The 72,089-nt window shown below is 45.1% G+C and overlaps 1 protein-coding gene across 1 annotated transcript; it reads right to left on the reverse strand.

Moving 5' to 3' along the window:
- Positions 1-4,149: 4,149 nt before the first annotated feature.
- On the reverse strand, positions 4,150-50,540 carry SETD7 (SET domain containing 7, histone lysine methyltransferase). The gene is made up of 8 exons (XM_059378534.1): positions 50,199-50,540; positions 42,395-42,524; positions 29,643-29,844; positions 24,974-25,163; positions 20,773-20,854; positions 17,953-18,070; positions 14,267-14,424; positions 4,150-9,922 (listed from the first exon to the last, which is right to left on the reverse strand). The coding sequence occupies exons 1-8, from the start codon at positions 50,236-50,238 to the stop codon at positions 9,742-9,744; spliced, it is 1,101 nt and encodes a 366-aa protein (XP_059234517.1). The 5' UTR covers positions 50,239-50,540; the 3' UTR covers positions 4,150-9,741.
- Between the last annotated feature and the right edge of the window lie 21,549 nt (positions 50,541-72,089).

The following is a 72,089-nucleotide window of genomic DNA, read 5'->3' on the forward strand; positions in this document are numbered from 1 at the left end:
GATCGATCACTAAATGAGATAGTAGTTAGAAGGTGATGGGTGATATGGAGAACAAGGAAGGAAGGCAAATTGGTTTGGGGATTCTGGAAGTCAAGGGGGTTACAGTTTATGTGGCGTGGGCAAGGTAGACCTATTTCAGTGAGGACTTGAAGGTGGGAGGCAGCCAGGCAGCTACCGGGGAGGAAGACATGCCCGGGTCCCTAGAAGGGCGAGAACCCAGCCTTTCAAAAAACACAGGGAGGTGCAGGTGACTACCCTGGAGGCAGGGAGGGAGGGGGGCACAGCACGCATCACTCAGTCTCTTCAATCCCAAAGCACCCCTGTGCAGCAGGGTTTATCCCCATTTGCTGGAGTGCAACCTAAAGCCTAATATCGCGTAGACAGTGGCAAAGCTGATTAAAGCCAGGCTGACTCAAAAGCAAACAATCTGATTAAAAAATGGGCAGAGGACTTAAATAGACATTTTTCCAAAGAAGACATCCACATGGCCAACAGACACATGAGACAATGCTCAACATCACTAAGCATCATGGAAATGCAAATAAAACCACACTGAGCTGTCACCTTGCACCTATCAGGAGGGCTAGGATCAAAAAGATGAGGAAAAAAAAAAAACTGTTAGCAAAGATGGAGAAAAAAAAAACCCTCATGCACGGTGGGAGTGGGCATTGGTGCAGCCATTATGGAATAGAGTTTAGACATTCCTCCAACAATTAACACTAGAAATACCAAATGATCTAGCAATTCTACTTCTGAGTATGTATCTGCAGAAAACCAAAACACTAACTTGAAAAGACACATGCACCCCTCTGTTCATTCCAGCATTATTTACCATAGCCAAGATATGGAAACAACCTCAGGGTTTACAGATTGTAGAATGGATAAGAGGAGGTGGTGTGTAGACACTGTGGGACGCCACTCAGCCATCAAGAAGAACGGAATCCTGGCACTCGGGACAGCAGGGATGGACCAAGGGCCTATCGTGTGAGGTGAAATCAGTCAGACAGAGAAAGACAAATACCATTTCATTCCACTTATGTATAGAACCTAAACACACCCACACCCAAAAAACAAAACAGAAACAAATTCATAAATACAGAGAACAAACTGGTGGTTGCCAGAAAGGAGAGAGTAGGGGATGGGAAAAATAGGAAAAAACAAAAATGCAAAGCAAAATACCAGTCTGCCTGTAGAGCCCAGCTCCTCTCCAGCACGTGGCCGTCCCAGGGCCACCAAGGACTCCCAGGAACTGTGAAGCCTCGTCACTGAGGGAGCTTCATGTGGTGGGGGTGAGGACTGGGAAATGAGATCCAGGCAGAGGAGGGTGGGAGCTCTGGATCCGGGCAGAATTTGGTGAGAATTTGGTGGCAGCTGGTCTGGGTGTCCCATGGATTGGCGTAAGGAGAGACCGCAATCTGTGAGATCCGTTGATTGGTTGGCTAAGCAAATGATCAAGGGAAAGGAAGATTAAAAATGTTAACGATGGCCTTAGCACGTGAAGGGCAGGAGGAGAGAGGAGCTCCCACCATCGTGGTTAAGAGAACAGCCTAGAGCCCAACCTATACTCTGCCTCTACTACTTCCATGACTACTACTTAATTGCAAGTTACTTAACATCTCTGTGCCTCAGTTTTCCCTTCTGTAAAAGATTAATAGCAGTACTCATATCATATGGCTGTTAAGAATTAGCATCTAAACATTTAAAACCGCCTTATAAACTCTACATGAATGTATCTCTATAGAACTTTTCCCATACCCACCACTTGAGAATACTCTAAATTCATGCAAATTAAAAATTAACTTATTTACTTAAAGAGACTAACCTCCCTTCTTCTCCAAAGAAAATAAACAAAACCTGTGTTGCAGATGAGGCAGATACTGTGGGTGGACAGCCCAAATGTCATTTCTCCTTTCTTTCTTGCTGGGAAACCCCATCTTTATTTGGGCCACTCACTCCTCTCAGCCCTATGCTTCCCTCAGACAATCATGGCATCCCCATGGCCCTTGCAAGTGATTTGTTTAGGTTATCTCAGTGGTAGAGAGAAGAGACTTTCCTTTTCACCCACCAGATGCTGGCTGTGATGTCTGGAACTGCAACAGCCATGCTGTGACTGTGAGGTGGGTGGGCCCCTGAGGATAAGTCTGACAAGCTAAGCTGAGCTGCTGAATTAACACCTCCAGGGTCACCCAACAGCATCTTATTATGTGAGGGTCTTATTACGTGAGGTAATAAGTCTCCTTTATCGCTTAAGCCATACTGAGTTGGGTTTTTGTGTGTCTTGAAGCTGGAAGCATTCTGATACTTGAAGTAAAAATTTAGTAGCAAGATAGATAAATCCATTCATCTTTTTTCTATGTATACTATAAGAAGCGAAGCTCTAATTTCAAAACCATGGTTTCTGGTTTTCACAAAGAAACCAAATTTTAAGAAAAACATATACCAATATACTGTTGTAGAGTTAGCATTATGTTTTTACATAAAAGGCAACAGTTTTTTAAAATCGTTTTGGGGCAAAACTTTATTGAACCACCCCAAATGCTGAGCTGAAGTGAAATGTTGAGCACAGGGGTGCCTGGGTGGCTCAGTCGGTTAACCATCTGCCTTCCGCTCAGGTCATGATCCCAGGGTTCTGGGATGGAGCCCCACTCCATATCATCGGGCTCCCTGCTCAGTGGGGAGCCTGCTTCTCCCTCTCATTCTGCTGCTCCCCTGCTGGTGCTTTCTTGCTGTCTCTCTCTCAAATAAATAAAATTTTAAAAAAAGAATAAATGTCAAGCATAGCATAAAGTCCTTCTGAATGACTTACCTAATTCTGGATATGGCCACTGAAGTAATTTCAAGTGTAATATGAACCAGCAGGCAGAATAATCTGGAACATTAAAACCTCAAGGCAGACATTTAGTGAGAAGTATATGTGGGACGACCACCGAGACTAAAATACTTTGGTCTCCATCTTCCTCCCCTTACCTTACTCTACCACCCTTGACTCCACACCAAGTTTAATACCCAGAAAGTTGCCTGATCTTTCACTTTTGAGATTTTAGCTTCTCAGACTTACCCAATTTGCATTAGAATTTTAATCTCGTCCCCGTTTCTTCCGCAAGGAGGAAGAATACTAATATTATGGGTCAGTGGGTGAAACTCTGTCTTAAAGATCCAGACACAATGTGTCCCTGTCTCTGTGATGAAGCTGACCAGGGTGAGTCTGGATTTAGTTCTCTTATCTGCTTCCCTTTCCTTCCTTGGGTGGAAGGAAGTATGAGCAAATCAAAGACTGCTCAACAGAGGGAGGGAAGATAAAGCCAGAGGTCTCACAGCCCACTTCGGTTTGATGCCTAACTGCATCTCCCTTAGTAATGCCCCACTTACCAGAAACCACTGTTTTGGGTCCCTGGGCACAAGGGATCGCTGATACAAAGCACTATTTTTATGTGTGTGTCATTGGCTTTTGTCCTTTGGGAGTGTCGTAGTAGTGAGTTTGGGAATGTGAGCTGTGATTTGGGGAGGAACAAGGGATTCCTGGTTTCCTGAGCTCAAAGCTGTCCTAAGAAGGCCCAAGTCTACCACATCTAATAAAATTCCTATTATTTTCCCTACACCGTGCACTGAAGAGTCCCGTCCTTCAGCTATTTCCCGATCATTTCATCTATATTTAATGCCCTTAATATTAATGTAATTAACTAGACTTTGGGTTGATGTTGAGGATTCTTCTGGATTCGTAGGTGTATGTGAAGTCAGGCTAAATAAACCTCCTAGCCATTCCACACCCCTCCTCTCTGCTCCTCTCTTCTTGTGCTTTGAAAACGGTAGATGGCTGATAACATTTTAAAACAACTCAAAATGTAAAGTTGGCTTAGTAATTTAAACACGTAGGTAGGCATGTCATAATGGGGTTCCTAGGTGGTTAAGTGCTCGTCTTAGGCTCAGGTCATGATCTCAGGGTTCTGGGATGGAGCCCCAAGTCAGGTTCTCCTCTCAGCCAGGAGTCTGCTTCTCCTCCTACCTCCTCCCACCCCCGCTCTTGCTCCCTGTCTCTCTCAAATAAATAAATAAATAAATCTTTTAAAAAATATATTAAAAAAAAGAAAAAGAAAAAGAAGAAAGTTACTATCTTTCTGCCCTCAGTGACCAAAGGAAGACAATGAGAGATGATTGTATATTTTGTTTAATACTTGCATTGTTTCTATAGCGCAATTATAGCAATCTTTAAATTTACTTTTCATTACAAATATTTGTCAAGTTTTGTTTCAGAAACATTTTTCCTACTCTCTTGCACATGCACCCAGACACACTACAAAAAAACTCATTCATAACACAGTAAGGGCAAACATTATTCATGTAAACATCTTTCATTAATTTCCCATAATTTAAAAAAATCATAGAATTATAGATATTTGAATAAGGCTCATAGATTTAGTTCAAATTCCACAAAGACCAATCTTTTGTTAACTGTGATGGGGTTAACTTTTGCTCTCAATAAATGATGAAAGCATACCCTTAGGTTCCAATCCTTAAACATACCTCACAACCTAATGAACACGTTTTAGGATAAAAAGAGAACATAGAAAACCCAGGAGGAAAACTTTTGAAGGAGGGAGCTCAGACCATGAACCTAACTTCTTCCATGATAAGCGAGCATCACACATCCCTGTGGTTTCCCAACACAAGAATCAAGGTTAATTACAGTAACCCAAAATATAACCAAGTCGCTATGATAAGATACATTGGCATGTGTGTACATATTGCTAGTAGACACAGTGAAAATTTTGTCATATTTATCATTTCGTATATCCAGGACCAAAGCAGAGGGGGGAAAAAACCACAAAAACAACCCACTCAATTTGAATACCATTATAAAGGAGTGTTCTAGTAACGTAAGAGTCAGGAGAGTTGGGAGGTATGTCCCAGAGATGTGATTGGTCTTGATATTAAAACGACTTCTAACAACAGTGTGTAAAGTCACAGACAGAGGAAGCAAGGATTTGCGTTATCCGAGGACGTCTCTCTCTGGATGGAAGTTTGGTGCTTGGGTGCATAGTCTCCCAGAGCCGAGACAGGAAATGGACTGTGCTGAGAAATGGGCCCCTTGCCAGCTGCCCCCTCCTCCTTCCTCTCTGTGAGGTGGAGGTGAGGAGGCGGGGATGGCTGGCAAAACCGTGAAGTTCCACCCTGGGGCTGGAACCCCAACTCCACTGAGGGCAGCCTCCCTGACACGTGTGACTAGGCAGTAAGGGTGGCGGTTGATGGTGGCCAGAAAACCCAGCTCTGAGGTTCACGTGGCCATATCTGGCTTCGGATTCTGCTGCCCTGCAAAGAAATTGTGCTCTGGATAACTGCACCAGTGTCTCTAATGCCTCTAATTCACTCGCAGGCCCTCGGAGGCCAGGAGTGACGTCACTTAAAGGTAGACACACCTCCATGAGCACCTAACTTACACCAGGAAGCGGCTGAGGCACTGGGGAAGCCTACGAGCTCTCTCCATGTCAGATGCAACCACACAGGGAAGTTGCCGTGAGTCAGAGTTATTTGTAGGCTTTTGATTTTTTAAAAATCAAAATTGATCTGCATTGTATCTCGATAGACTCAGAGGATTCTCACCAAAAATTTTGTAATTTGTTTAAATAGCACTGGAATAATTCGACTTCATTTAAATATATTCATTCTACCATGAAAATATTTCATACAAACATCTATTTACATACAAACACATTAAAATTTGTGAAAAGGGTTTCTTTCCACCCCTGTGGTTGTATGGCTTGAAATAGTTTCATTGCTTTGAATATGTATGCACACATTTGGCAAAATAAAACTATCACAATTTAGTATTTCTTTTTTTTTTAAATAAAAAAGTGACACCAAGGCTCCAAATTCCTGAAGGGAAAGAGCAAAGAAAAAAAAAAAAACAAGGTACCTCAAGTAGATGTAAATTTAAAGTATTTTGTGAACCTTTGATCTGCGGCAAATAAACATTACACCTATCAGTCTTGCAACATAGTTTTGCTTGTTTTTCTAAAAGAAAAGATGTCTGGATTCTAAATCACTACTCTTAAGACAGAAACTTGAGGCAACGGTTTTTAAAACAAGGCGAAACAGAAAACTCTACCTTCTTGGAAGATCTTAAATGCACGTTGCAGTGAGTGATTTAAAATTTTATATATTAAAGGAAAGTTTCTAAAGTGCCACATACTGTCTCACTGAGAAGGCAACCCTTGAATTCATTGTTCACAGTTAGTGCCATCTTAATGGTTACAATTAAACGTTGTCAATGGTGACACTTGCCTCCACGTCAGCCTCTCCAGGCTGTGCGATAAGGAAATCCTTTTTCAAGTGGGAAAAACCTCTGGGAGGCAAATACATTTAACGATATGCCCCAGACAGGTTTAAAGAGGTCTCGAAAAGCGAATTTCCTTCTTCGTTTCTCAGGAAGACCAGGGATGAAGCAGGATAAAACAAGAATAGGTACTACAGAACTCAAGTCTTCCCTGCCTGTTGCCTCTTCATCTCCTCTTTGCTTTGGGTCAGAAATTCGGTCCTCACAGCGATTCTGTCCGGCCGTCCAAATGTCCACACGTGGGGACATACTCCTCCAGATTAGTTCCTATTCCTAACTCTAACACAAGAGAATATTTTGTCACAGAGAAGCTGCTAAGGAAAGACCTAGTCATGCAGGGGTGGGGAGGAGACAGCTCTGAGTGAACCTCCTCGAGACCATGGCGTCACGCACAGGGGCCAGGCGTGTTTTGGGAGAGCACGAGGTTACTTCTTTATTCCCCACCACATGGAATCTTCCGCGGTTCTGCTGTGATCACCGCGCCCATAAAACTGCCAGATTCGGCTGCTTCCTGACACGTTTCCTTCCACGGTGGATGTAAAGATTCGGTAGAGAAATAAAACCAGGAGAAACCCTTCCTTCCTCACCAGTAAATTCCTTATGGAACCTCACCCCACCGCGACTTCTTCACCTACCTGCGGAACACAGTGAATGGCGAGGCCCCCTCGGGATTCTACTCTGTGACAAAGTCTTCCATTTGGGAGTGGGGGAGGGGTGGGGGGGGTAGCAGGAGCCACAAAGCCAGGCAGAGACAAGGAGTGAAGGCACAGAGGCACACACCGAGGGCCTAGCAGGAGAGAAGAGACACTCAAAATGGGGAGGGAGAGGATGGAAAAGAGCAAGAGATCCGCGGGACAGGGACATCCAGGCATTCCCACAGACGAGAGACTGGATGGGAAGAAGTGGAACAGGAGAGAGAAGGCCCAGAAGATGCAGGAGGAGAGGAGGGAGACAGACAGACGGGCTCAGCGTGGGTGTGGTGTTTCCTCTGATTTGTCTGAAGGTCACAGACACACTGCTGGGTTTTAAACCTAGTGCTGTCCTTCAATACCTAATTTGAAAAATGGATTCCATGGTTAGTTACTACTTACGACTCTTCAATCCCTTACATCAAAAGAAAGAAAGGAAAAAAGAAAGATTCCATTTGAGTGGGGAATAATCCGAGTAACCCATGAGGACAGAAATCACACCCGTCCTGCAGCCTCAACAAGAATGGTTATCACCACCAGGAATGAAATCCTTCAAAGCGAAACTGTGTTGGAAGTGTTGGAAGTGTGGCCGGCTCCACCCTGACCTTGCTCGGGGAGCTGGCTCCAACACCCAAATGCCGGGGCTACTTCAAGACATCTTTCTCCTGAAGACAGTCGCTCACTTTGGGACGCATTTGAATTAAAGCACCCATCAGAATACAAGTCCCGAGACTGCCCATCGGTCACAGTTTGCAGAACGGTCTCTTTCTACAGAATAGAAGCAATCCTATCCTTGGGCATTATCATCTAAAAACCCTACCTGTGTTCCCCTTGCGGAAGATCCTTCTGGCAGCCCTGACAACTTCTCACGTGGGGAACATCGGCTTACCCCCACCCCACCCCCCGGAGACCACTGCTGGCTAGCCGTACACCTTGCACTGGCCACGTGCACTGGCACCACCAGGGGAGGAGGGAAGCTCCGGGAAGCTGGGCCCTGCAGAGGACAGAAGGGCCCCTTCTGTCACGGTCTTCAAGGGCTGAATCCCGTGCTCAGGGGCCGCCTGAATGGAGAACTGTGAGCAGCCCTGGGTCAAACACTTTTGTGGAATTCTTTCTAAGAGCAATGCGTACGGGCCAAGAAACAACAAAAACTTCCTTCCTGCCCGTTTCTTTACTCTTCTCGCTGCCAGCCAGCGACTTCTGCTCAGCCAGAGCTCCCAATCGGCTGTGGCTTGGAAGCTTTTCGCTTTCAAGCCCAGACTGGCTCAGGCAACAGGTGCCGCCAGGGCAGCGGCCGCTCTCCAACCACTTCCGGCAGCCTTGTTGAGGCCTCTGAAGACGACACAGCTATCACCTGGGGGTGAGGGCACTAACGAAAGCCCCAAACTCGCAGAATTCACTCAGAGCCATCCCAGGTCCATTATACACCTAATCAGCTAAACTAAAAAACAGGGGTTCTCGCCTTAATTCTGCAGTAGTGATTACACGTGGCTTGCAAAATGGCTGAAATGCTATTGATATCGTTGCTTTGAAACTATACAGGTGTTACTCTTAATTCACAATGCTTTGAAGCAGGTAAGTGCTTTGAAAATACAACAATGAAGAGTTGTAGCATTAAGGTTTGATTTGCACCTAGTGATCGGTATGTCTCTCCTAACAGTAGCAATTGAAAAAAAAAAAAAAACCTCAGCTTTAGAATTCCACATTAGAATTCTAGGTTGTTGTTTGACTTCTGAATTCAATGCACTGTGCCACAAGCCAGACTGCTCTATGTTATGTACATTTAATGTGTACCCGAGGAGAAGAAATTACTAGCACTATTGAAGAGATTGCAAAATTGCCACAGTTACTGCTTAGAAATACTTATTTCCCTCTCTCCTTTCTTAAAGTATATATTACAACTCTCCCATAACTTAATGCGAACGAAGTAAATTCATTTCTTCTCACATCTTAAAGCAAAGGTATCTTTGTTTACATGCGAGAGTAATAGTTCTAGAATAATACCCTGGCCCTATGAGCCAGTTCTTTATATTAGGATGTGATAATGAAACAATGTTATAGAAAGAACCAGAGAGACCTACGCACTGGCACTGACACGAAATCCATTTGGAAGTTTTTTCTCTTGTAAAAGATATCTAAGATAGAGAATGGGACTGACGGGTGAAATGACTCAAAAAAGTGGGATTCTGTTCGCTAGAGGGGAAAAAAAAACCAAAGCCATTCTATTGCAAGATACAGATCAAAGGTTAAAAGGCAAATTATACTACATTTAGAGAATAAAAATGTAGTAATTCTCTATCCTCCCTACGGCCCGTATGCAAGTGCGAACACACACTTTATGTTGGCCATAGGAAAAAACCTCATGGAAAAACCACAGACTACGAATGACTGAAAAGCCCCCTTTCCCTTTTCCAGTCTAATCATTTGGCATCTCTGAATGTGGTCCAGATTTAGGCTTGAACCACCCAAGAGCGTCATGCTGTCTGTGTAAAGTGTGCGACAATACCTCTCAGTAGGACGTTGTTGCAAGGCTAGCTAATTTTAAATCTGGTATGAGTAATACAGTCAAACCTAGTTAGTATGTGAGAAAGTCGTTGCTAACGCGGAGTGAGAGGATGTGATGTCACAGCATGAGCAGTCCCTGGTTGTCCCGTTGTCGGAAAACGTAGTGCATAGATCCAAGTTTCTATTCCAGGTCTCGGAAGCTCAGGGCTGAGCCTTTCACTTCTGCTGGGCGGCCTGGAAGGCCTTCAGCTCCACCTGGTACCACTCCGGGGCTTCAGGCCCACTCTTCCCCGGGGGGCTGTGGTCGTAGCCGTAGGCCACGGTGAGCTCCTCCTCGGCCTCCACGGCTCGGAGCGTGCGGATGCATTTGATGGGCCCGAAACGGGGGTGGACAAACCTGGACATTAAGATGCACACGGTTATTCCTGGGGCGGATCGGGAGCTTAGAAGCAAAGCCTGCGGGGGGTTGCGGGGTGGTGAGGGGGCAGGAATCGCCCAGGAGCTCTCCCCTGGCCACCCTGGGGTAGGTTCGCAAGCGTGGCCAGCAGCAGCTTCACCTTCCTGCTGCTAGACATGCTATGCTGCTAGACCTGCTGACTCGGTGTCTGCATTTTAACAACTCCCCCAGGTGATTCACACGCACGTTCAAGTTTAAAAAGCACGGCTCCATCTTCCTCTTTGAGCATATCTGGCACTCTGTTTATAAACCAACAACATGGACAACAACAAAAAACCTGGACTTAACGAGAAATTGGATGTAGCCCGGCCAGGAGGCGTTTCAGTCCCCCTGGCCGGTGGTGGCCTCAGGTTACTGGCAGCGCCTTGTGGACAAGGCTTCACTTGGGCACTGTGCGAGGTGTAAGGAAGGGCCCCGTGGGCTTTCCTATGTCGAAAAACTGGATTCCACCCTGTACAGACAGAGGAAGTATTATTTTCTAGCACCAAAGTAGATGAAGACTTCTTTCCAGGAGCGAAGCCTAGACCTCTCTGCCAACCTGCTTTCTAACTATTTCCCCATGAAGCATCTTGTGAAGGGAGCGTCTTGGAACCCGAGGCAGGGCTAACACTCTCAACTGTGTTCCTATGCCAGAGGCTCCCAATCTGGTTCACCCCTCCAGCCCCTTTAGGAGACGGGGACACAGGTAAGGAATAGATTTAGCTCACCTAACAGCTTCTGAAACCCAGAAGGGAAATACGTAAGTCATGGCCAGAAAAGAAATCCACTTTATATGCATCTGGTCAAATCAGTCTCATTCATTTATAGTCACATTTTGAGCAAAGGATATTGAGATGCCACAGGAAGAAGCTTCCAGGCCCTAGGTGAGATCGGGATACAGGGCGTGACAGGAAGTACCTGGCTGGTTCCCTCTATGGGTGGTGGGGAAAGAGTGTGCCTGTGGTTTAGGAACACCTTCTATGTGGAAGACGAAGGAACAAGCTCACCCCCCCACTCCAAGGGGCCTCCATGTCCACCCCCCTTGGGTGTCATCTTTCCTGGAAAGCACACTTGACCTGGGGTCAGAGACCTTGGCCTGAGTCCTGGTTCTGCACATTATTCCTGCCCCCTCTCAGAAAGCCCACTTCTGTATCTCTGACTCTCACCTTCCTCATCTACAGATTCACTAATACTAGCAATCCTAATGGTGTAAGAGTTGTCAGGGTGACAAAACAAGGTTCCCTATACAAAGCACCTCACGGGGCCGGGCACAAAGTGAGCTGCTGCCAGTGATGGGATGAGCACGTCTGTGTGTGTGTGTGCACTGGTGCAGAATTCTCATACTGTGCTCCATCACAGACACCCCTGCACCAGGGATCTGGGAAGTCCTTATTAAAACTTGGGGCACCCAGGTGGCTCAGTTGGTTGGGCATCTGGCTCTTGGTTTTGGCTCATATCATGAGATCTCGGGGGCCTGGGATCGCACCCCATATGGGGCTCCCCACACAGCGGAGGGACTGCTTGTGTCTCCCTCTTTCCCAGCTCGTGCTCTCTCTTTCCAATAAATATATCTTTAAAAAAATAATACAATCATGGGGTGCCTGGGTGGCTCAGTGGGTTAAGCCTCTGCCTTTGGCTCAGGTCATGATCCCAGGGTCCTGGGATCCAGCCCCACATCAGGCTCTCTGCTCAGCAGGGAGCCTGCTTCCCTTCCTCTCTCTCTCTCTCTGCCTGCTTGGGATCTCTGTTTGTCAAATAAATAAACTCTTCAAAAAAAATAATAATACAATCACAACTCTGTCTCTAAATTAAAATATTGCATTAAAAAATAATATCCTTGAAGCGGAGCTCCAGCTAAACTTCTTACGCACTGACAGAATTCCCTGAGAAGCCCAGGACTTCTGGTACAATCCTCTTTTACTTTCATTTTTCCGCTTACTCTCATTTTCAGAGGGTAGAAAAAGGACAGACTGAAAAGAAGGCCCTTCATTTCAGGTGCCAATTCTCCCAGGTGGCACGGGGGCACAGTGCTTAGGGACACTTAGTCGCTGTGGCTGGGAGCTCCGTGGTTCCGGTCTGTGATGGGGGACAGGGAGGACAGGACCAGAGGCTGCCCCGCGGAGATCCTGGGAGGCCTGAGTGAGAGAACTCAGGAGAAGCCATTAGTCGGACACAGGCCTAAAGGTCCCAGTGCATGCCAGCAGCACCATGAGGGGTCAAAGCAAACCTCTGCCCCCCAGTGCTTTGGACCCTTGTGACATATCACCGCTATGGACGATGAGGGCAGTAGTGCGTGTCTGCTTGTCCATTGGATTTTGTAGCAGACTACTGCTCATACCGGGATATTGTTTTGCCGATGTTAAAGTGTGCAGAATGATACCAATAATTCAAGAAGCAAATGAATATCATGGATCAGTACCTGATTTTTATATTTTGCTTTTCAGGGAGTCTTCTCACTACCCCATATAACCAATTGTTTGCACTGGGCTGGAAGGAAATAACCCCAAGGAACCTGGGGACCTGATTTTGAACAACTGATTCCCTCCTTTGCTCCCATGCATCCTTCTTTTTGGTGAGAAAAACCATATCCTTGCAGCAAAATCACAGAACTCATTTGTTTTAAAAGAGTAGTTTTTAAGTAGCATGTGTTACTGTTAGTTACCACCGCTTTAAAAGACCATTGGGAAGCTGTGTGCAAGCCTGGAATGATGCTTTGGCCTAATTCACACTGGGCACAAAAGCCTTGGATTTAATAACAGTGTCAGTTTCATTTCACATGACACATGTCCTTTGCCATCTCTACCTGCCCTTTCAACAGAAGTCGGAGCTGCAGTACTCGGTGCTGGCTGCCAAGGAGAGCAAGGCACTGCCAGGACCATTTCCAAGCCATCTCAGGGATGCGAGGAGGGACATTCAAATCCTGGCAATTTTCCTACAGATTAAATGCACATGATCGGATCCTGCTCCTGTTAACAAGCAAGAGACGGTTGGGGGTGGGGGGACTGTGAGCTTATAACTGAGCAGAAAAGGTGGCAACATAGCCACCTGGCTCCCAGGGGGAACAGGCATTTTCTGGCCAAGCTAAGGGGATCAGTGACAATGGTCCAAGGAGTGCCAACTGTACTCTTCAAGGAATAGTCAGGGATGCTTGACTTTGGAAGGAGAACATTCAGGGGGCATAGGAAAGCTCCTGAAATATTTGTAGGGCTACAATGTCGAAGAGAGACTGGGATAGTGCATAGGGAGATATTTAGGGCAAAGGGCTGGATGTCACAGGGAAACCCATTTGGGCTTCCTAAAAAGAACATTTTAATCATCAGAGCCTGAGAGCTAATTTCATAATATCTATGTCAGCCTGTCCAGATAGCTGCCTTCGTGGATAACAGCAACTTCCCCATCAGCGGAGGTCTACAAGAAGTCAGCGAGCTGCTGGAAGGGGAGGTTTAAATTCTGAGAGGTAGGACTATTTGACTTTTTAAAAGTCTTCGAAAGATAGCTTTGTTGAGATGCAACTCAACAAATGTATACCCTAAAATTCACCCACCTGAAGCATACAATTCAGGGGGTTTCAGGTGGACAACCATCACATTATCTAATTTTAGTACACTGAGCTACCCTCAAAAGAAACCCCATGCTCATTAGCCATCAGCTCCATTTCCCTCCACTAGTCCACCCCCAGCCCAGGACAAGACCCATTCAATAGCCCAAATTTCGCTGTAAGAGGCAAGTCATCTCACTAGACTCACCCACTATGGGGTCTTATGTGACTGGCTTCTCGCACTTAGCACAGTGCAAGGCCCATCCACACTGTAACATGCCTCAGTATTTTTTTTCCTCTTTATTGTCAAGTCATGGGGACTCTGATTTAATCAGTCTTTTCCAACACCAAGAACTTGTGCTCTAGGCTTAGCATTTTCTTTTCTTCCTTCCTTTCACAAACATCAAAAAGTTCCTGAGTCTCCACAGTGCAGAATAATTTTAATGTTTCTAATCTTTCAAATAACACTATCTTTAATTTTCCAGAGTGAGGCCATCTAAGGACAAAATAGCATCCACGAACAGCAGCCAGGAAGTGTGGTTTGCAGAGCATTTCTACCCCTCCAAGCGCTTTGCCATCTCAGAGCCTACCAAGGCCAGGGAAGAGGTTGTTTAAATTCTGAGTGTCAAGTCCTAACCTCAAGGCCTCTGGGGGAGGAGCCTCAGGAACCCGGAGGGAGTGGCCTTCCCCGTGACACGCCCCCACCCGGTTGCAGGGCCCCTTTAGATGGGGTCCGGACCCACCCTGGCACTCGCTGTCATACTCACATATCATAGATGCAGTTTGGAGTGAAGGAGTGATTGGCCTTGTGTCCCAAGGAGGCACAGTACTTGGACACGTGGTTGTAGGGCTCAGGCACATCAATGACCGTTTCTTCGTCCAGGGAGAGGGTATTCCCATTAAGGGCCCAGTCTCTGCTGTCCACCTGCAGGAAACAAGAAAGCGAACGTTAGAGAGGGCCTTTCTCCCCCAATCTCAGAGCACATCAGCGACATTCACTCACTCCCCCTTACGTTGCGCGGTGTGAGCACCATATGCGTGAGAAGAACCCAAGGCACCCCTCCCCATCGACGGTGCAAGAACCCTCTGCGGGCAGCTCAACTTACTCCCTACTTACCTTTCCTCCTCTTAGGTGAAAAAAAGGACCTAAAAAGTCCCTGACAAAGACACGCAAAAATATAACCAGATATCCCTAAGCAGTTTTTTTCTTCACTGCAGGCTACGACCTGTTACCTCTAAAGCCCTCCAGCACCAAACTCAAGTTTTTACACATCCAGTTGTTTCTTCAATAGCCCAAACAAAGTGGAGTTTTAGCCACTTTGTGGGGACTCTTGCTGGGAGACGTGACCCCATGTCTGCTAGCAGATTAGACCCAGCCCAGCGCCACAAAGCCCCCAGACTGTCTCGTCCTTTAGAGCTCTGTGGCCCAGAGACTCCTCAGCCTACGTCACCTAGACATGTCAGCCCCCTCTCCAGCCTGCTCTTTCCTGGGAGTCCTTTGCCCCCATCCTGCTCCAGACAGTGGCCCCTGGGCCATAAGCCGCTGGACCATCTCAGGCTGGAGAGCCTCCCCTCTCTCACCTCCCTGTCCAAGCCCGGCCCTGTGTCAGGGAAGCCTGCTGTGTGTGACTGCCTCCTGTGGTGGGATCTGGGCTCTGACCAATCTTCAGGTCCCTGGAAGCCCTACCGTGAAGAAGACGAGGCAAAAGAAGCAAGGAAGAACATCATTTGGAACCGGAACCATGAGGAATGCAAAGCTGTGCTTCAAGCAGAGTCCCTCACCTTTGTGACAAGTGGGGGATCCATGGGGACAGTGTCCCCCACTCCCAATGTGTGCTCTCATCTACAATAGCACTCACTCTCTGCAGGCACCAACAGATTCCCTTCTTCAAACCACTGCCCCACTCCAACCCATACCCCAGCATCTGCTGATGTCAGCACAGCAGGGTTTTTTTTGGAGCAAATAGGATTATGTTAAACATTTTAAATATTAGAGAGTGCACGTGGAGCGGCAGAGGGAGAGGGACAAGCAGACCCCTGCTGAACAGGGAGCCCCACGTGGGGCTCAATCCTACAACCCTGAGATCATGACCTGAGCTGAAACCAAGAGTCGGAGGTTTAACTGACTGAGCCACCAGGAGCCCCTAGGATCACATTTTTATACAGACCTGTTGACTCTCAGAAGTGTACTGCCTCTCTTGCCCCTAAATTACAATTACGCTGTTATTTGTATCTGATTTTCATTCAATAAATACTTACTGATTGCCTCTCATATGTCAGGCACTATTTTAGGTGTAGGGGATACAGCAGTGATGAAAGTGAAAAAAATCTTCACAGATCTTAATATTCCAGCCCTGTCATATGGTACTGATATATGGTACTTGGTACCATCTACTTTTTTTTTTTTTTTTTTTTAGATTTTATTTATTTGACAGTGGTCACAAGTAGGCAGAGAAGCAGGCAGAGAGTGAGAGGGAAGCAGGCTCCCTGCAGAGCAGAGAGCCTGATGCAGGGCTTGATCCCAGAACCCTGAGATCATGACCTGAGCCAAAGGCAGAGGCTTAACCCACTGAGCCACCCAGATACCCCGGTACCATCTACCTTATGTTGCCATTAGTTATGTATTTTTCTTATCTCCCCAACAGAATCTAAAGATTTGTTTATTACTTTGGAGCGAAAGGGAGGAAGAGCAGAGGGCGAGGGAGGGAGAATCTCCAGCAGACTCCCCACTGAGCATGGAGCCTGACGCAGGGCTGTGTCCCATGACCCTGATGACCCCAAGCTGAAACCAAGAGTCTAGCTGACTGCACTACCCCAGCGCCCCTCCCTGACAGGATCTAAATTTCTTGGAAGGCAAGGAAGGGGCCCCATTCGTGTCCATGGCACAGCATAGCGAGTCTTGCCGGGAGACAGATTCTGCTATTTGCCAGCCCGCTTGCACTCTGCTGGTTACTGTAGTTGTGACCTCGGACAAAGAGCTCACCCCGCTTCCTGGACCAGCAGCACTGCAGACACAGAGGTCTGGCCATCACCGGGGGGTACTGTACTGTGTGCCAGACCATGGCTCAGTTTGAGGGCCTCGCCATCTTTGTACGATGGCTGTGAACGGGCAAAAACTTGATTATTTCACGGCATTTCCCCTGTAGTATTCCACAGCAGTAAGTGAAAAGGGGAAGTACATGAATGAGGGATATGAGCAATAAGTCCACGTCCCATTTGTTTAATGCAAGTGGGACCAGAAAGAGACTACAAGCCGTCTCAAGCAGTCGACTTTTTGCCCTTGAGTGGACATGTAAGGCAGTTTATTGTGACGCGAAGAAGCAAAAACAAAAACATCTCAGAATTCTGGAAAATACATCAAAGATTGTATTTTAAAAGCAAGAGGTGAGAGGAGCCTTGGTGGCTCAGTGGGTTAAGCCCCTGCCTTCGGCTCAGGTCATGATCTCAGGGTCCTAGGATCGAGCCCTGCATCAGGCTCTTTGCTCAGCGGGGAACATGCTTCCCTCTCTCTCTGCCTCTCTGCCTACTTGTGGTCTCTGTCTGTCAAATAAATAAAATCTTTAAAAAAATAAAAATAAAAGCAAGGGGTGATTATTCTTTAACTTTTTATTTTCGGCTTTTTGGGCAACAGAATCTTTCCTGCCTGGATACAGGTTACTGTATGACTTTTGCAAATACAGAAGTAGGGGGGCCTTCTTATAAAGGCCTCTGTGCAAGATCATAAATTAATTACTGATAGAATCCAACTGGATCTCAATTTTTCAGACCCTGGGTGTAGTACAGTACAAAGCAATTGCTGTCTTCTTGATGGGCGCCATCCCACTTTCTAGAAAATAGCTGTGAAACTTAAAAGAGACCCCAGAGAGTTCCCGTGTCCCTCCTGCCATATGAGGCTGCAGTGAGAAGAGAGCCATTCATGAACCAGGAAGTGATTTCTGACCAGACACCACATCTGCAGACACACTGATCTTGATGTCCAGCCTCCAGAACTGTGAGAAATAAATTTCTGTTGTTTACAAGCCACCCAGTGTATGGTATTTAAAAAAAAAAAAAAGATTTTATTTATTTATTTGAGAGAGAGGCAGACTGCGAGAGAGACAGAGCGAGAGAGTACGCAGGGGGAGCAGCAGGCAGAGGGAGAGGGAGAAGCAGACTCCCCCTGGCCCTCTGGCAGGAAGCCTGACATGGGTCTCGAGCGTGGGACCCTGGGATCATGACCTGAGCTGAAGGCAGGCGCTCAACCAACTGAGCAACCCAGACACCCCAGTGTGTGCTATTTTTGCTCTAGCAAAGACAACTGCTGTAGACAGTATCTCATCAATTTTACAAAAAAAGACTGTGTATTCCTTCATACTTCTTGCAAATACTAAAAGGGGCTAACAGGAAAATTAAGGGTGTTTGAAACCAAGCCCTGTAACCAATCAAGTTGATTCTCCACTTCGACCCCACTCACCTCTTGGTGTGTAATCCGGACTCCATTATAAAAAGACATAACAGTGTTAGGTCCCACCGCTACCTTTGAAAACAGTCCTTCTCCAGCACTAGAAATGAGCGATTCAGCAACATAAACCCTAAATAGAAAAAAGGGCCAAATCACTGTCCTTTTCATTTGATATGTCACTATATCAACCACCAAAATACCAGTACCGCTAATGAATCTGAAGCATCGGTTCACAGAAATCCAGTGAGGAAGGGAGGGAGGGAGCATGAGACGTTAAACCACAGTATTTGGCACTGGAAACTGAAGAACTCGTACTCCTGTATCTTTAAGGGTGTGTTTAAAATCCTCTCTCCAATATGGGTATTATTCTACACAGCTGGCCCTTGAAAAACATGGGTGTGAGCTGCAGGCCACTTACATGCGGATTACTTACAGTACTGAAAATGTCTTGTCTCGCTTCCTCATGACTTTTCTTTTTTTTTTTTTTTTAAAGTTTTATTTTTAAGTAATCTCTCCACCACATGGGGTTCCAACTCACAACCCCAAGATTAAGGGCTGCATGCTCTGCTGACTGAGCTGGACAGACACACCTCCCCCCTTGTGATTTTCTTAATAACATTTTCTTTTGTGTCTCTGACTTCACGGTGTGTAACATGTATCACATACAAAATACGTGCGACTCAACTGTTTATGGTATCGGCAAGCCTTCCAGTCAACAGTAGGCTCTTAGTAGCTAAGTTTTTGGGGACTCCAAAGTTACACGTGCATTTTCAACTGCACAGGGGAGGGGAAGGGGTTGGTGCCCCAACCTCTGTGTTGTTCAAGGTCTCACTGTATTCAGAAAGTGCTTGATATCAGGTTTTTTTTTTTTTAAACTTACATTTTTAGGGACTGAGTATTTTTACCATCTTCCTGGATAAGTAAACCATTTCCAAAGTAATTAAAGCTGTACCCAAGTTTGCCAATGCCAAACAGGAGGGAAAGACTGTTTCAACTTAGCCCCAAGACGAATCTTTCACACGAAAGTTAATAAAACATATCCAATAAGCACTTTCCAACAGAAGAGTTTATCATGGGTCTAGCAACTACAGCCCCAGACCCACATCTGGCAGCTGCGCCTTTTTGTAAATGAAGTTTCATGGAACACAGCCACCCCTATTTAGTTAGTGTTGTCTATTGCTGCTTTGGGGAGACAGAAGCAGAGCTGAGCAGTTGCAACAGAGACCCACAAAGTGTGGCTCTGTACAGAAGGAGTCTGCAAATCCCTGGATTCACAGGAAGACAGCGCTCATGATTACTGAACCACATTTAATAGGAGAGTATGTGTGTGCCTCGTCAACAGCTACATCAGTTCTCTGGGCGCTGGGCTGTAATCACTTTGATGGAACTGGTCATCCCTAATATGTGTTACATGGATTGTCTGCTTCTCCTGTGGACTACAGAGGACTGCATTATTGTTTCCGACTCTTTCCTCCTTCCCTATGGTAGAATTATACGTCCCGGTACTTTGCTGCTAGACCTTGTGGTGCTCCTTTGGAGTGGGGAGACAACGTACCCCTGCCTGGATCCCTCTGGCCTTGGCCGTAGGATCTACTTTGCTACTTGAACATGGGCAGGAGGACTACATGCCAGGACTCGGGTGGTAAGATACATGGTGAATTTCTGCCAGCTTCCTTGAGTTTCTATTCATCTCCAAGGGCAGAAGATGCCCCAGGGGGGCTGTTGCTCCTTTAGCTGGAGTCTTGGAACACAGACGTGTGAAATAGACCTGAACCCAACTTGAAATCTGGAGTCTAGCCTTGTTGAGCTGAGCCAAGAGGAGTCAAGTCGAGCCCAGTCGGAAGGAGCTGAAGCTCGGCTAACCTACAGAACCATGAGTGTAAAATAAAATGTGCGCATTCATAAACCACTGTGAGTTTTGAGGGCATCCTTATATATCTTCATCACGACGACAGTAACAAAAAGGACCGACACACAGGATGGTTGTGCTACTGTGTTTTAGGGCTAACAAGAGACCAAACATTTCCCTTTGTAAACAGACCAGGGCTCTGTATCAAAAAAGAGGCCATTCATTCATTGTGACATTGTGGTGTGAGCCCTGTCAGTTTGACCAGAGAAGAGGCCCATTTTTCAGATGGGAACAGGACAGGAAGTGAATGGAAGTCACGCTTTGCGAGCCATGCTTACGAAGAGCGAGGCAAAGAGAGAACTATCTGCTGAGGGCTCTCTTCCTCATGAACAGGCCAGTTGCTGGGGGTAAGAATCTCGGGCTGAGTACTAGGGAAAGCCACACCCACAACGGCCAGCTGGAGTTTAGAGAAGATGGAATGGAGCGGGACTTGACACTTGGGGAGTGAGCTTATCGAATCAGAAGCCCGTCATTTGTAAGCTGGAAGCTTGTTAGGTTTCTTATAGTCTTTCCTTCACTGCTGTTCTCCCTTCGTAAATCAAGAAATTGTCTAGCGTTCGAGACCACCTGTGGCTGGGCTGAGCAAAGGAGGCATTCTGGTTCCTGCCCAGGTCAGAGGTTTAAGGAGTCTGAAATGCTCCCCTAGAGGCCAGCATGTGGCTGCAGCATCAACTGTACCAGGGCCCCAAGAAAGGGGACATCAGGCTTAGAGGGCTCTCTAGACGTAGATGTTTCCTCTGGGACTGACCCACGGCCGTTCCGTGCTTTCTGGGTGGAGAAACTCTCTCACAGGATTCCATACAAGCATAAAAACACTCTTCCTTGGACTCTATGGATATTTTCTTCTGCTCAGAGGGCTACAAAGGAGGGTTGGTTCCCACCACGAGGGTTATTTAACTTCCTGTAAACAGGTAAAAAGTTACCTCTCTGATTCATATGGATCTGGAAGAAGAGCACGGGTAGAAATGCAGGATGACGTCGATTTGTCAAAGTGGTACACCGAACCTGAAAAGCAAGAGAAAATCTCAATCTAGAGATTACCAAGTTAGGGAAGAGCTTTCAAAGCAGGAGTTAAATAACGAAAACTGTTATTCAAGTTACATCGACGAGGATAAACTCTTCAATATAAACGCATGGTCTTGAGATTTGCATTTGAGTTTATTTTTAGGTCTTAGTGAACAGCCCTCAGGCTTATCTCTTAAAATCCCATTTTTGGCCTTTAAATTTTCTTTCTTCACATGGTTTACAAAGTGCTTATGCAATTAAAATTTTTTTAAAAAATTTTTTATATATTTATTTGACAGAGAGAGAGAGATCACAAATAGACAAAGAGGCAGGCAGAGAGAAGGGAGAAGTAGGCCCCCTACCAGGCAGAGCGCCCAATGTGGGGCTCGATCCCAGGACCCTGAGATCATGACCCAAGCTGAAGGCAGAGACCCAACCCACTGAGCCACCCAGGTACCCCGCAATTAAAAAATTTTAATCAAGAACCTGCTTTGTCATGAAATTTTGAGATCTCTCTGGTCAGATCGGGTTGGAAGATGGTTTTAGAGTTTTCTTTGGTTTTCTTCCTACTAGACACCCTTCTGTAGATTCCAACCACCCAGCCCTGGCAATTGTCCCCTTCACTAAAAATAAACATTCGCCTCCCCAGAATTAAGAACAGAACTGCTTTTGATAAGGCAAAAACAAAGTCTTCTTATTTCTATAAAGGTAGTTCAGAAGCCAATCAGTAATTTATTCCAGAAACTAAGGCACACAACTGTTCTAGAATTAACACTGGTTCTCTGCAAAGGGTTAGCCTCCGAGAATCTTCCCAGAGCACAATGAAGATATCGTGCTCTAATCCCTCCTAAGAAACACATTTTAGAACCAAAGGTTTACTGCTTTTAGGCACTAAGGCATTACAAATCATCACATTAAGCAACTCCTCCAAGGTTACCAGGTCCTTCTGGTTTTTGTTTGTTTGTTTGGTACAATCACAAAACCCAAATCAGTGCCTCAAACTAAAAGTTGAAAAAGCGAGCCAGATCAGGGGCACCTGGGTGGCTCAGTGGGTTAAGCCTCTGCCTTCGTCTCAAGTCATGATCTCAGGGTCCTGGGATTGAGCCCTGCATCGGGCTCTCTGCTCAATGGGGAGCCTGCTTTTCCCTCCTCTCTCTGCTTGCTGATGTGCCTACTTGAGATCTCTCTCTCTCTGTCAAACAAATAAATAAAATCTTAAAACAAAACAAAACAGAAAAAGGAATCCAGATCAGTCAGTGTCTAGCTAGGAAACAGACCATTTGCATATTTCGAAGAGAGGATTTCACTCAGGGAATTGGTTCTACGGAGCACAGAGGAATTGAGAAGCCAAAGGCACCAGTGAGGAACCCAGAAACTGGCAGGAGCTTGCAGCCAGGTAACCCTAAGCTGGAGGGACAAAGGTGGAGGTGGTGTGTGGGTCTGGAGAGCTGGGGTATACCTGGCTAAGGAAGCTGGGATGTTGGGGGGAACCTTCCCGGTGGCAGATGGAATCAGGAGACAGGCCCCTGCTGGACACAGAGACAGCTTCTCCCTGATGCCTTCCCTCTCTGTGCCCCGGGCCAGTGCCTCCTTGTGGACAAACCCAGACAGAAGCCAACGCATAAGCGCCTAGGAAATGTGGCCTGCAAGGGGCAGAAGCCCCCCACCATAAAAGCAGGGCAGCAGAAGGCCGAGAAATGCATTGGGGGCCAACTGGTAACGGACCAACGCATAATCCATTAAAGGAAGTCAGCTGACAAAAGAAACAACCCACATTTTTAAATGAAACTTTTCTGTGAAATACTTGTTCTACTGTGAAGAAAATCTCTGAACTCCCCCTTTCCTTCCTTAAACTAAAGCTGTCATCACAAAGGTCCCATGTGCCAGCTATACGGAAAGCCCCACGTTAGGGATGGGGCAGAGGCAAACGGGAAAAGCATCCCGGGCTGCTTTCAAGGGGCTGATGCTGTCTTTTCCAACACACCCTGTCCCTTCCTGTTTTTCTGCCACTGGCCAATGCTCCGGGCCAATGGAGCATACCTTTTACGTTTCCTCCTCTCCTCTGTAATTTACCACGTCCTTTGGCCAGAATCCATTCATTCCCTCGACCGACATTAATTCTAAGGGGCAAGCCAAGGCTTAGGACGGCACAGGAATTACCAGAGAAAGGAGTTCCTTTGTGGAGAAGGTGAAGAGATGAGGCAAGAAGAAAACCCAGTGTGAGCCCACCATGACCAGTTCTCAGGAAAATAACTCTCTGAGATTATCATCCTCACTTCCCAAAATCTGTCGCTTACTCACACCAAGAGGAATGCAAAGAGAACAATAACTTCTCTTAGGCTGTTGTATACTTGGTGCCAATAGCTGTGTTTTATAATGAAGAAACAGATTCCAAAGGGATACATAACTTGCCCAAGACCTTACTATGGTAAATGTTAACACTGAAACCCAAACCAGGTGACTCTCAAGTTCACGGCTTTTACTGCTAAAACATGCTACCACTTCTGAAGTTTTAAAATGGGCATCGCCCATTGGGACCCTCCCCTGGCCCAGAGCCCCTCACTTCTAAACACGGCAGCACTGTCTCCGTTCAGAACTCATGTGAAGAGCACAGAGAGTAGAATTTGAAGTGCGAAGATTACTGTTTCACTTAAAAAAAAAAAATCTTTTCATTTTGGAAGGCTTTTAAACTTATAGAGAAGTTGAAAAGATAGTACAGGGCACCCCAATACTCCTCACAGTTTCTTGTAATGATAACTCCTTAAGTTACATGGTATGTTTGTCCAAATTAAGAAACCAACATAGCTATGTTACTATTAACTAAGCTTCAGACTTTTTTTCGGATTTCACCAGTTTTTCCACTAATGCCTTCTTTCCGTTCCAGGATCCTATCCAAAATCCCTCACTGCATTTAGGCTGCCTCAATTTTTAACTTCAAAAAAACAAAACCCGAGACATTTAAAACAACCAAGTTGGACCTAAGTGTAAATGCTAGATTTCCTATTTTTGGACATTCTCCTCTGGAGATTCTCCTTTGGATCACAAAGAGCTAAATATTATTTAGAACGATTAATGCATAGATTTATTCTCTTCTCTCCTTCTTTTCTCCGTATAACCTAATTTAGGATTAGACACACAGGCTTATCTTGCTTTCAAGGAATCAGACCAATTTAAACATTTTGTTTGTTATGCTACCCAAAATACAAAATCCTGGTTTTTCTCCTTGTTTTTTTTTCTCCCAGACTTTCTACAGCAAATAATTTTATACTCAGAAAAAAAATGCTTAGTATACCATACTGTATTTCTAAAAGGAAATAGGATTTTTTTCTAATATGGATTCCACCGGACTCACTCATGTATCCATCACGTGCCCCGTGGAGATACTGGGCTCTGAAGGAGGCAGGGGATACCAACATGGATTTATCTTTCCCAACCAGAGCTCAGGCTGAATCAGTTTTACAATTTGTAACAACCCAGAGATTTACCTAATTTGATTCTTTAATATCATTAAGCTGTATTTCAGTTTTTTCTGAGATCTAACCTTTTGAAATTCACCAAATTTCTGCTATCATCTCTTTGCTTTTTCCTTGTCTCAGAATTATACAGCTATGCCTTTATCCTGACTTTTTAGCATCTGCTACTGAAACGCATGGCATCTATTTCCCCATCTCATTGTTATTTGGCTTGGCTGTGTGATCTGCTTTGTGCAGTGAAACGTAGGTGAACGTGACATGGTGTCCATTCCAAGCTAAGCTTTCAGAAGCAGCACAGGTGTCTACTCATGCACTGGCTTCCTGGGACCCACCTGGGAAAATCTTGACCCAGGTCACCAAAGTCCCTTCAGACTGGGCCCCAAAATTAAGACGTATAAGGTATAATAAGATAAGAAGCCTCAAGTCCAAAAGCCATGTCCAGCCCAGCCCAGCCCAGCCCAGCCTAGACCAGCTATAGTACAGCTTGTCAGCCAACCTGTATGTGAGGTATTGACATGTCTATTATGCAGCAAGGCTTTTAATACATGATTCAAGTGGTCTAGACAAAGAAATTCATTTCTCTCAAATATGCCCTAACAACCTGCTTTGGAATTAGAGCAACTCATCTGAAGCAGATCTGACTTACTTCCCGGCACCAGCTCAAAGTGAGGTCTTCCTTCTTCAGTGGACATAAGGGTAGCCAGTTTTCCCTCTATCATCTCTCCATCAATGAATTTTCCATAAAGGGCTGTCCTCTCATCAGGGTACACATAGGCTATCTTCTCTCCAGTCATCTCCCCGTCTTCATTTACTTCTCCCACAAGGCTGCCTCCATCCTGACAGGAGAAACCAAAAGCCAGAAAACATTATATGTAGTATTTATCCACAGGACATGACTTCAAGGAATTTTTCTTGCGTACTGCCATCATTGATAGTGCTAACATGACAGTTGAAGAGCTCAAAGCTCAAAGTGAGTGAGAAAAACATGATGCATACCTCCCCAGCCAGCCCTATACAAATAAACTGCTAGAAGTTACACACACAGAAGCACAGAAGCCCGATTTAGGGAGTCAGAGACCGAGCCCCACTTTTTAATCCTGACAAGTTATCAACACTCTATTTTGGTTCATTATCTAAGAAGCAAGTGCACTGTACTTGTAATATTAGTTACAAAATATTAAAGGAGGTGTAACTATGTGTTAAACCACACCCAACATCATGAGGAGCTAGAGCAAGATGGTTTTACCTGCTGTTCATACCATCTCATTTCTCCATGTGGAATTTTTGGATTTCAGGTCCATTAGGAAAATCTTTAGTTCAAATGTATCTAAGAGTTAATTTAGTGAATGTGAGTAAAGAGTGTTGTCTGCATGTCCTAGGAGATAAACAAAAGGACTGTAGTCACTGCTGTTTTGAGAATCCTACACTGTCACTTTCTATGGCATTACAAGGAAAAGGGAAAAAAAAAATCAACTAAATTTGATTCCCTCCCCCATCACCTCTTTCTTCCCACTTTCCTTTCTTTACTGCCCCCTTCTGTCTCCTTCCAGGAGAGAAGCCAGCTGCATTTTCTGCTTAACTGTCGCTTGCTTGCATTCCTAAGAGTCATTAAATACTTTAGGGCACAGGCTCTGATATAACTGTGCATCCTGGTAAGTGCTAGGGACACAGTAGGCGACCCATAAATGCTTTGAACTGAACTGGGATTACCAGTTCAATAATCTAATAAATAAGCTAATACACTATCAAAAAATTATTGAATCTAGGGTCCAAGCAAATTTCCTTTTTTCCTCCCCATGCAGAGGTCTTTATGGTATAACTGAAAATCTGAGACCTATGTGGGTTCAATATAACAACAGTAATGCCACGACATCTTCTAAAAGCTTGGTTATTTCTCCAACTCAAATTTCTAGAAACAGCTACTCAAAGTCAGTGGTGTAGGATGGCTTCTGGGTGATCTCAAATGCTGCTTACTGAGAGAGGGCAGGAATAAATAACACCAGGCCCATGATTTCTACAGCTCACCACAGTCTAATTGCTCTTTGGAGAAAAAGGGTCATGAATTTTAAAATGAACCACAGCACTTTCATAGAAAGAAAAACATTTGGCAGCATTTTTAACGCATAGAAAGTGCATTAGAGCTATCTAATTGCTCTCTTCCCAGAGTTAATTCTTAATAAGCCAGCATAAATGGGATGATACTTTCTGTAAGATCTGCCTTCAGGCTTTCAGTGGTGATTACTGAGCTGAAGGGTGTTAGCACACTTGTGCTCCTAACACGCCGTAACTAACATAAGCCACTGTCACTCCTTATTAGTGCAGAATTCTGTCTTTCTAGGCTCTCACATTTTTTTTTCCTTAAGTACTTTAAACTTCTGGTCAGGGAGGTGGTGAATGTATTTGTCTAGTATGATAAAGCAGAGATTCTTCTTTTATTTTCAAAAGAAGGTATACGTTTTAAAAACAGGTTATTCATTTTTTTGAGAGGGACAGAGATAGAGAGAGCACAAGCAGTGGGAGCTGCAGGCAGAGGGAGAAGCAGGTTCTCTGCTGAGCAGATGTGGGGCCCGATCGTGACTCTGGGATCACGACCTGAGCCGAGGGCAGACACTTAACTGACTGAGCCACCCAAGCGACATCACTGTTCCAAGGTGAAAATTTGAAGGACATAAGCTGTCCTGAGAGTAAGCTTATAAATACTGCAGGGCCAATCATGATTTTCCCTGCCTGCTCTGACTCCAGATCACAAAAATGTCCTTGTTTGCTGTGTCGGGGAGCGTCGAGGAGGAAGCCGCTGCCTTCTGTCCTCTTCACGGGAGAAGGAATCATTCATCTGATTAGTGAACAGGCAGGGTCTGACACCCAGTGACACCCATCTCTTTATTGGGTGGGGGTTAACAGGATAAAGCCAGCTGCTCCCAGAGGTCCTGCTACATTTTCATTCACGCTGTCCTGGCAGCTGCCGGTGCCTGCAGGCTGCACCTGTCCCCCTCTCCCGTCCTGTCCTCTCCCTGGGGAAGCTCCCTCAGGCAGGCCCTACTCCCCCCGGGGAGACCTGCTGCTGGTCCAACTGTTTAGTTCACGGGGGTAAAGCAGAGAAGCCCGTTTTGACTTCAGGTCCATACCCCATCTCCAATCCGCCACTGCCATTAGAATAAACCCACCTTGATCTCTGACACCGAGAGACACAGGTGTCTCGGTTGAATCTGAATCCAGGGAGAAAAGGGGGGGTGATTAGCTCCCTCACTGCCAAAAGATACCATATATAAAGCAAGTGTTATTCCAAGTTAATTTTGGATGCTCCTAACTCCCTAGTGCTTCTTCCCTAAGGCAGAGTCTCCTTTTGGCCTTTAATAAGATAATCATTAACACCAAAGGCTAAAATGTAGGCGCACCATTTAGGCAGTCAAGATGCAACTACATTGAGTGGAATGGATCCATTCATCTTGGTGCATCTTTGATCTCTTCGAGAGACTTTAATTGATCATCGTCGTAAGTAAGATGGCAGGTGGGAGGAGGCTCTGGTAATCCCCATTTTGCCTCTTTCCTCTATCCAGGCTCCCATAGAGGGTTCCACATTCTCTGACTTCATGATTCACTGTCATGTCAGCAGATCCCCGGTGCCAGGCAGCAAATGCTCCCCTGGCCTCCTCACAAGGCAACAAAAGTTTCGGTCTTCCTAAGCTGGTAAGTACCACCACCAGGTCCTTCTTCCTGCCTTAGAGGCAGTAACTGAAAGGACTTTGGATCTACTGCAGAGCCTACCAAGAAGATATGTCATTGCTTTGGGCATTATTTTAAACATGTTTTACAGTCTTCTTTCCTTAAGCCCTGTTCCCTAGAGTATAACCTGTTTTTTGTTTTTTTCTTAGATTTTATTTATTTATTTGACAGACAGAGATCACAAATAGGCAGAGAGGCAGGCAGAGAGTGAGGAGGAAGCAGGCTCCCTGCCTTGCAGAGAGCCCAATGCAGGGCTCCATCCCAGGAACCTGAGATCATGACCTGAGCTGAAGGCAGAGGCTTTAACCCACTGAGCCACCCAGGTGCCCCCCTAGAGTAGAACCTGTTTTTAAAGAACAATAATGCGTAAGGAGATTTAGCTGGGGCTGATTTTCCTATTACACATGTAATAGATCATTTATTTTTATTAAATTTTTTTAAGCATAAGAAGTTAGGGTTCAGAGTAAGAAAAATGCTTTTGTATTTTGACTGAAGCTCTGGAGAAAATAAAATATTACTATTATTATTATTATTATTTAAGTAAGCTCTATATCTCACACAGGGCTTGAACTGATAACCCCAAGATCAAGAGTTGCATGCTCTACTGACTCAAATCAGCGAGATGCCGTGGACAAAATAAAACAGTAGACAAAATATTTTCTAAGGTCTATTTCCTGGCACATTTTTTGAAAATTCACTAATAACAGATGGGCTATTTGAGATGCAAACAATTAGAACATTAATTCCCAACCCCATGGGTTGTGCCACATCGTTTTGCTTTAGTAAACTCCAAAAGTATTGGAAAATGTTATCAAATACTCAAAGGCAAGTTAATTTTAATCACTCTAATTTAAGCAACATAAGCCAAAAATCACTTATAAAGTCGGGAGTAGGGTTGTAAGAGCAAGTAATAATAGTGCAGCACATCCCCGAAGATGGGAAATTGCTGGGCCAGGTCTCCTGCATGAGAACCAGAATAAAATTAATAGCAACAATGAACTATTCCACCATCTCTTTCTATATACCAAAAGAATATTTTTATATATACATATTTTAAAATATTTTATTTATTTATTTTTATTTTTAGAAAGAGAGAGCATAAGCAGGGTGAGTGGCAGGCAGGGGGAGAGGGAGAAGCAGACTCCCCGCTGAGCAGAGAGCCCCATGTGGGACTCGATCGCAGGACCCTGGGATCATGACCTGAGCTGAAGGCAGACACTTAACAGACTGAGCCACCCAGGCGCTCCCCGAAAAGAATATTTTTAAAAAGCATATATTTTTTTATCTTTATTAGTGGAACAATAAAGCCATTTAGTTCCAATTTATTTGAATCATGAGTATTCATTCCTTTCCAGAATAACACCGAGGAGGAATGAATAGTGGCTGTGAGGATCCACAGTCTAAGAGGACAGCGAGTAACAGGGAGGGGCACACCTTGGCAGCAGCTGGGGGCTTCAGCTCCTGCATCTCTCCAGTCTCACAGTTTCATGTTTTCTAACACAGAGGATACATTTTACTCTTTATTGCCAGGAGCCCAAGCATCGGTTTAACCCATGTTACATTCCAGCAAAATGAATAGTCACCAGGCTTACTGGGTAGTATATCCAGCAGACTCCATGCCGAATGTTATCCTTGTACTGCCCCTTGAAGATCAATCTCCCATCCGTGTCATACTCCTGGGCGGGCCCATTCAGCTCTCCGTCTACATATGTGCCCTGCAGCACGCCCCCGTCCTCATAAGTGTACACTCCCTGGCCCTGCAGGGCATCGTCCACATAATACCCCTCCAGGGTGCTGTGAGAGAAGGGAGAACAAAAGGGAACAGTCAGACCATGACTCCACTCTCTTAAAAGAAAGGATCACATGCAAGGAACTGCATGCCCAGCTCTGTTTCGCTGCTGACCCGTATTCAGTGCACCTCCTGAATTCCCCACATCTCGAGGAAAAATACTCCAGAGATGTGGGTGGGATTAGGGACGGGGGGATTTCATTCTTAACTTCGCAGTTCCCATTCATGTTTTTTCTCTGCTAGCAGAAATAGAGAAGAACAAAGCCACAGGTGGAAACTGAGAGACCAAGCCTCATCTGAATACGTTTTCAAGGCTGAGATGCAGACCAATACCGGGCAAGAGGAATGGCGGCAGTACCCTTTTCATAATAAAACACCCATGTTTAATTCCCTCAAGAGCGGTCCAGACATCACTGGGTTCTCAGGCTCTTTCAGATGGCCTGTATACAGTGGTTTTTAATAATACAGTCGTGGTTTAGAATGTAAATATCTACATATTTATTGAAGTCATTAATGTATTACTTACGTGTGACAACCATAATTGGTATCCAGTCAAAAGAATCCCTTCCATTTATTTGGATGATGTATGGGGATTTACTTCAGTGTAGGCAAGTGCACATGTGTGTGTGTGTGTATGTGTGTGTGTACAAGATCGGGGCAAATGGGAGGCAAGTAAGGCAGACCTCAAGCTGAACCTTGTTAATAGCATTAGCAACCGCAGGTGTTGAGACCCCTCCTTCCACAACAGAAGAAACGCACAAGGGTGTGGCTCATGGGGAATCTATAAGAACCTCCCTGTCTCTCCCCTCCTAAAGAACATTTTCGGCATTTCAGTATGTTTTCAGGATTAGCTTCTCAAAGGCCATTATACCATGAAACTAACTTGACCAAAAATTTCTTCTCTGTACTGACACTTGCAATAAGGGAAAGAGCAGCTCAAATAATTTTTTAAATGCAACATGGAAGATGTTTATTTTATTTTAAATTTATTTATTTTATTTTATATTTTATTTATTTATTTATTTAAAGTTTAACGTGTCAGATGTTAATTCAACATGTAAGATGTTTAACATGTACGATGGTTTATTTTAACATCTGCAGATAGCGCTCACCCATTAATTCAACTAACAAACAGATATAGGGTGCCTTGTAAGTAGCAAGCATTGTAGGAGGTTCTAGAGAGCACGAGGAACACCACAGCAGAAGCTGGCTGGCATAAACTGTGTCATGCGAATAGACGGCATGCCAAGGGGCCACAGGGACTGAGGTGGCTGCACCTGGCTGTGGCTGGTCTTGCTTACCGAATGACAGATGATCTATGATTGTTAAATGAAAAGCACAAGCTAAATAACCGTAGCCTCTGATCACACTGTAATTACACTATGGGTGGTCTCCCAAGGAGAGAAATCATTGTTTCAGTTTTGTTTGTACTACCAATGATAAATAGGCTGAGTAAATTCAAGAAGAGAAGAGAGTGCACTTTAGCATAGCCCTTGCATAAATAATCAAAATTCTATATCAGCTGGAATTAATGAGATCCGACTCCCCCTATGGCCATTAGACTCCCCCCATGGACAAAAAGAAATATATATATATATATATATATATATATATATATATATGGCCATTAGGCTCCCCTGCCATGGCCTCTTCCTCTCTCTCTCTGTATATGTATATGTAACAACCTTGGGGAAGGATAGCTCATCAACTCACATAATGATATAAGAGTGCAAAAAATTACTTATTCACCTATCTTCCCATTTAGGTTGGCCAGATAAAATATAAGAGGCTCAGATAGGTTGGAATTTCTGATAAACAACAGATCATTTTTTATTATAAATAGGTCCCTAAGATTGAGCAGAACACTTATCCTAAAATATTTTTTGTTGCTTATCTGAAAGGCCATTTTAAGCGACTGTCCTGGATTCTTATTTGCTCAGCATAGCAACCCTATTGGCTAAGTTCTCAGGAGCATTTAGAACATGCCTGCGAGTGTTTGAGCAGAATTCTCCCCTGACATACTAGTCTGCCAATGTTTCTCAGGTCATGGTCAAATCCACAAAGCACAGGTCTTGGAAATCACTTAACAGTAATATGGACTTGCACATCTTCCCCCTAAGTAGCTTGTCTTATCCTCCCTTATACAGGAGCTCATCCTTGCTAGTCTCATAACACTAAGAATCACAGCTATTTCCCTCTGAGCCCAAATGACAAAGACGCACAAATGTAAACTCTTAAGGCACTGGAGAGCAAAACTGATTGCAATGTTTTTCAGCACAGCTTGAGCAAACAGCTCAGCTCTCTTAGCGGGTCTGTAGGATAGCTTGGATGAAATCTGATGACCACAGGAGCACGTGATCTCATGAACTGGGGCCTCCAGGGCCAGAAAAATGATGAGGCTCTGACATCCTCTGTCACGGAGGAAATAAAATAAAAGCTTCTGGGTCTGGGGTCAAGGGTCCTGCCATTCCAACTTTTTCTTCCAGGGGAGGTTGGCAAAGCATGGCCTACTGCGTGTTTCTGTAAATGCAGTTTATAGTCATGCATATTCCTTCCCCGCGTCCTCCGAGGATGCTTTCCTCCTGCAAAGGCACAATAGCAGACTTGCCCCAGCCACTGTAGGTGGTCCAAAAAGCGGACTGTGTTTAACAACTCACCCCATATCGGAAAAGTTCGCTGGCTCTCGTTCTAGAGTCCCTGCTCACATAAGTTTATTCACTGGCCCCAAGCACACACACCTGTCTATATCTTACCTCACATACCATGGTACGCTTGCTTTTGCCTTTAAAACACAGGTAACCAAATGTTTTAAATCCCTGAGGACACAGTCAGGAAATCAGCCACGGGTCACATTCTCTCTCTTTTTTTTTTTTCATTCAAAACAAAAATAACCTTGGGGGTAATAGTGACTATTCTCAAGCCTCTGGCATTTTTCTATTCAAAAAAGAAATATGCTGAGACAATGGCACTGTTTTGTGGCCACTAAATTGTTAATATCAGAGACTATCAGAGAGGAAACTACAGACAAGTGGCTTCCTCATCCTTCTTGCTGAAATTGGATGGACAGTTGCGTTTTGGAGGAAGTCTGCTCATCCTGGCTTACCCGGAGCCTGCCCACCCTCCCTGTGGAACCCTGCTTCCCCCAGAGTCCACCCGGAGCACCTCGCCCAGGCCTCACTTCTCACTGGAGCCTCATCGTGAACCATCGCAGAACTTCCCAGGTGTTGACTGGTGGTCACCTTCGTGCCCCACTCTAACTCGATTGTAAGCCCTTTGTAGGAACAAATTAGTCACTACCCATCCACACATCCCTCCCGGACAGGGGCACACAGCCTATCTTCAAGCGGTACTTCCTAAATGAAAGAATGGAAACGCAAACCGGGCTCATTTTGCTTTGAGAAGAGAGGACTGAGAGGGAACATGACAATGTTACTCAAGGGCAGGGAGTACTCTTTCTGCTCGTCAGGAAGTCTCTTGAACTCTCCCTACTTCCTTTCTTCATTTGGAAACTGCAGCTACTAACAGGGTTAATATATATTAAGGACTTAGGAGATGATCTGGGACGTAGTGATTGCCCAAAGAAGTAATAGCTATTCTTTTTTTTTTTTTAATTTTTTTTTTTAAAGATTTTATTTATTTATTTGAGAGAGAGACAGTGAGAGAGAACATGAGCGAGGAGAAGGTCAGAGAGAGAAGCAGACTCCCCGTGGAGCTGGGAGCCCTATGAGGGACTCGATCTGAGGACTCCGGGATCATGACCTGAGCCGAAGGCAGCCGTCCAACCAACTGAGCCACCCAGGCGTCCCAGTAATAGCTATTCTTATTAAGCATGCACACTCATGGGTATGCTAATGAGCTTTCTCCTGAGAAACTGGGCTTTAAACAGCATCAGGGAAATAGTTATGAGCTACTGGAGTAGTCAAAGACATTGACCAAAACTGCTTTAAATCTACTGAAAAAAAAAAAAAAAACCAACCAACAAACAAAAACAAACCAACAAACAGGCAAGAAAGTGTCCTCTGTCTGGAATAATTTATGAGTGACCCATTCCAGGGCAGAAGGATGAAATAAATGCTGAAGTGAAAAAAGTAACATGTATTCATTGTAAACCAAACCAAACCAAAGCAAGTACCACAAAGCCGTAGAAAGTAGGCATTCCCACTCCCCTTGCTCAGTTTGCCGTACGCCACTGAAGGCTTTGTCCTCATTTACATATCATGCACTTTCCCACCTTTGTTGTTTCTGTTTTAATGAAAATGGGATCATATTATATATAGTGTTCTTGACTGTTATTTCCTGAAGTCTCTTTCAACATCTTGGCAGATTCTTTAGTATGTTAAGAAACTTCAAAAATGGTCTTTCGACTGTTAGATTTTTCTGGCACCAGCATCGAAGCAAGTAACCAGAAAATGTGGAGAAAATTAAAACATCAACTTTAATTAAATTTCTTTCTGTACATATACACACAGACCATTGTTACCTGTTTTATCAAAGCTCCTGAAATTAAATGTCTGTAATAAATTAAATTAGGAAATCTAGCTTAAAAAGAAGGGAAATTTTATAATTATTTATCTAGGCTAACACATCTGCATTTTACTCAAATACTATTAAATTTTCTTTTTAAAATTCTCTTTAATATCTGAATACACAAAAGTGCTCTTAGGAGATGTGACAGCTTTGGCCTTTCCTTGGTATTCTGGGGACCAGGCTTTCCACCTTGTGAGGCATAAACTCTGTTCTTGTGAGGAATAAACTCTGTTCCCTTCCTGTCATCAGCTGTTGTAAAATAAGAATCAAGAGGGAAATTTTAAATGAATCATAATTCTACTTTAAATTCCCACTTCGAACCAGATTAAATTGTGACTCTTAGTATTAAAACATTGAACAATTATTTTGTGACAATATATATTACCTTTTAAAAAAAACTGAGATATAATTGACATACAGTATTATATTATACATTAGCTCTTAAAATATTGAACAGTAAGTAAAGATAAAGAACATCCCCCACAAACCCAAACCATCTGCTCCCGCTCTCTTTGAGAGAAACGTCAACTACTTACAAGGTGTGATAAGCAAGCTGAATGGAGCCCTACCACGCCTTCCCTGTGATAGAGTGTGTTGTCTATCTTGAAAGTTTTTTTTTATCCTTTAGTAGAAGATCTGTGAGTCTGCAGGATCTGATTTTTATAAAGGCTCAAGATGACAGTAACATTTCTGAAGAGCAATTAGTGAAACTGAGCTTTGCTCTCTAAAAATAAATCCTAAGGGGCACCTGGGTGGCTCAGTCAGTTAAGCACTGGACTCTTGATTTTGGCTCAGGTCGTGATCGCAGGGTTGTGAGATTGAGCCCCTCGTCTGACTCTGTGCTCAGCGGGGAGTCTGCTTGGGATTCTCTCTCTCCCTCACCCTCCGCCTCTCCCACCTTCTCTCCCCACGCCTAAAAATAAATAAACGAATAATTTTAAGAAAACTCTGCCAGCTATTGTTATTGACAAATAATAGTAACGGTAATAGTGAGAAATAATAATAAAAATCCATCCTTGATCTTGAGGGCATTGTGCTAAGAGAAATAAGTCAGACAAAGACAAATACTGTATGTCCTGACTTACGTGTGGGATCTAAAAAAGCCTAACTCATATAGAAACAGAGCAGAACAGTTGTGGCCAGGGGCTGGGGGCTGGAGGCAAAGGGGAGGCACTCATCAAAGGAGACAAACTTCAGACTAGAAGATGATTAAGTTCTGGGGATCTAATGTACAGCATGATGACTATAATTAACAATACTGTATCACGTAGATCTTCAATAATATCACCATTATATCAGGGGATGGAGGTGTTAACCAACCTTATTGTGGTCACCACTTCACCATATAAAATGTATCAAATCACCATGTTGTAAACCTTACATTTACACATATCATATGTTGATAATATCTCAATGAAGCTGGAAAAATGTACATACAGAGCAACAGGAAACAAACCCATGTTTTCCCATATGTACCTCCTAGGTACCCTCCCCCGCTGCAAGGTCTTTACAGGTGTTCTCACTCAATCTTCACAACAGCTTGGAGAAGTCAGTCTAATTATCCTCACTTTACAAATGAGGCAACAAGCTCACAGATCAGAGTTCTTCTGAGCTGCTTCTTTTTTTTTTTTTTTTTTTAATTTTATTTATTTATCAGAGAGAGAGAGGGGAAGAGAGAGAGCACAGGCAGACAGAATGGCAGGCAGAGGCAGAGGGAGAAGCAGGCTCCCTGCTGAGCAAAGAGCCCGATGTGGGACTCGATCCCAGGACGCTGGGATCATGACCTGAGCTGAAGGCAGCTGCTTTACCAACTGAGCCACCCAGGTGTCCCCTGAGCTGCTTCTTTAAGCAAACTTCCCATCAATCTGCCAAGCTCTTACCAAAGTTGGTCAAGCCTCACAAGGAAGTAAATAAATTCACCCCAGCACTCTTTTGAACTTCTCACAAATGACAGCTAATGAGTGACTTCAAGAAAACTTAAAGCAAGCAAGAAAGGCAGTCGGGGTCAGGGCTATTTCCTGGCTCCTTGTTGGAGGAGAACGATGGGTGTAGTGAGAAAAGGAGGGCTCTGCGATTGAGCTCACTTTGGCTTGAATCTTAGCTCCAACACTCACTGATGGGTGACTGGGCAAGTTATTTAACCACTCTTTGTCTTTCTTTTAAAGATTTTATTTATTTATTTGACAGAGAGAGATCACAAGGAGGCAGAAAGACAGGGAGAGAGAGAGGAGGAAGCAGGCTCCCTGCTAAGCAGACAGCCTGATGTGGGGCTTGATCCCAGGACCCTGGAATCATGACCTAAGCCGAGGGCAGAGGCTTTAACCCACTGAGCCACTCAGGCGCCCCTGTGTCTCAGTTTCTTATGCAGAATAGGATTTTAAGCCTACTATACAGCTTGTCCCTAAGGGAACGTGTCCAGTGTTGAACAGATGATAGGTATTCAAAGTTATCCATTTTTCCCCATTCCCTTTCCTTCTGTATGTCACAAAAAATTCTGCCTTAATCAGAACAGTTCATGAGAATACAGACAAATGTATTTGTTGAGCCTGGTTCTGACAAAAGCTGGATGACTGTCAGGAATATAGAAAGAACTGTGACTTGTGCGGGAGGCAGGAATACATGACTTCAGAAGTCCATTTCGGCTCCAATTTCCCAGAAATGTGACCAAGTACCTTCCAAAATCCAAACACAAGGAATCATGCATGGGCCTGTCACCGGGAAAATGTCAGCCTTTCTCAATGGCTCAGCGGCTCAGAATGGACAGCTTCGCTTACATTATTTGGCCAATGATAAATGACAAAAGGCCCTCCCAGCTGGACACATGAACGTAGCAATCAACACTAGGAGAAGTAAATAATACTTTGAAATCTAACTGGCACATTAAGGGGAAACATCGCCTGGGTGGCTCAGTGGGTTAAGCCGCTGCCTTCGGCTCAGGTCATGATCTCAGAGTCCTGGGATCGGGTCCCGCATCGGGCTCTCTGCTCAGCGGAGAGCCTGCTTCCCTCTCTCTCTCTCTGCCTGCCTCTCCATCTACTTGTGATTTCTCTCTGTCAAATAAATAAATAAAAAATCTTTAAAAAAAAAAAATGTAATTAAATGAATTACCTCACCTTTATCTCATAGTCAGGCTAAAAACCACATAAATTCCCTAATATTACCCAGCCCAAAGCAAGCTGCACTGAAATACCTCTTTCTTGTTATCATCCTAAAATTTCAAGTAGTTCTGCAAGATTACCTTTGTATCTATAAATCTTGGTTGAAATGAGAACAATTCAGAAAAAAGATGCACTGAAATGGACATCCAGAATTGGGATTAGTATAAAAATTTGAGATGTGTACCTCAAAGTACTCCGCATGCTGAATACTTTCCCAATATGCTCCCTACCCCACCACAGTCCAGTGGTGCCAGAGAGACCCCAGAACCACAGCAATGAAGCTTCTAGATCCCCTTCTTCTCACTGCATTAATGCCTTCATCTCAGGACCAGAGCAGATGTTAAGTCCCAATGACCTAATCTTAGTCTCAAGACATTTTCTTTATTTCTTTACAAAGGGGAAGAAAATGGAAAACAGTAACTGCTTGAAAAGACAATTTAAAAAATAAGGTCGATTTTTCCATTCATTCCTAATTGTTGGGATAACTTATCTGTTAAAGAATGACTGGTCTGACGTAAGCCAGTTTTAATGTTTTTCTGTTCTACATTTTGTCATATAATAAACGAAGAGACCCACCGCTGAAGATCTCAAAACTAGCAAACATTCTAAGGTTAAGATAATAGTAAGGTACAATGCACATTTTGGCTATTTAAATTGATTTAGAAATAAAGAGCTACTTCCTTATTTTACCTTGAATATATTTAATTAATATGCTTAAATTCTCTGCCAATAGTGGTTACCCCTGTGATGTGGGGGATGAGGGCACAGAAAAAGGGGAGGCATATTCACTTTTTACATTGGTTATTTCTTCTTTTGTTTGTTTAAAGACTTCCTTTCTTCCTTCCTTCCTTTCTCTCTCCCTCCCTCTCTTCCTTCCTTCCTTTTGAGAGAGAGCATGCATGCACATGGGGAGCGGCGGGGGACAGAGGGAGAGGGACAAGCAGACTCCCTGCTGAGTGCAGAGACCAATGCAGGCCTCCATTCTGGGCTCAAGCTCAGGACCCCGAGATCATGACCTGAGCTGAAACCAAGAGTCAGATACGTAACTGACTGAGCCACCCAGGAACCCCACATTGGTGTATTTCTTAAAGCCCGTTATTCTACCAAGTATTTGCTCTATGTGCAATTGAAAAATATTCTGCTTCTATCTAAGAACTTGCCTAAAAAATTTAACAGGGCCATTTTTCCCCGTGATCTTAATATTTAAAATTCTTATTCAGGATTATCATAGTCTATATAAAATAGAAAAGTGATTCTAGAATTTCCCTGCTATAAATCTGTGTTTGTAACCCTCTCATAAATCACGTATGCAGCTTATGGCATAGACTGTGGTAATGGTTTCATGAAGATATACTTACCTCCAAGTGCACCAAGCTGTATGTATTAAATACATACAGCTTTTTGTATGTGAGTTGTACTGTAAGTAAGCTTGCTTACAGAAATCCCACAGCCCTGTTCAGATGTCACATAAGATTAGAATGCACCAAGGCCAAATCTTTTGTCACGACACTTTGCAATTTTCCAGACAGGTTCTGGCAATTGCAACCAAATCCTCTGATGGGAACATAAGCCTGCATTACAGGTTTGGACAGCTTTTAAAAACTCTCATAGAAACTTTCTGTTTCCTCACCTGCTATTTTAAAACCTTGATTTCAGCCCTTTTGGGGGGAATTTTTTCAGACTAAAGCTCCTGACTGGCCGTGAAAGCACAGGGTCCCTGCTTTATTTTACTCAATACATCAGACCCTAAAAATTAGAAGCAGTTAATAGGGAGAAAAATTAATAGATAAACCTAAATTAGGGTACCAATTCATGGAGAAACAGCTGACTTCTCTATGACCACATCCTGCACCCTCCTTAAAAAGGCCCAGTAGATTCCATGGGCTTTTTTTCAGTCATAAGATTATCTCACTCATGTTTATTGCATATCCTTTTAACAGATGTCTCATAATACGCTCAGTATTGAGTGGAAGAAAGGAGGTGATGGTGACCTTTTGAGAACCTGTCACCATACCGCTACATCATAAAAGCAGTGGTACAACTCTCTCCCCTCTAAGTGTTAGCCCCAGTCTATCCAAAGAAGGGCACAACAGTAACCTCTTGAGGTCTGTGCTAATACAATCATTCTTTGATTCTATCTAACCTAAGTCTCTCCAGATGTTTGACTGGTACGTATAAAAACTAGTGAATTAGTGCCTCAAAAAGGAAAAAAAAAAGGGCAATCAATTTCTATTCCACTGATAGGTACTGGCCTCATGGTTCAATGGGACCTAGTGTTTCAGCTTTTTCACGGTGGGACACGCATGCGCAGGGCTGCAGGTGGACGTGGGTAAATGGAGCTGCAGCTAGAAGTGACCCGCCTGACAGAGGACAGGGCTCAGGAAGGGTCCGGCCTCACTCAGCTCCTCCCACAACCAACAGGATCAGTATCTTGGAGCCAACACAGCTTATTCCTGGTACACTGGTGCGGAAGAGAAGTCTAGTCCTTCAACACTGCATGTCAGGTCTGGGGAGCAAGCAAGTCAGCAACATTCCCATCAGCTGACCCTGCTGCACTGTTTCCCCAGAGTCAATGACCAGATGGGATCATCAGCTTACCAGACATCAGCTACCAGAAAGCATGAGAGAGAAAGCGAGAGATAGAGTGTGAGTGTGTGTGAGTGGGTGTTCTGGGTGAATACTACCTTTTCTTTCCACTTCCAGACTCATTTAGCAAGACTCTCTCTCTCTCTCTTTTTTTTTTCTTTAAGTATCAAATTAAGGGAAAGTGCCATGAAGCGTAGCAGGTCAAACAGCTTCTGTCCTTAAGGAAACCTCTGTCCTCTAGGGGAAGTAAGACATTTGCACAAATATACATTTGTTGAATGAATAAAAGAATGACTGCCGCATGAGAGAAGAAGTAACACTTTTCCAGAAAAGAGGTATAAATAAACTGCTGTGAGAACAAGCAGGAGCAGCTTCCCTCTGGACAGGCTCAAGGAATCGTGAGAGAAGCAAGCATTGATACCAGATCTTGGAAGAGTCCTGTGTGGGACTTGGGTGTCCACAGGGGGGCAAAGGAAAGAGAGTGAAGCATCTGGCCATTTAAAAGGTACAGTTGGTGGGGTGCCTGTCTGCCTCAGTCAGTGGAGCGTGCAACTCTTGATTTCAGGGATGTGAGTTCAAGCCCCACTTTGGGTATAGAAGTACAGTCTGTAAGCAAAGCTCACTGAAAGGAGATGTGGTGTGTGGTTGGGGAGCATAGGAAAGAGAAGGTTGGGATCAATATTGAAAATGAAATTGTACAAAAGTTCTGTGGTATGTTTTTGCTACTTTCCTCATTGTATCAGATAACGGAGGGCCTGAAGAACTGTTGAAAACTTTAAAAACAACCCACTCCATCTACAGAAAAGGCATTCTGGTCACAAGCCAGTCCCTCTGTCACCCTTGAACTGTCAGCTTAGACATTTCCTTTCCCAGAGGAATTCCCAGGCATAGGAAGCTTTGGTTTATTACTGATGTCCAGAGCTTAGAAGCAGCGCTGTACCCTGCAGAATCTTAGAATCTGCCTTAGCTAAATCCATTTCCCTATTCCTCAATCAAGCGGGCAGAAAGAGAGCTGGCCTTCCCGTGTCTCTGAATTCCTCTCAGTGCTTGAGAAATTCACATGGTCATTCTCTGTTTCTGAAACTGACATGGTTTAAAAGTCACGGTAGGAAAACTATGCCCCTACAATTCCATCTTTTCTTGAAAGAGAAAGTCATTCCTGTGGTCATTCCCACCTATTTCAAGAGGGTAAGGAGCTTCTGCCTCATGGCATTCTCAGATGGGAGGTGAAAGCAAAATAACAAGAACCCTGCTGTGGACCATATTTTAGCTAGAGGCAGAGCATCAAAGGAAGCAATTGTGACATCACCACGGAGGGACCACACATAATGACGGTCATCCCAAAGGGCAGCCGGTCAAACACCATGAGACTGGAGTTGAACACCCTGTGTTCACCTGTCCCGTGTCTCCCTGGTTGACCTGTGATGAGGCAGCTTTGAAGAGCTTTGCTAAATGTTTTCTTGACCTGTCTCATGAGGACAGGGCATATGCTGAGAATATTACGAAGCTGCGGAACCCATAAAGTGGCCGCACCATCCTTCAAAGTGTTTGAAGGAACCAAACCGTGACAGCAGAGAGAGAGAGAGGGCTGTGTGCACTGGAGTGTGTGTTGTCCTTAAGAATCAGTTGCTACTAATGGGGCGCCTGGGTGGCTCAGTGGGTTAAAGCCTCTGCCTTCGGCTCAGGTCATGATCCCAGGGTCATGGGATCGAGCCCCGCATCGGGCTCTCTGCTCAGCGGGTAGCCTGCTTCCTCATCTCTCTCTGCCTGCTTCTCTGCCTACTTGTGATCTCTGTCTGTCAAATAAATAAATAAAATCTTTAAAAAAAAAAAAAAAAAAAAAAAAAAAAGAATCAGTTGCTACCTAAGCTGCCCAAGCTGGGCCCTGACAAAAACAACCCCCATCTGTGTGACTTCACAGGGATTCATTATGTGGACAAGCAGGTGAAATCTATCAAAGAACTGGGTGAGCCCCATAACTTATGTGTGCGTGATGGGAGCTCCCTGACTCGGGCACGATAGAGGAGCTGTGGCAACACAGCCTAGCAGGCAGCGATGAGGGACCTAAGCCTCAGGCTGACTCCCCAGAGGAGCACGAACGACTCCCTGGGTCCCCAAAACAGTGTACAGCTGTTGGGGTGACTTCTGCCTCTTCTGTAAGTGGCACCAAAACATTCACTTAAATTTTTTCATTTGTATCATTCCTTCAAGTACAGTAATTTGGTAACACACACACACCCCCACCCCGCAACAAGATGGAACTCAACAAAACTGTGAGGGCTACCTGCCATCAAAGAAGAAGAACTTCCCTCGGCCGTTCTTTTCTCCGTGAACAAAGTTCCCCTCAAATCTGTCTGTGGAGGAGTAGGTCACCGTGCAGAACCCGTGTGGTAATCCATCATCATCCAGGTGCCCTGGAGAAAGGGAAGCACACAGCAAAGCTTAACATCTTCAGTGCGCTCCCACCGCCGTGTCTGCACTCAGATCCTGCCAGCTCGTTCCCTGAGCAGCCAGAGGGCCCCCTGCCTGCCTCCTCGGGGGAGAGCACCTACCAAGCGTCTGTGCCTGCATCAGCAATATCAACTGATCTGTTATGTACACGTTGTGAACAGGTGGGGGCTACAGCTAGATTTCAGACTAGGAAGCACAAACGAGCTGGCATTTTACTGGGGACTACAGGTTATTCCCAATAATAACATCTGCATGTTGCAATTTACCAAGTACTTCCCTACATGGCCCTGCTCATATTTGGAATCAATGCCCCCAAACTCTCTTGCTTAACTGAAATGAGATTGAGATAGCCCCATTTTATCGTCTGTTATAAGGTACTTTGTCTTTGCAATAAGATATCTAGTTGTAGAACTCAGTATACGATATAATTTTACAGATCATTATGTAGGAAGATGTGGAGGACTGCTAGCCGGTGTCTTTCGAAAACCTTACTGCTTGCTCTGTCATACTCACACAACAAGGGACACAGCCATGTCTCTGAAACTGCCCTAATATTTATACACCTAACATTGTACTAACACATGAACTCAGAGTCCTTCTAAGCCTGAACTTCAGCTTAAACTTGAACTTACTGCTTTCCTTTACAATGTCTCTCGGCTTTGAATGTCTAGTAATAACCTTGTCATTTACCCTCTCCCGCTACGCTCAGAGGGTTTGTGCTTTAAATGCAGCTGCACGTATCCATGTGGTCATTTCAATAATGGTTTTGAACATCAACAGCTCTTATTATACTGTGATCTTGAAATTGCTGGTTCTTCCTGGGTCACAGACTCGTATATTCCAATGTTTATGTTTACAGTCAATGTTTAGGTTTTTATTATTATGGGCATATTTCACAAAACCCAGAAGTCACCTCATTGGTATCTCCCCAATTACTCTGGGGAGCTAATTTTATGGAGGTGGGTGAAAATGAAGGCAGTAATTAATCTCCTGGCTTTTTCCTGGGTTAATGACCTGGGTCATGAATGAAACAGGTATGAAAGCATTAAACATGGTGTGCAATGCAGGGACATTAAACACTTAAATGAGGCTTCTAGATGGCTCATAGACATAAAGGAAAACACACACTATACCACCACAGTGAATGGTTTAGTCTCCTAAAACGGTTTCTTCCAACATGATTAAAAAAAAAAAAAATCACCCCTTAGAAGAGAGGTTAAGTAAGCATTATCATGAACAACAAAAAAGCTCTCTATTTGTGTTATTGATTATAAACATAAAATAACAATGAACAAATACACTGTTTTATTGCTACACTTGACTCTGTATAGAATGAATTATCTAGAATATTACAATAAAACGTGACTACTTAAATCACAATTGATATGGTTCCTTTCCTCTCAGCACAAATTTTTTTCTACAAAAGGCCAGGAAATTAATAATTAGAAAGCAACCAGGCCATAATTGCTTTCTTCTCACTCAAATATTAACTATATACGGCATGTTCAATGATACTCAAGTCATATGAAATAATTTGGACAATTATTTTCTAAATATGTACTGGTGACATTTCTCTCATTAAAATAAATTAAATATACTTTTTTTCTTTTCATTAAAAAACACACTCCATGGATAGCTGAAAGTTTGCTTCTGTGAAATGCTGGGATTAACATTTCTACTGATTTAGCATTCTACTTATGATTTAGATATATCCAAATAATCATTTTAGCCTTATACTGAAGTCGTCACTAATTAGTTGAAAGTGTTTTCCCCACAGAAAAAAGTTCATATATTTTAGACTTTAAAATGTTAATGTTTGATGAAAATTTTTATGAACTTTAGATGAAGAGATCTCTTATAATAAACATGAACACTAAGGAGAAAAAAACCAGTGTAAAAATTTCATTTCCACCTTCCCTCATTCATGACAGTCCTGTCCTATTTCTGAATAAAACACCGCAGGTGCATCCCCAGCGGTGGAAAATTAGAGAAAATTTAAAGTGTCATGTGGACACTTCACATGGAACATGCTAAAAGCACCTGAGGGGCAGTACTGATCCCAATGGAGATGAAAGCAAAAACATTCAGTCCTATCCCATGAAGGATGCTTATGTCAGTGTCTTTCAACAGGCCTGTGAAAAGTCATCCCAACACCTTCTTAGCCCCTAGCTAAGATAGGGACAAAAAACGAGCCATTTCTTGGGTAACACAGTGTGTTTGGGAAGATGCGGATGCATGATATTTCCCCTCTCCCTCTATCAGTGCACAGCAGGCCCCTCTTGTTGGCTTGTTTTGTTTTCCTCTCATCTTTCCAAAAGGAGGACGATGTTATCAATGAACAGGATCAATTAAAAAGAGCTAGAAATTAAGTCCTGTGATCATTCGAGAATTCCACCCTGAATATTTTATAGCCTGGAGTGGTTTTCCTAGCAGTAGAACCTGGTATCTGAAACAACCCCAACAGTTAACAGCAACAAAGAGACGTTCGGAAGAAAGTAACGTAGGGAAGAGAAGAGATTTGGTTGTTCGGCCCTCCCACCTCTGTTCAACCTTAGAGCTTCTGTAGACGATCTGGTATAGCTCTTGTTCAAACACCACATGGATAACAGCATCATGGAATAGCTGTCTGGTCAGTATTAGTCAATACTGCTGCTTTACAGAGAAGAAAAAAGTCTGCATTGCCAATTAGGCATCTGGCAATGGAGGGCATCCTTTCCTGTTATCTTAAGTACACCTCACCACAAGCCCGCACATTCCAAGATTATCCCTTCATCTGAGGAAGCCCACGCCTTGCACCTGAGAAACATATTAATCACTCTGAACGGTGCTAATGAATACTGAAAGCCCCTTCCCCAATTCCTTCCATCTTTTTCTCTCCAGATAAGAGCAAACTAGCAGCATACCCTTTCTTTCCTACTGCTGGTGGAAGAAGGTATCCCTAAAGAGGTAGGTATTCTTGGGACCCAGGAAGAGAAGTGGAAGAAGCCTCTGGAATTACGATTATTTCTCAAAAAAGCACCAGGATCTCCAACAGCATGTCCTGCTTGCAAATTCCTACCACTTCCAAGCATTACCTAACTCAAAGAGAAACACCAGTCCTCCTTGCTCTGACTGAGGTCAATTTGTAAAAATGCTCCAAGTCAGCCAACAGCCTTCTGGGCCAGTTCCCGATAAACAGAGGCTGAACACCAGACTCAAACAACAGGAAAATTCACTGGAATGACTATTCTGCGTTGATAATACCATCCCAGCCCACATGCTGTACATCCGACCACAGCAGTGATTTTAAACATGTATAGAGGTTAGAGAAGGAAAAAATGTAACAGTCTCATACTTTTACTTTTTCACTTTGTCCTGAAGATCATTATCTACTGAACAGTTAGGAAGTTAAAAATTCCCCCTACAGTAACCTCTGAGCTTTTTTCTTAATCTGATGAGAGCCAGGCCTGTCTTCTGGGCAGTGATGGTCCATCTCCGCAAAGGAAATTCCCTCTGGGTCAGACACACCGCTGTTGACTGCCTCAGGCTTACCCACAGGAGATCTGAGAGTAGGGCTTGTGTGTGTGTGTGTGTGTGTGTGTGTGTGCGCGGTGTGAGCGTGTGCGCATGTGCACACGCCTGAGTCTCGTGTGTTTCCTTTAGAACAAGATTTTGTTTGTGGTTTTGTAGAACAGAGCTGCTTAAAAAAGTAATAATAATAAAAGGCAAACTGATTCTGTTTAGTGCAAAGAACAGGCCCCTCACGCTGATGCATTTACACTGGGTGTTAAAAGCATACTTTGGTTTTTGAGAGTAATTCTTCATGAGAGCTCAATTATTAGTTGTGAGGGTCATAATTTTAGTGCGTGGCCCACGGGGAAGGGGTGCTACTGGTGCACTTGGCATGCATTTTCTCCAAGTACAGAGCACGAGCCTGTTAGAGACAGGCTGTTAGAGACAGGCTGCCTTGTTAGAGACAGGCTGAGAAGCTGCGGGCAGTGGAATACTGGCTTGCTTGTTTTCATCCTGGCTCCTTACTTTCAGACATTCTGATACTTCCTTTTTTTTGAGTATTTTTCCTCAGCATCTCCTATATTGCTCCAAGTCTTTCCATTTTTTTTTCCCCCCTGCTTACCCACATATCTGGATTATTTCAAAGAATCTTCTAGGTGATCCCTTACCCTGCTCACCATTGCTGGTTCACCTTTCCAGAGCAGAACTCTGCTCCTGTCATTCCCAGCTCTAAGAAGCCCCCATGGCCTCCCTTGGCTTTCAGCACACAATCCCCATTTTCAGCCTCTGATACACAGCCTCTTCCCCTTATTGTCCACTTTTCTCCCAGGCTCTCTGTTCTGGCAGAACCAAATGTTTAGTCTCTGAATGTGCCTCCATAATGACAAGGTACCAACCTCTGTGTTCGCTCACTGAGGCCCCTTTCAACTAGAATCAACTCCATACCACCTCTTCTGGGAAATCTTTCTCCATCTCCCTCCCCAAGCTGGAAGTAATTTTTACTTCCTCTCAACCACCATAATTTATCTGTTTGGATAGGATAGATGTATTTAAAATTCCATTAGAGACCACAATGTATTCATCTTTGTTATCTACGGGTAGACAAAGAAATAAATCTAGTAATAAACACTACTTCCTACTGAACTAATGAGCCTGGAAGAGTTTTTAAAAAGCCACAGCAGGATCTCAGGTGGCCTTCTTGGGCCCTCTGAGGCCTGGGCTTGCTGCCTACCCAGCGGCAGTAAACAGCTACTCCCTCCACTGGCCACCTCCCCTTGGGATTCATCCACTCAGAGCCTAGAACTTCACCCAGGCTACCGTTCCACCCTGACAGAACCAACATTTCAACTCTACTCCTGCAAAGACCAATTTCTTCCCCAGGATAAATTGCTAAGGAAGAAGAAAAAGAGGAATAACGATGTCCGTTGGAGAGGCTGTCAGCTAAATTCTCTTCCCCCAAATACATTTTTCTGAAAGTAACTGAACTCTGTCAGAACCAAGCTCTCCAGTGATAAAAACTGATACTGACATAGTACTTAACTATTGCTTCCAAACCTAGTTACTGAGTATTGCATATATTTGACTGGCTCACTAAAAACTTAAAAAAAAAGAAAAAAAAAGGAAAAATGTGGGGAGACAGTCTGATATGGTGGAGTGAGATTCTGGAGGTCTAAGCCTATCTCCTACCTCACTGATTATCTCTGGATTAGTTCTGAACTCTTCTGTACCTCAGTTCCCTCCCCTGTAAAATTAGGATACTATTAGTGCCCACTTCATAAGACTGAGTGGATAACATGTGTGTGAAACATTTAGCACAAAGTCTGCTAAACAATTATATTTATAAACAAAACAATTATAGCAATGATCATAATAGGGAAGACAAAGGAACTGTGGAGACAAAGGCTCTGTTTATGCAGCCTTTTACCAGTCTCCCAAGGACATGTTAGATGGTAAGCAAAGACTGTTACCAATGGCACTAGAAAGGCCAACACTGGCTGGAGAAAAGCCCACTGGTACAGTTCACTTCATGTATACACACACACCCGCTAGGCAGAGTTTGAGCCTTAAATGCTTCTAAGGACTCTAAAAGATTCTGTCCTACTCTCATTGTTTACTGTCAGGTACAACGAGTGACCATGTGTCCTGGATTGCTCCCAAACATTCAAGGCTTGAACTAGTTATGCCAGCGTGAGTATTACTAGTGACCCCCTCGCCCTCAAGCATATTCTTGATTTAGGACAGTAATGCATACAGTTGGTCCTACGTAACAGATTCTTCCTTGTTTAAATAAAGGACTAACCAACAGACACATTTCTAGATCTGCTTGTTCACCTTCTGCAAGGAACCCAGGGACCATGAACAACTGGACCTTATGTTTCTAAACAGTTTCAAAAAGGAATGTGGTTTTTAACCTTGGGAGCACTGCCTGTGATCAAAGGTTTGCATTAAATTTTTACAAATAAAAGTAAGCTTTGAAGAATAAGAACAAGCCCTAACAATTTGAAGAGAGCACATTTTTTGTTTATCTTTCAGAACATGAAGGCACAAGAAGTCAGTAATTTAAATTAAATGAAGGGTTCCAATGGACCCTCTCAATCACCGTCTCTGGGGCCAGAAGCCCCCAACGTCGAATTTGATTATTAGATAAATAGTTCTGTGAATTCACAACATTGTGAAATTAAAACCACAACAACTAACACTCTTTGAAGCTGGTTAGAGAAATAAGAAGTTTTAACAGTTACATTAGGATGGATATCTTCCAGAGAATTCAGAATTATTATTATACTTAATCTCACCGTAAGACCTCGAGATCACTGCAAAAGGAATCAATTATGTTTTATGAAAACATAAAAATTGATTTCTTCTCCCAGTGTAGCAATAACTATATATCCTTATGCATTTGTACATTGTTGCTACTTTCTTTTTCATTACCTTTTGTGACAACTTGTTTATACAAATTAGATAGAAACCAGATTCAACCAAAATCTTAACGTTATTTACTTGGACGCTTGGTTTAAAATATTCTGGAATAATATCGCACAACATTGCAAAACATCACGACGTGCTGTCTGGGGTGGAATCAAAAAAGTAAACATGCTAAAGAGTATTTTCCAGTACTCACTGTTACAAAATCATAACATCTCCTGATACAAACAACTAGATTGTATAACGTCCCCACCTCGCTTTTTAGAACTAGCAAAAAAAAAAAAAAAAAAAAAAAAAAAAAAAAAAAAAAAAAAAAAAAAAAAAGAGGTGGAGAAACTCAGCAAAACAAAGTGGCGAGAAAAGTCGGGGGAGGGGCGCTAGAAGAGAAGGGGCGGAGAAACACGACACCGAGGCGGTGATATCACCCACAGCCAACGGCATAGAATTCAGAAAGTTAAGTGTCACCCAGCAATTTCGGTCAGCGCTTGCGGCGCGCCTGCACAGCGTGGCGGCGGCGGCACCCGAGCTCGGAAGCAGGAAGGGGGAGGGGCGGTTTGCCTGAGTTCGCTCGGGGGCAGCGGAGGGGAGGGCCTCCCGGTCGGCGTGCGTTCAAGCCCCGGGTCCGGAGCGTGGTGGTTGCCCTGCAATGATTTCATCTTTTCGGAAGAGCAGCCGCCCCGGCCGCGGCTGCCACGTGCCTGGGTCGGCCCCGTGCGCTGCGCCGGGGGACGAACCCGGACGCGGCCGCGGTCACCGCAGGTCGCAGCGGCGAGCGGAAGGAAAGGGCTGGCAGCCGGAGAGGGGCTCGCGTTGCCAAAGCCGGGCGGAAGGGAGCGCTCCGCGAGGCTGCGGGTCTCAGGGGGCTATCCTCCAGCGTACCCCCACCTTCCATCCCCGAAAGCGGGGAGGCCAGAGTGCGGGGCAGCTTCGTAACTCCGAGGGCGGATGCGGGCGCTGGCCGGGAAGGCTGGAGCGGCCGTACCCTGCCGGGGGCCCCGGCCCGGCGGAACCCCGTTCCCGGCCTGCGCTCCGCCGTGCAGTGCGCGCTCCCGGCGGCGTGGCCGTGGCCGCCCGGCCCGTGCCCGAGCTGGGCAGCGGGCCACCCGCGTAGGGGACAGTGGGGGCCGCGGGCCCCGGCGCCGCGCCGGTCGCAGCCCGCCACTCCTTCCGCGTTCCAAGCCCTCGGCGCCTCCTCCCCCAGCCCCAGAGAAACGCTGTACCTTCCACCGCTTCCTCCACCATCTCGTCGTCGCTATCCATGGCGGCTGGGGACCGTGCCCAGCTCGGGGCCGCGCGGCTGCCTCCCGTCCGTCCGGGTGCTCCCGGCGGCTGAGCGAGCGCTGGGGCTGAACCCTGCGAGTTTGGAGGAGGAGGAGGAAGAGGAGGGGCAGTCGGGGCTGGTTCGCACTGCCTCCCCCTACAGCCCTTTCAATTCCTTGGTCTGAAGCTGCTGCGGCAGCAGCCGTTACACCCCCTCCCTTCGCCCGCTGGCCCCTCGCCTCGGAGGCTCCGGGGTGCCGCCGTGACCGCCACCGCCGCTGCAACTTTCTCCTGTAATACCCCCTCTTTGTTATCGAGCAGATGATCCGCTGACATCACCCAGCGCCGGTGCGCTCCCTCCCTCGCTGATTGACAGTTCCCTGTCCCTTCCCAGAAGTAAGGCTCCTTAAAACGAAAGGCGCTCCGGGTCCGCGCTGACTCTGCGCCGCAGCCGGCCAGCCCCCTGGCCCAGCGGGGTTTGTCTTTAGCTTCTGCTCGGCTTGGTGCGCTCCGAGCGCGGCACGCGGTCGGGTGCACCGGGCTTCTCGCGGGTACTTGGGACTGCTGGGGCACCGCCCTCGGGGGGCTTATAACTCCCGACCTCCAGCTGTGCGGGGGCAACTTGGAAGTCCGCGGTGCAGAGCCCTCCAGCCCCGCCTCGGGACAGCCTCCGAAGAGCAGGGGAAGCCAAGGCAGCGTTTCTGACGCTCCAGCACCGCAACTTCCTCTCGCCCTCGCCCCCACTTCACCCCGTTTGCCACCCGGAGCTGCACGAGTGCGGCACGCAGGGGAGCGCAGGTGTCCCTGCGTCGCAGCATCACATCCGTGAGCAGGTTTCCTGGACTCCAGGGGGTGACATCCAGCCCCGATTCCGCCGAACTGGGGCTCCCACCCCAGCGCACCGAGTCCCCACCCTTCTCGGGACTGTCGGGCGGCTCGGGTGATTCAGAAATTCAGCAAATCCACATGGCAGCGGGCTCGCTATCAGGCAGGAAACACGCAGCGCGGAAGGCCCGGCAGGTTCCCCCTTGCGGTTGCGGTAATGGAAAAGGAGCCGCCGAGCGGAGCTAACGAGGAAGGACCCTCCGTCTGGCGCGCCTCCTTCTCGCGCCTTCCGCCCTGTACGTGTGATGCCCCCGTTGTCTCCTTGTTCCTCCGAGGGCCAACCACTGCATAGATTCGGGCTCTTCAAGTGGAGAAAGTCACGGGGCACCCAGTTCCCGGCCCAGCCACTTAGACTAGTTATGGCATTGCCTCTTACAGGTGGCGGTAAAGGGCGGCTGTAAATAGCTGGTTGAGCGGATGCAAATGTACATAATGTCCCGTGGAATTACAGGGTGCTGCTCTGGGCATCTGCCAGGAACAGCCACGGGAGGAGGGGACAGGAGCGAGCCGAGAAAAGTTGCTCCATTTTGTTTCCTGAACAACAAATGAGACTTTCAGGATTTCAGCGTACTTCCAGCACCCGGGCGACCACGCCTTATTTTTGGCTTTGTGCTTAAATGCTAGATATTTTTACCGAGTATTGTGAGTTTCTCCTTAAATTCATGTTCCCTTTGTGGAAAAAAGAACAATGCAAGGGGCAGTCGTACCAGACACTGCCAGGAATTTCAATCCCTTTTCACTGCTTTAGAAACAGAGGGAAGGGTCCTGGACCAGGAGTTAGGACACTTGGGTCCTTCCTGGTGCAGCTCACCTGCAGCGGGGCCCTGGGAGCCACCCCCCACCCCCTCCCACCCCCGCCTTGCCAGCCTGAATTCCTCCAGCAGGAGATAAGAGGTTTAGGCTACTCTGGTATAAGGCTGCTCAGATTTAGGCTAGACGACTCTGAGATCCCCAGCTTAGGGGAGAGCACTCAGAGGCCCCTTGGCTTAGGTTAGACCACTCTGAGTTCCTGTGAGGCTATGCTGGTCTAAGGATCCCTCCAGCTTAGTCTAGGCCACTCAGAGTTCTGCCAGCCTAGGCTTGACCACTCTGAGGGCGCCCCCACACCCCCAACCACCTCTGAGGCTTGACCACTGAGCCCCCCGCCACCCCCTGGCTGAGGCTAGACTCTGAGGTCCCCTGGCTTAGACTACACCCCTATGAAGTCTTCTGGCTCAAGCTGCACCTCCTTCAAGTCCTCCAGTGCAGATACCTGGGTTTTAAAGCCACACAGAGCTGTTCCTGCAGCGGAAGATGAAATAACCACTCTAGGTTACATGGTCATTTTCAAACACGAACCACAGAAAGAGGAGTTTATTTCTGATTTTTTTTTTTTTTTAAACAAAAGCCATCAGGTACTGAGCTTGGTCATTCACTAGTTTTGAGTTTTATTTGTTCTTAATTCCGCCTTTTAAATAGATCATGTCCTCCCTTATGTATTCTGTGAATGCACAAAAACACACCAGATCCTCATCTTCCTCTCCAGTTTACCAGGGGGCAAAAAAAGATGCTGAAGGCTAAAGGAAGCAAAAATAATTGATTCCTTCACCCAAAGGGAGCTCGAGCAGGTGAAAGGTAGGTTGGAAGAAATCACCCCTGACCACACACAGGTGGAGCCATAGACATGCAGGCAGATGTGGGGGGGGTGTGGGGAGAAATCATATCCCAAGTGTCTGGCCCCATCTTTAGGTTCAGAGGAGGATGTCCGACTGTCCCCGGATGCTGTGAGGTTCCCCACCCCCCCACCCTGTCAAGTGTTCACTTTCTACCCATACTTTGGAAGCACCTGGAGCCCTGCACCCGGCCCATGTCCCTGAAGCAGGCCTCCTCCAGACTGTAAGTGTGGGGGTGGGAAGCCCCCCAGGCCTCCCTGTCAGAATGAGAAGCAGGGAATGAAAATTCCCTGAGAACCTTCCGCAGATTTGCACACGAGGCAGCCAGCAGTGGCAGTGGGGACACAGCCAGAGGCCCCTTCCCCTCCCATTCATCCCTGCTGGCTCTGGGCCCAGAGTTTAGGCAAAACAGTTTTAATGGTTCCCTTCACATACATTTACGTTTTGACAAATCATTCCATGCATGTTTCTGATCATCTTCTCGAGACTGCTTCTTATCTGTAGTTCCAGAACCCAGCACAGCGCCTGGTACAGAGTGAAGGTGAAGCACTGTCCGTGATGATTTTGCAGAGATGAATACTTTGTTTTCTATCAACAGGGCCGAGCCTCACAGACTGGATCGTCTTCCTGTGCCTTGGCGAAGTGCTTTGTTTTAGTTCTAGTCCGAAGAGCGATTTTGAATTGTTCTACTTTCCCACATCTACTGGCCCCCAATCTGCTTCCATCGCATTCTTTCCCACAGTGTCCTTCATTGAGAGCTCATTTCATAAACCCTCTTTGCACTTGGCTCCCCGCCATTCTCCTCTGTCGTACTCTGTCCCCACCAATGTGGTCACGGGCTAGAAAATCAATCAAGCTCTTAATCACCATGTGCAGCGGCAGCAGCACGGCCCAGCTCCTAACTCAGCAGATCCAGGAGCACCGCAGCAAGTGAGCCCCACCAGGAGGAGGGGGCCCGCACAGGGCCGGGGTGGGATTGCCTCTACGCTTCCATGGAGACATGACTTTTCTAAGCTGCTCAGTCTTGCTTCCTTGGCATCCCGGAACATACCCTTCTCTTCACACTCAGCTTGGGAAATGTAAGTCCCTCTTCCTCTGCAGTGATCAGTCACAATACTGAGTTATCGTCTTCATTTTACTGCCCATGTCCTTCCCCCAGAGAAGGCTGGTGCTTGCTTATAAGACTCCTAGAACTCTTGCAATCAATATGTTTTTAGAGGCATCTTGTATTTTATGCATTTTCCTACATTTAGGGGTGAAAATTCTATCAATTCATCACTATGCAATAAATGATTTGTGAAAAACCTTGTGGAAAGGAAGCTCATGGGAGATTCACTAGTGCTGGTCAGTGTCCCCGAGCTAGTGACTCCAGGATAACTGATCCCTCATCCAGCCATGCTGGTAGGTCTGGAGGGTACCCCCCCCCACACCCCCCAACCATGGTCTTCTGAGCCTTCACAATCTTAGGAGGCAGGACTGTCTCAGGTGTCCTGGGGGAACTGTGGCTGATATCCTGGCTCTGTTTTGATGATTTGTTTATACCACCAACAGGGAGACAAGAGCAGGATGGGTGAGGGAACTCTTAAATAAACATCACGTCTTAATTTGGCACTGCTCACCCCTTAACTAGATTGTTTCCCACCGAGCTCGCCAATTTGATTGAATTTTCACCCCATTTGTTTTGTATCCTTCAAGAGCAAACCATGCGACAGGGCAATTAAGCTCTCTGAACCTTAGTTTTTCCATCTGTAAGTGGGCTCTAGAAATTCTTCTCCTAGGGAAAGTTAAATAGAGCGTGAAGAGCCCCAGGGACGTGCACAGAAAAGGGAAAGGGAAAGAAGCCAGGGCAACTCTAACAGACTGAATATTCAAGACTCAAGTCATCTCAACTTCACAGCGCTCAGATCTGGGGTGTGAGAGAGAGAGATCTTTATCTTAGTCTAGGAAGAGAGACTTGGGCCATTCAGGAGAGTCAAGGTGCTTGGATCCTGAATTACTGAGTCACTAATCAAGTGGCTGTGTTAGTGACAACTGCAGAAGCTGGAGGGAGGGGCAGGGAAGGGAGCCGCGAGGAGAAGGTGTGGGGGAGGAGTTGTGCATGAAAGGCAAGCATTTACAGCATGTGGTGCACAGCAAAGAGCAACAAGGAACATCAAGGGCACCGAATAAAGGTCCGGGGAACAAGGAAGAGATGGCGAAAATTCATCCTGCTGGAAATAGACATGACTGCAGTCATGAAGAGGACTCCCGAATTCAGGGTGACCTGATTTGATTATGGCAACAGGAAGAGCAGGAGAGGGCAGAATAACCCGACCTGAGGAAGTGAACTGAATAATAGAGAAGACATCATAGTTGCTATGGCATTAAAATACCTCGCATCACATTAAGCTTCTTTTTTTCTCTTTTGCTTGATTCTTGTTCTTGCAACATGTTAATGTCATTGCAGTATATCCAGTAAACTAAATTTAGATCTTCTGGGGCATGGGGGAAGGGAAGAGGCAGCCCAGCTCTCCCTATTTGGGTCCACTCTGGGCAAGTATTCTTCCTCTGCAGCGTGCCTGGTTCTTGTGGTCCTTGTGTGGTGGGATATGAAAATCCGTGTCGGGCTTGGGTCTGGTGAAGCTGCTGAGTGACAATTTGAAAAGAAAGGAAGAAAGAAAAGCGGAAAACAGTTTTCAAAGAGGCACCTGCTTTAGAAATTACTTTGGAAAAATCAATAGGATGCCAAAATTTGAAAAACACCACTACTGTCAAAACCAAATGCATTTTTCAAAGTATTATTTGCTTTTATTGCTTTATAAATTATTTTACCTGGTTATAATTCAGACTTTTAGGTCCTGCCATCATTCATATGCAAATGAGACCATGGGTGGGGGGTATGTTGTACATTCTATTGACATTACTGTATACTGAGTGAATAGAAGGCTATTTCCAGCTGACTTATTTGCCACAAATGAGCCCATATTCACTGAGGCCCTGATCTTGCCCTTCAAATGGATTCACATTAACCAGACCTCAGAGACTGATGTACATACCCAAATTATGACCAGCAGACTGGAATACCCACGTTGTCATGGCAAGCACAGTCTTCCTTTGTGGATAAATATACTCGAGAAGGCAAATTCCATCCAAATGTTTGCTTCGTTAGCCTAAAGTTAGAATAAATGAGATTAGTTGTGTGATCCCCAAGATAAATACTTCTGATACAATTCCTGAAATTATGAGACTGCCCACCCACCCCACTCACCCCTGCTTAGGTGGCCCTGCCAGGCTTTCCTGAGACTTCGGGCTTCTTTTCCACCTGCTCTAGTCTCTTCAAACTGGTTTCTCCACATAGCCTCCTGTACCGGCAACTAGGCAGATTTACGCTTTTAAAGTCATAATCACATTCTATTTCTACCTTCCCGATATCACAGTCAAGTTACTTTGATGGGGATTTGGGGTATCGCCAAATTCCTCAGTCACAAATTTAGTTACTGTCTCGGTTTAGTCCCTCTGAAGTCTAGTCAAACCCCTTCTGTGTGCCGATTTTGCCAGTCTCACTTTCTGAAGGCAATGTGGTCTTAGAGAAGGACCACATTTTTGCTCTGTGGGCCACCAACAGCAGCCCAACCTGCCTTAGGTTGCTGAGCACTCTGGGTAAAGAGATCAGGCTTATTAAGATACAGATATTCTGGTCTGTGATAGAGTCAGCCATGATTTCTTGAGCATCCAGCCAAAGGATATTTCTCCTCCTCTGTTGGGGAGGTTGAGAGGTTGATCTTTTGCTGTGATTACTTAGGCTGTGAAATGTCACCTTGAGGGTGCAGGTGCCATCCTCTAGAACAGAGATGCAGAACAAAGTGGGCTCCTCATTGTCCTCATTGTCCAAATGGGACTCCAACTTTGAACTCATTATCCAGAAATGAAAATATCCTATGGCTTCTTTAACTCAAGTCATGGACCAGGACAAGATGATGACATGTTTGGGATCCCTGGCATTGAAATGACACCTTTGACCCATAAGCAGCCCATACTCAGACCTTCATGCTAAACCATCCCTTTTCTGAATGTAATTTGCTGGATGCCAGTCTTTTTGAATGAAGAGTGTCCTTTCAGGTCATTTAAGGTCCCACTGCTCCTCCTTGCTGGGTCTGTTGCTCAATTCCCACGAAAAGAGGCTGTAGGCCAACCTTTTGGAATATCTTTAAAGAGCCCAGATCCAAAGCCCCTGTGCTCAAGATAGAGGAAGACGGACAAGGGTCATGTGGCAGGCCTCACTCTGTCTCCACAGAGAACAATCCTAGATGATCGGCCTGGGTGTGGGGGTTCATCTTCTATAAACCCTGAGCATCTCTGCCCAACCTGGTGTCTCGTCTGTGCCTCAAGCCTGGGCTGAGCATGGGCTCCCCATCAGAGCAGCAGCCTTGTTATTGTTCTGCTGGGAAGGTGGGGCCCCTCCTCCACAGAGCCTGGGCTGGCTCTCTCTTTCTCTCTCTCTCTGGACGTGCTTCCCCTGGGAGTCCCCCATTCAGTGTGGCCAAAGGTACTGAATTGAAGCAGGCTATGTTCATTCATTCTCAGTTGTATATATGATAAGAGAGAGGGGCAAGTCAGTTTTCTTTTCCCTTCTGCCAATCCTGTACAACATCTGGGTATTTTGCAATTAACTTTCCTATTTCAAAATGGTCCCCTCTGAAAATGCTTATTGAAAGTTTTTTGATTATACAGTGGACTTATTTATAGGATCATTTTCATCCAAGGGCCATTTCTCTTATTACCATTCTCTCCTAGTTTTTGGAGAGCTTTATCTTGAATAAAAAGTAATTTGGTATCTATGACCTCATTTTTATCTGACAGTAATCTCCAAGACCATGAGAGTTCAAAGACTTACCCAGGCTCCCACAACACAAACATGGCCAAATGGGGCTCAAACCAAGGTCCATGGGGCCTTCAACCACACCACACATGCCAGTGAAGAGAATGAGATTGTTGGAAGGGTGGGCATGGGAGGGCAGGAGAGAAGCGAGAAGGGAACAACATGTAGAGACAGTCTACTGTATCCCAGGAGCTTGAACCTGATGATTTCCTTTAATCCTGAAAATGATCTCGCCAAGAATTATCTCCAAATAAAGAGGAAGAAACCTGAGGATCAGAGTCTAAATAACATGACTGAGGTCACATAACTAGTGGTAGCGGGCTGGGAACCGTGACTGTCCTCACCATGAGGATGTACAGAAAGAAAAGGGAGGTAATGGGACAGTGGTGAAGAAACAGGTCTAGAGGAAGGTAGAGTAGAGGAAGAGTTCTAGGAGAAGCTTCCCATATGATTTCCTGGTGTCATCAAGCTGGACGAATGGGGGACACCCACATGTCTAACCTTGGCTGGCAGAGGCATTTATCTCTGGAAGTACAGTCTTATGGGGGGGGGTCTCTTATTTGAGATGACTCTCTCTCTTTCTTTTTTTCTTCCCTTTTTTTTTTTTTTTGAAGATTTTATTTATTTGAGAGAGAGAGCACATGAGTGGGATAGTGGGAGAAGGGACAGAAAGAGAAGGAGAAGCTGACTCCCCGCTGAGCAGAGAGCCCGCGATGCTCTCCTGGGATGGGTCTCCATCCCAGGACCCTGGGGATTATGACCTGAGCTGAAGGCAGACGCTTAACCGACTGAGCCACCAGTTTTTTAAGATGACCCTCAGTTTTTTAAGATGACCTACTCCTCAAGCCCAGTTTGTTCAGTTTTTCTGGCTACAGAGGCCGAAGTGGAGGGCAGAAACTGGGTCTGCTGCGCTGCTGCATCAGGCTGCGGGTGCTGGGCTCGGGGCTGGATGTGTGGGGGTGCTGGAGAGGAACGCAAGGGATTGCCTGGAGGAGGCCTCTGCCACTGACCGACCCAAACAAGCCCAGTGGAGCGGGTGACTGGGGATGGCCATCTTGGGAGCAATTTGTGTCTGACGCATGATTTTTGAACTGTTGGCACAAGAAAGGACAGAAACATGCTTTTTTGGAGAACTCCATTATGTTAAAAAAAAATTCAAACTTATGCTATAATTTTAAGCTTTCATTTACCATATATTACAATTCGACATTTTCTTCATACCTTCATTCAAGACGGATTTGTGGACAGTACTTCTGAAATTAATAATAAAAAGTAAAAGCCCTGTAATCTAAGAATTATGTCACATATAAGTAAGCAGTCCTATGGCTTTTGAAAGTAGTAGGTAATGTATTTCCACAGCACAGAGTCTATAAATACATGAACCAAAATGTTAACAGTGGCTAAGTCAGAGTCATGTGATCTCAAGTGATTTATTTTTTCTTTTTGTCATTTAAGAAAAAATTTTTCATAATAACTATTATTAACTTACATAATTAGAAAAGGAGTTTTTTTTTTTTTTAATCCTACTAGCCCCAGGCAAGTTTCTTTACTTTTTTAGGTTTTATTTTTTCCTATGTGTAACATGGAAATTCTAATAATTTCCATTGGAGAAAGCAATTGTGAGGATTAATCAATGTATGGCATTGATTAATCAATGTATGGCATTGAACCCTTTAAAAGGGTTCCAGGCCCAGGGTAAGTGTCCAGCAGCTAATGGCTTCCACCATCCTGACTATCCTAGTAACTGGTTCTACTCCTGCCTTCTCATGGAGTAGGAGTGTGGTCTTTTAAGTCAGATCATGTAAGCCGTTGCCCTGGTGTTGCCCTTGCACTAGAGACCAGATCTAATCAGTTTACCCTAGCTGCAAGGCCTTATAGGATTCGATTTCTCACCACCTCTGCAAACAGTTCTCACATTACCCTCCCTCCTTCTCAGTCGCTACACCTCATTTATGCTGACCCTTTTGTTCATGGAATAAAATCAAGTTCTGGCCAACCTCAGGGCCTTTGCACTCCCTGTTCCCTTTGCCTTCACTTCTCTTCCTTATTATCTGTTTATAGCTGGGTTTGGTCTCAGTGTAAAAGTCGCTTCTCAGGGAGGCCTTCCCTGGCCATCCACCCAAAAGTAGCTCTCCAAGCACACTTCTCCTTCTCAATACTTCTCCTGGCTTAATTTTCACTGAAGCATTTGTCGCTACTTTACATGTTCTTGTTTATTCGTTGTATTCTGTTACCTAGTGTCAGTTTCCCCATAAACCTTGCTTGTTTTGTCAGAGGTTTCACTGGAACAGCTAGAGCCTGTCTAACATACCATAGATGCTCAATATATGGCTGTCGGCTGCTGTAATTCATGAAGTTGATGATCATTGTCACCCGAATGAACAATTTAACCACCACCTCTCACCACCTTCCCCTTAAAAGTCGCATTTTCCTAAAGAGGAAGAAGGCAATCAAATCACTTTATTTCTACCCCTCTCTCCCAGTTAGAAAAAGGATGATAGAATCAAAATGGTCTGTTTCTCGGGCTCCCCAACATTGGCCAGATTCAAAGCTTTCTCTTCCAGATTGAGACTTAAAAAAAAAAAGGCAGTCCAGATTTGAAAAGAAAATGCTGGTATGCTTTAACTCTGATACATGCGACTGGACCGGCAGTCCCCACTCTACAAAGAGGTCGTGTTCCCAACATTTCTTTGTGTTGTTGTTTGTTTCCAACACAGAATGCGTTTTTTCACTGGAAACAATGTTCCCAGACTAGCCCACAAAAGCCTATTTAACCCACAATGCTCAGTAGAAAAAAGCATGTTGAAATTCTAGGAAACAAAATGAGGAAAATGAATGCGAAGTACCATTTAAGTGTTTATCTTGAATACAAGGGCTTGAGGAAAAGCAGCTTCCCACAAAGGAGGATGAGGGAGGGCCAGGGCTGTGGAAGTTTCGGAGAGCAGAGCAGACGCCCAGCTGCCACGGCCCCACACAGCTGAGGGGCTTAGGTTGTGCACTGCACAAGAACCCTACTGTCTGGACTGCTGGGGCATAGGCTGGTCTGAGCCTGTCCGAAGGAACATTCCTGCAGATCTGGATACAACAGAGGGCACGGGAGGTGGGGGTGGGGGTGTGTGTGGAGAGTGATGCCAGTGCTTCCACCCCTCGAATTTGAGTGGCTAGACTCAGCGTATGAGGGTTCTTCCATAAAACCAAGATCAGAGTATGCAATAATCAGTGACTCAGGAGCTTTCTCGGGGAATTTCTGCTTGAGTTATCCAAGTATAAACATGATAATACAACTTAAAGAAATCATACATTCAGTTTTGGTTTCATCTTTGAAAATCACTGAAATTCCCACAAGGTAACTTCAGGCATTTTCTCCCTTGTAGCTGATCTTTCCGCCACTATCTGGAGGCCAAAGCTTTTAATACCCCAAATTGAGGCCTCGCAAAGAGGGGGCAGGGACGCCTCCTTATAAGGAGGTTCTAAAATTCCTCATGTTATTTTGAGTAAGAAAGTATGCTGGTTGGGCAAGACCCATTAACCTGAAACAAAGGCAGTCAACCCTAATTTTGGAAGCTTGTAGAGAGGATCTCCAGGTAGAATTGATAAAGAAGGAATCAAAGAAATTTAACACATGGTTTGTCAGTTATTATTTCTCGAAAGAGGACCTCACCATTGCTGTGCTGTATATCTTTGTAAATGAATTCTTCAAGGTCATTTAAAAGCAATAGTGGTAAATAGTTATACTTGTAGCACTGATGAATCTAAATTTAGAGGGCAGATACAAAAGAAAGTAACATTTCCAACTACACGTCCTGGGTGGAATTTTAAGTGCTTTAGGCAGGAGAAGAATGTGCTCTGGAAAACTGTGTTAGGTGATTCCAAAAAGGGCTCTTGTGATGATGAAGCCAGGGATGTTGAAGATATTTCTGAAGGGTTTGAGACAACTGTCTCATGAAATATGAGATTGAAAATAGTAACATTTTTTACATAATGTGTAATTTAACTATATGTGCAATCAAATTAGTATCTTTTTTCAAGGATTTTATTTATTCATTTGAGAGAGAGCGAGAGAGCGAGCATAAACGGGGGGTGGGGGTGGGGACAAAGGGGGAGGGAGAAGCAGGCTCCCCACCACACATGGGGCTCCATCCCAGGACCCTGAGATCAAGACCTGAGCCGAAGGCAGATGCTTAACTGACTGAGCCACCCAGGCGTCCTCCAAATTAATATCTTAATTATTATAGACATTTGACTCTCATCTACAGATGTAATAGTTTATATATCCAACTGGGCAAATTCGGGGGCGGGAATCTCATTGGAAAAATAAGGATCACGTCATATATGTGGAACATTTCACACCCACATTTGCTTCTAACAGAGGCAGGACATACTGAACTAAGAGCGAGGAGGTTCCACTACCCAGGCTCTGGCTTAAGACTTGGTGCAGCCACGTCCTCTGGGCAAGTCCCTTCTTGCTCCCAAGTGCTCAGTTTCATCGACTGTACAATGGAGCCGTCATACTTCTTACATCCTGTTTTTTACCTTTATAAAATATGCAGACTCGATTATTGATTAATTTATAACAAGAGCTAGAAGCAGTGTCTGGAAAATCTCAGATGACTTAATTTAAAACCATTTTACATGTATGTAGTATTGTGTTTCGATACCTTTCTGATCCAATCTGTAGTTTTACTTGAAGCAAAATTAGGAGACGAAGCTATAAATACTGGCCTTCGTGGGTTTCTAGGAATAGCTGAGTTTTCTCATCTAGGTGTGGTTCTTCCTGTGTTGTGTCAACAGCAACCTAACACGGAGGGCTTTGGGGTCAGATGATGCTAGATCAGCTCCAAGTCCCACCCCTTTTGAGGGGGTCTGATCTTTAGGAAATGTCTTAATCTTACTAGCCAGGCCTGCGCGTTTTCGAAAAGGGGGATGACAGTGAAATGAAAGTGGGGTTGATAAACCCAGTTCACTGGGTTATGGATAGGATTAAATGAGATCACACATTCGAAACCCTGGGACCGATGGTGCCATTGCTGTCATTATTTTAAAATCCAGGCTGGTGGGGCACCCGGGTGGCTCAGTGGGTTAAACCTCTGCCTTCGGCTCAGGTCATGATCTCAGGGTCCTGGGATCGAGCCCCACATCGGGCTCTCTGCTCCGCAGGGAGCCTGCTTCCTCCCTCTCTCTGCCTGCCTCTCTGCCTACTTGTGATCTCTGCCTGTCAAATAAATAAATAAATAAATCTTAAAAAAAAAAAAATCCAGGCTGGTAATTGTATCTGTGTCCTAGCATTGCCACAGAGCATGACGAATTCAGTAGCTTAGAACAACAGAAATGTATTGTCTCACAGTCCTAGATGCTGGAAGTCCAAAATCAACGTGTGAGCAGGGCCTGTGTTCCCTCTGCAACACGGGGAGTCCTTCCTCACCTCCGAGTTTGGGGGGGGGTTGTCCGCCATCTTTGATGTCCCTTCATCATGTCCTTCTCATGTCATCTTCTCCACGTGTGTCTGTCTCAGTGTCTAAAGTTCCTCTTTTTATAAAAACCCAGTGGCATTGGATTAGGCCCCACACGAGTGACCTCATTTTAACTTGATTACCTCTGCAGAGATCCTATTTCCAAATGAGGACACGTTCTGAGGTTCGGAAATTTGGACTTCAACATATCCTTTTTTTTCGTAGGGGACACATTGCAACTCCTAAGAGTGATGGTTCTGTCTTTCAAACATTCTCCAAAATAACTGACGTCTTACATTTTGCTCTCGAAAATCTCTTCCCTGCAAGATGTTATCATCACAGAGACTTTGCTCAGCAAGAACGTTGAGATGTAAAAACAGAAACTCTTAAGTTGGTTCTGTTTGTCAATACACTTGAAAGCAAGGAATCTGCTGTTTAAAGAGGAAGGCATTCTTTGCAGCAGGACTCTGTCCAGAGCATGTGACAAATTGTCACTATCAGGCCGCCCTTAGAGTTAGCTGAGGGCTATCTTAGGTATCACCTAATTCTGTGGTTTCCCAATCTGGCTGTAGGTAAGGATGACCCTGGGGACTTCGGGAGATTTTATTTATTTATTTGCGAGAGAGAGTGAACAAGTGAGCAAGCGAGAGAGAGAGAGCATAAGCAAGGGGAAGGGGCAGAGGGAGAGGGAGAAGCAGACTCCATGCTGAGCAGGAAGCCCAATGAGGGGCTTGATCCCAGGACCCTGGAATCATGACCTGAGCTGAAGGCAGATGCTTAATGGACTGAACCACCCAGGCGCCTGTATTGGTTCGTAGGCATCATCTGCGAGACCTTCAATCAGAGTTGCAGAGTAGAGCTGAACTTTTGAAAGGCTCGCTAGGTGATTTGGTTACATTCAAGGTGGCTCTGGGATCCGGAACTGACTGGCAGATGGGGAGCTGAGGCCCAGAGAGGCTGACTAAGTACCAAGTTTGGTCAGGTGTTCAGTAGATGACTGACACCCCAGTCAGTCTGCTTCTGCCTTTTTCTCGAATGGTGCCAGGGTTCAATATTGGCGGTATTTGCAAGGAGAGCACAACCATCCTCTCACTGCCCACAGTGGTTCCGGAGAGTCTTTCAAGGTATAAAATAGCTTTGCAATGAGCTGAAGAGGTTTGGTATGTTTCCTTCCAAGGGTTCTGCCTTTTTTGTTCTTTGCTCTGACATAACTTACCACTTCACTGAATCATGCTTCCATGTTTTAAAATATAAACTTGTTTTTTCCCTTTTTTTTTTTTTCAAAAGAACTAAAAGGATAGTTATAAAGAGCCATCAGTTCCCTTCCATCAGAAACCACCCATGAAAGGCCAAGAGATTAAAGGAAGGAGGGGCAGTGCAGAGAGAAAAGTGGCAGGAAATCAGCTTCCCACAGAGGTGAGAGTTTGGTATGCGGAAGAGGAGGAAAAGGCCACCGAGAGAGACACTCTCCAGCTCCCTACAGTAAGATACTGTCTGGTACCTTCTCAGAGGTATGCTTTACTGTGTAAGAATGGACGAGTTAAGAACGTGAGTGTTGAAGTCAAACAGACCTGGGTTCAGATTCAAGCTCTGTCACCAGCGAGCCACTGACAAAGGTCTCCAAGCCCCGGCTTTCTCATCTGTCATGTGGGGGTACTACTACCTCACAGGGTGTGGGGAGATGTGGAGTTCCGGATCCCTGGTAGACCGCTTATAAATGGTCGCACTATTATCATGGAAGAATTATGCTTTGAGGACTTGTGGAGGACCTTTTTCTGTCTCTTGCTTGAGGCCTTCTGTGTGGTATCATTCGGTGGGAGGACTGTGGACCTGCCTCCCACTTTAGCAGAGGACGTGGTAGGAGCTGAATGTGGCCTCACTTTGCTAGCAGAGAAGGAGGAGCTGTTTCTGTCCATCCATCCCCCTTTCTACTCTGCCATTGATGGGTCTGGAATAGAAACCCTCTTCTTTGCTCAAATGAGATCAACGCAGGAGAAGCAGGTTGTGTTTGGGAGGGGAGATCAGGTGGGAGGCCTGGGGCAGAGAAGGCTAGATGGCTGTGAAGAGCTCTTGGTGTCAGGCCAGAGAGGGTAAGCCCCAGACCTGGGTTTTGGGGCAGGCATGAGGCTCAGGACACCACCTCTCTGAGCAAGCAGGGCAAGTAGGAGCAGAGGGAGGAGACACGACAGAGGCCGCATGACCTTGTACATCTTAGAATTCCGTCCAGGCCCACCCTGCTGGGTGGACTCAGTTGTAAACTTCGACTTCCTCCCCTGATTGCAACTGGCCCACTTGGGCAGGCTGCTCCTCTCCAAGCCCCTAAGAAGGATGGAACCCGAGCCCTCCTTCATAAATTGATTAGACAAGTAAGCAGGAGACCAAGAATGGCTCTAAGAGTCTTGACTGTATTCCTTACACACGAAGAGGCGGCGAGGGCACGTTCTCTCTCCTCCGGAGCTTTGAGAGGGGCAGTCTGTATTGCTGGCAAGGACTCGGGCAGGCCTGTGGCAGCTAACAACATCATCCCTATTTTCAAAAGCTTTATCTTTTGCTGTCCGTGATTGTGGGTGAGTTAGTTGTGGTTGTATCAACCCGGGGGGTGGGGGTGACATTGTGCCACCGGGTACACGTGTGCTCCTCATTTCTCAAAGACAACGTCCAGATGTTGTTTATATCCCAAATCCCTTCTTCACTTCTGAAGTTGGCCAAGTCCTTTGATACAGTGATTAACATCCAATCGCTTGACCTACCGACAATGATGTTTCTAGACAAAGCACAGATCCAGGTCATTTCTTCTCCCCGAGCTCCCCTCTACTATGTTAAAGAAGGTTGTCTGAGCCACAACTAGGGCCCCTCATCATGATAAAATTCTACATCTCAAGAAGCACCAGCCCAGGGCAGTCCATAGTGGGGATAATGCAGGCAACCCACTGTTAGCTGCAAAGGCAGGCGAAAGGACGGTGCTTTGGCAAAGGGGAGAACGAATCCATTCACTCTTCTTTTATCTGTCCTTCAACAGACGTGTATCAAGCCCTTAGAATGTGCAAAGGAATAGCAAAGCTAGGGCACGGTTCTTTTTTTTTTTTTTTTTTGGTCTATTAAAGATTTTATTTATTTATTTGACAGAGGGAGAGAGAGCGAGAGATGACAAGCAGGCAGAGAGACAGGCAGAGAGGGGGGAAGCAGGCTCCCTGCTAAGCAGAGCCCAATGGGGGGCTCGATGTCAGGACCCTGAGTTCATGACCTGAGCCGAAGGCAGAGGCTGAACCACTGAGCCACCCAGGCGTCCCTTTTATTTTTATTTTTAAGGATTTAAAAAAATATATATTTATTAACATATAATGTATTATTTGCCCCAGGAGTACAGGTCTATGAATCATCAGGCTTACACACTTCACAGCACTCACGATAGCACATACCTTTCCCAGGGTCCATCACCCAGCCACCCTAACCCTACCTCCCCACCCCCCAGCAAACCTCAGTTGGTTTCGTGAGATTAAGAGTCTCTTATGGTTTGTCTCCCTCCTGATCCCACCTTGTTTCATTTTTCCCTCCCTTCCCCCCATGACCTCCTGTCCTGTCTCTCAAACTCCTCATATCAGAAAGATCATATGATAATTTTCTTTCTCTGATTGACTTCTTTTGCTCATCACAATAGAGGGCACAGTTCTTAAGGAGCTCCCAATGGAAGGAAAGGTGAGCAGACTACAGACCTCTTGGAAGGGCCTATGCAGGAAGTAGGGGGTGCTGTGTGTGAGAGAGATGGTCCAGGAGGGGACAGGGAATGCAACCTAGGCCCTTTGATTTTAAAAATCCCACCTCCTTTCTCCTTTGGCACCTTTCATTTGTTGGGTGTGCACCACTCTATTAGGTTTGAAATGTTGGATCATGGTGGCCATGGGATAAGGGAGAATCATGAGAAGCACCTCCCACCTCTCTCCATCACACTGGAAGTCAGAGGGACAAGCCAAGGCCTGAAGTGTCCCCATCAGGCATGACATTGGGGTGGGTTCTGGGTTGGCAGCTCAGGTTATTCCTGTGGATGCCCCGGGCAGGGGGAAGAGCCATTAGGGTACTGTCCCTTCCCCAGGATCTCCCTGAGTTGGAGAGAGTTGGGTAGAGACGGGGCTGTGGGACCTTAGGGCCCAGCTCTGCCTGTGGCTCTCCTAAAACTTCTTTTCTAGATCATATAATGAAGCCACTTACCATTTGGTGATGAAAGAAGGAGGGGTTATTATCTTTCCTACTTCATGCACAGGAATACTAAATTAAAAGCTTACGTAATGTTTCCAAGGTCAGAGGGCAACTAAGGAACAGGGAGAGGGAAAGGATTGCAGTTTCTGGTCCTTCCTGTTTCATTGCCTCAGGGTTAGAGCTCCCTGTTCCTTTGAATCCCACGTTTAGTTAGGATTAGGGGCTGTAGCGGTGAATTGTTTCCACGTTAACCTTCCTCATTAAAAAAATGAAAAATCAGGGCAAGTCTTGGTTTCCCATTTTTCTACGGCAAAACCCGCTTTATGACTTGAGGGAGCGAGTGATGGTCGCAGTCCCCACTCAGCACGGAGGCAATACCCTTGTTCTTTCGGCTATTGGTATTCTGTACCAGCTGTGTCTTACGGAGCCTGGAGAGTTCCAGCAAGGATGGGCCGGAACTCCAGCTGCTGGTGAGCAAGTGTTCACTATTTATAGCAAGAGGGGGCCTGCAAAGCAATGGAATTTTTTCCTTCTGAGTCGTTTTGATGCAACCAACAGGAAGTGGGCTGTGATAGATGCTAAATTCTCTGACATGAATGAAGTCACTTGCAGTACTTTTCAAACTTGGTTGCGCATCAGAAATCACTGGAGGGGTTGTTAGAACATGGTAGCTGGGCCCGGCCCCTAGAGTTTCTGCTTTAACAGGTGCATTGTTGACAAGTTTCAGGTGATGCTGATACAGCCGGCGAGGGGCCCTTGCTCTGTTATAAGAGTGTGAGGGGACGGGGAACGGACATCCCTCATGGCCATGGGTTGAACTAAAGCAATGAACTGTCTGTCAGGCACCGAAAATCTCTCGTTGGTGATCTTACCGTCCTTGTCAGATCAATTTCTAGAGCATAAATATTAGTTCCCAAGTAAAGAAAACTGCATTAAATGTAGAAGATAGTGCTTGTAAGAAATACGGATGCATAGTATTTAATAGAAGTTATTTTTTCATCTCTTTTTTCTAGTGAAAAGATGCAATGTACTTGGTGATATTATCACCTTGTAATGTTTGGAGTCAAGGCTGGCAGATTGGACCTCCATTTTCAAGTTCAGTCAGAGCCAGACCTGGACCCTGTTGGTTGATAGGCCATCTTTGCTCAAGGGTCGGGAAAAGCAAGAAGGCAGGCACAGGAAGAAGGTGGCTTGTCCACCCAGCAGATCAAGACCTGGGCTTTGGCCTTTGATTTCTTCCATAGATTGGCCTGTTAAGGTTTTCTGCTTCTTTTGAAATGGTTTTTATATTTTATGTTTTCCTCAAAAATTATCCATTTCACTCAGATCTTCAAAATATTAGCATATATTTGTACAAATGATTCTCTTGAAAGAATGATAGTTTTCTCTATACAAATATTGAATCATTATGTTGTACACCTGAAACCAATATAATGTCAATTACATCTCAAATGAATAAATGCAAATTAAAAAAATATTTTTTTATATTTTTATAAACATATAATGAATTATTAGCCCCAGGGGTACAGGTCTGTGAATTGCCAGGTTTACACACTTCACAGCACTCACCATAGCACATACTCTCCCTAATGTCCATAACCCCACCACCCTCTCCCGACCCCCCTCCCCCCAACAACCCTCAGTTTGTTTTGTGAGATTAAGAGTCACTTATGGTTTGTCTCCCTCCCAATCCCATCTTGTTTCATTTATTCTCTTCCTACCCCCCAAAACCCCCACGTTGCATCTCCACTTCCTCATATCAGGGAGATCATATGATAGTTGTCTTTCTCTGATTGACTTATTTCGCTAAGCATAATACCCAACAATGTGTTCCATCCACATCGTTGCAAATGGCAAGATTTCATTTCTTTTGATGGATGCATAGTATTCCATTGTGTATATATACCACATCTTCTTTATCCATTCATCTATTGATGGACATCTAGGTTCTTTCCGTAGTTTGGCTATTGTGGACATTGCTGCTATAAACCTTCGGGTGCACGTGCCCCTTCGGATCACTATGTTTGTATCTTTAGGGCAAAATACCCAGTAGTGCAATTACTGGGTCATAGGGTAGCTCTATTTTCAACTTTTTGAGGAACCTCCATGCTGTTTTTCAGAGTGGTTGCACCAGCTTGCATTCCCACCAACAGTGCAGGAGGGTTCCCCTTTCTCCACATCCATGCCAGTAAATGCAAGTTTTAAAAAAAAGAAAAGAATTTTATTTTTTTAAATTTCTTTTTTTAAGCTCATTGCTTTTTTTTTTTTTTTTTTTAAGATTTTATTTATTTATTTGACAGAGCGAGAGATCACAAGCAGGCAGCGCAGCAGAGCGAAAGGGAGAAGCAGACTCCCACTGAGCCTGATGCAGGGCTTGATCCCAGGACCCCGGGATCATGACCTGAGCCAAAGGTAGTCGCCCAACGGAGCCACCCAAGCGCCCCAAGAATTTTAGTTTCTTACATACATGTGCTAATCACTTTTGAATTCCCAAGTTTATTTGTATTTTTTTAAAGATTTTATTTATTTATTTGAGAGAAAGAAAGTATGAGTCAGGGGAGAGGCCGAGGAAGAGGGACAAGCAGACTCTCTGCTGAGCAGGGAGCCTGACATGGAGCTCGATCCTAGGACCCCGGGATCATGACCTGACCTAAAGGCAGAGGCTTAACAGACTGAGCCACCAGGCATCCCTGAAAATGATTCTTTATCTTGTTTTATCTTGTTGAATAATCACTTCCTTTACATTCATTCTTCTTAAACAAAAGTTTTTAAGATTGTAACTTTTCCTCTGAACAAATCTTTGACTATATCTCAAAGATTTTAAGTGGTATTTTCAGTAGATTCCCCCAATCACTATTTGCTAAATTATATGGCTTTTCTTTCTTGTTTATGGAAGTCAAAGCATTGAACAAAATTAATCAGTCATCTTTGGGTCTCCTTGCTCTCTTGGTTCACTATCTTTTCTTTAGTCTCTTGTATTTGATAGGATCTCTGTGACTGGGGTGTTGAACAAGGTTGAAAAGCACTCCACTGCAATTTAAGAGGAAATGGAATTTGGAATATGAAGACTCGAGTCCTGACTCTGGAACTTCTTAATGGTAACCAAATAAACCGTGCACTTGGAGCCTCACTTTTGTCCACCAATGTAGGATTGAATTATGTGATCTCTAATGTCCTTGTCAGTGTATGACTCTAAGACATGTGGACAGTTTCAGTTAAAGTGGTTGAGTGATTTCTGGGCTGACTTGTTAGTTGAGGCAGACACTAGAAAAGCTGAGTTCAACCCTTGCCATGTTTTCTTACGTGACACTTTGAAAGGAGAGAAAATCACATGGCTCTGGAGGCTCATTTCCTTTTTTTAAAAAATTTTTTATAGTGAGAAGCCAGTTCAGTTGGTGTGAGTTAGCTCCAGGAGGACGAGGATCATGCTGGAGGCTGAGCCCTGGAGCGTCTCCTTTCTAACAAGGCTATCACGGCTCAGGAAATGCCATTGCTACAGAATTTTCTAGATGGTCCTGTGCTTCTTTCCCCAAATGTATGTGGAGCCCTAAAGGCATGGATTCTTTCTCTTCAGATCTTTCCAGGGTTGTATCTGTCCTCCTATGCTGAGTCCTAAACACCTCTCTGGGGAATCACAGGACCTCAGAGTCTCATCCACACTCATTACTTCCATGCCTGTAGGCTTTTCCCCAATGAATCCCGTTTTTCATTTACCCCACGTGTGCTGTTATTCTGTGTTCCCATTACAACACATCCTATTTGATGACTGTACTGCTGAATGGTTTAAATACTTGGTCTCATCTAATCCCCACAACAAATGTGATAGTTAGGGGTATTATCCCCATATTACCAATGAAGAAAATCTAGTGCTCAGAGAATTGAAACCATTTGTCCAAGGTCACATGGTTGGAAGAGGCAGGGCAAGAGTCTGAATCCACATTGTTGGGTTTTAGGGCCTGTGTTTTGAACTCGAAGAGGGCTTTGTTCACATCCTAAATGTCATAGCTGCTTTCCTGCAGGTGGTGCTAAAGGGTCTTATTCAAACAAAATTAGTATAGTACAACAATTTTTTAATAGAGAAAAGTATTTGTCCCAAAGCACAGTATTTGTCCCAAAGCACAGCATGGATGATAGCATCTCTGATGTAATATGACTGTCTCATAGGAGGCGATTAATACGTGGTGATGAAAACATACATATTTTCTCAAATGACATGTTTAATTCAAGATATATTCAGCACTCAGGAGAAGGCAGAGCCAGGTGTCAGAGGGGAGGAGGGAGGAGCGGGGCCAGCAGTGGGTCCAGCGAGCCCAATACATTGACTCCAGAGGTCCTACGGCCATCACCTTCAGGCTGACTCAGCTTCTCACTCTTTCCTTGCCGCACTCTGTTGGCCCTTATTTCTCGAATCTTCTAGGACAGTTACTGGGGACTAGTATGTCTGTTCCATAGCATTGCTGCTCGAAGGAAATACCTACTGTTGATATGGAAGGCTCCGACTAGGAACATCTGTTTTATAAAGGCAGATGGGGAAAAAAATCTTCGTTGTAAAGAAATGAACTTTATTACCTTTCATGAGCTAAAAATGACCCTTTGTATCTACTGCATCTCGGGCCCACATAGACTGTAGAGATCCCCTACCTTCTGAATGGCATTTTGTTACAAAGTATCCTTTAATGCTTTTCCATAAGGCTCCAATGTCCTACTTCCACAAGCTATTTTCAGTTCTTATGAGCAAAATACTCTTCTGAGATCTGCCAGCATCCACATTAACTCATTACCGGGTTTTCTCCCCGTGGATCGGCAAATGAC

This window comes from Mustela nigripes, chromosome 1, assembly GCF_022355385.1.
Source record: "Mustela nigripes isolate SB6536 chromosome 1, MUSNIG.SB6536, whole genome shotgun sequence".
Taxonomy (NCBI): Eukaryota; Metazoa; Chordata; class Mammalia; order Carnivora; family Mustelidae; genus Mustela; species Mustela nigripes.

What these genes read in the sequence shown, in the direction of transcription:
- SETD7 (XM_059378534.1), bottom strand. Translation starts at nt 50,238, where the DNA reads ATGGATAGCGACGACGAGATGGTGGAGGAAGCGGTGGAAG. An exon ending in TTCTTCTTCTTTGATGGCAG is followed by an intron (nt 29,845 to 42,394) that starts GTAGCCCTCACA and finishes CTTCTCTCACAG; the next exon opens with CACCCTGGAGGGGTATTATG. An exon ending in TCCGGATTACACACCAAGAG is followed by an intron (nt 14,425 to 17,952) that starts GTGAGTGGGGTC and finishes TGTTTCCTGCAG; the next exon opens with GTGGACAGCAGAGACTGGGC.